Source organism: Zingiber officinale, chromosome 8B, assembly GCF_018446385.1.
Source record: "Zingiber officinale cultivar Zhangliang chromosome 8B, Zo_v1.1, whole genome shotgun sequence".
In the NCBI taxonomy this organism is placed as follows: domain Eukaryota; kingdom Viridiplantae; phylum Streptophyta; class Magnoliopsida; order Zingiberales; family Zingiberaceae; genus Zingiber; species Zingiber officinale.
Genome location: NC_056001.1, coordinates 109,303,174 through 109,374,917, shown reverse-complemented (window position 1 = coordinate 109,374,917; position 71,744 = coordinate 109,303,174). Strand labels below are relative to the sequence as shown.

Sequence of the window (71,744 nt, the reverse complement as noted above, 5' to 3'; positions counted from 1 at the left end):
AATGGACAACGGAGTTAAGCGAATTCGACATCCAATACCAGCCCCGATCGGCCATAAAGGCGCAGTCCTTGGCGGATTTTGTCACCGAAGTACAAAGGCCAGAACCCGAAGCCATGTGGAAGATATTTGTGGACGGATTGGCCACTCGGCTCGGGAGCGGTATTGGTGTATTAGTGTTTTCACCCCAAGAAGAAAAGATGTATCTATTCGTCCGGCTTGATTATAGAGCTACGAATAATGAAGCAGAGTATGAAGCCCTTATAGCCGGCTTACAGGCCGCTCGGCATGTAGGGGCCGGACGGGTGATGCTGCATTCAGACTCTCAGTTGGCCGCTCAGCAGCTCTCTGGTACCTTTGAGATTAACAACGCTCGGCTCAAACTCTACGCCGAAGCCTTTGAAAAGCTTAAGGCCGATTTCAGAGAGGTCATTATTCAAAAGATACCCCGAGCGGAAAACCAGGTTGCAGATGAGTTAGCTAAACTCGCAAGTTCAATAACGTCGGTCGCCATCCAACAGCCTATTGAGCAAGTATCTCTGGTAGCGCACGTCGATCGGATGGAGGGCCTCGAGTTTCCGAGCGACTGGAGAACAGCCATCATGGAGTTTCTTCGATCGGGGGCAACACCATCTGATCGGGAAGCAGCCCAGCAATTAAGGAGGAGAGCCGATCGGTTCATGCTTATTGGAGACCAACTTTACAAGAAGGCTTTCTCCCGCCCGCTATTGAAATGTGTGAGCTCGGAAGACGCGGTGTACATCCTCCAGGAAGTGCATCAAGGATCGTGCGGGGGGCATCAGGGTGGACGATCGCTGGCTAAGAAGATCCTGCTGGCCGGATACTTTTGGCCAACCCTGCAAGCAGACGCCGCTCGGACCGTGTCGACGTGCCTTTCTTGCCAAAAGTATCATAATTTCTCACACCGACCGGCTGAGGAAATGAAAGCAGCTACTGTGTCCTGTCCGTTCGACCAATGGGGAATGGATATTGTGGGTCCGTTTCCCATGGCGACCGAGCAGCGGAAATTTCTACTGGTGGCGGTCGATTATTTTTCTAAGTGGTGGAGGCCGAGCCGCTAGCCAAGATCACCGAGCATATGGTCAAGAAGTTTATCTGGCAACATATTATCTGCCGGTTCGGCATCCCTCGCCGACTTGTTTCCGACAACGGACGACAATTCACTGGAAAGTTGCTCGAAGATTGGTGCAAAAGTTATGGCATTGAGCAACACTTCACGTTCGTGGCATACCCCCAAAGCAATGGTCAAGCCGAAATAGCCAATCGGGAAATTCTTCGTATTTTGCGCGCTCGGCTCGACCATCTAGGAGGAAGTTGGATGGATGAAGTGCCGGACGTCCTATGGGCCATCCGAACGACCCCAAAGGAAGGAACGGACGTCACACCTTTCCATCTGGTGTACGGCGGCGAAGCGGTGATTCCTGTCAAAGTCGGCGTTGAGTCCGTCCGGATCCAGAATTATGATGATGGCAACGCCGAGCGGAGGAACATAGAGCTGGTTTTGGTTGATGAGGAGCGAGCCAAGGCGTCCGTCCGGCTAATGGCGTACCGGCAACAGATGAAGCAAAACTACAACCGGCGCGTAATCCCTAGATCATTCCAGGTCGGCGACCTTGTCTGGAAGAAAGTAAAGTCAGTCGGTGACGTCGGCAAGCTAGAAACTCCTTGGGCAAGCCCCTTCAAAATCATCGAGAAGCTTCGTTCAGGTGCTTATTATTTGGAGGATGAAGACGGGCGACAGCTAGATCGACCATGGAGCGCGAATCATCTTCAGCCGTACCGAGCTGGGTGAGAGGTGCGCTGATGTAATTTTATATATGTTTTGGCCGCCTATGTCCCTGTAATGCAGGAAGCAGAAATAATTAAAGGATGACAAATAGCTTCGCCGAACGGCAGTGGCAAAATTAGCCTTAATGACCGTCGAGCTCCGACGTTAAAAATCGAGAGACGAGCCGGCGTCTATAAACCCTCTGAGCGGAAGACCGTCGAGCTCCGACGTTAAAAATCGAGAGACGAGCCGGCGTCTATAAACCCTCCGAGCGGAAGACCGTCGAGCTCCGACGTTAAAAATCGAGAGACGAGCCGACGTCTATAAACCCTCCGAGCGGAAGACCGTCGAGCTCCGACGTTAAAAATCGAGAGACGAGCCGGCGTCTATAAACCCTCCGAGCGAAAGACCGTCGAGCTCCGACGTTAAAAATCGAGAGACGAGCCGGCGTCTATAAACCCTCCGAGCAGAAGACCATCGAGCTCCGACGTTAAAAATCGAGAGACGAACCGGCGTCTATAAACCCTCCGAGCGGAAGAGGACAATAAAGACGGCAAGTGTCCAAGGAATTGTTAGTACCCGATCCGCTCGACTCTATATCATTCGACCGCTCCTATATCCGATCCGCTCGGCTCTATAAACAAAGGTACTTGTTGGTATCTAGCCAACGATCTATGCTAAGGGGAACGTTACATATTTAACGAACGATCGGCATCCAAGTGTGATAAAAGGCGGGCGGTCGGCACACAGATAAACTTCCATTCGAGATATCATATCAAAGAAACAGCAAGCAAAAGGAAATTTACATTAAAGAAAATAAGGCTGAGCAGCCAAATAACAAAAAGGGGGTAGTTTGTAGCCGAACGGCTAGATTACATTTAAGCTCTACTCTAAATAATCATAAAGATCCGTGGGGATATTGTTAAGGAGCGCCACTTGATCTGCAGCCGGGAGGGCGAAGGACTCGGGAAGTTGCCCCTTGGACTTCAAATATGCGGTGGTGGCGGTCATGGCGAGGTCAAAGGCAGTATACATCCGCTCGCAAACCTTCTCTGAAAATTCGGGCGAGCGGATGTAATTCTTTCTTAGGGCGGTGACCCGGCTCGGCTCAGCCTCTTGGTATTCTTTGAAAGCCAATTGAGACGCATCGAGGGATTCCTGTAGAGTTTTCAGCTCGTCCTTATGCTTGATTGCGTCGGCCGCGCGGCCCGCCTTCTCTTGGTCGAGCTGCTCCATCAGCTCTTTGACCTTCTGCTCCAATCCCCGAGCCTCAACATTCTTTTTCTCCAGATCGGAGATGGCCGTATTTTTCCGAGTGGTGGCCAGGGTTATCTTTGTGTCAAGCGACTTGACTTGTCGCTCGGACTCGGCCAAGGCGTGGGCCTGATCGGCCGTCTTCTTCTGTTCGGCCGCTAGCAAATTTTGAGTCTTTTTGAGCTCTTTCTGCAGCTCAGAGTACTTCGGGCCGTGAGAGCCGGACGGACCGCCTGCTGCTTTCAGTTGCCTTAACTCCTCGTCCACCATCGCCAAGCGGTTGGAGACTGCTATCTCCTCCACCCATCTCTGATGCAAAAGAAAGGAGAAGTTGTTAATGGCCGATCGGAAAAAATGCATGCAGAACTTCGGAAAAAACGAACTTGCCACCGTGGCCTCCTGCATGTGGCTATTGGCCAAGTTGCGAAGGGGGATCATCGCGATGCGCGCCCGAGCGTCGGCCCACATCTCGGTAAGGGGCCCTTTCAAGGTAATGGTGTGCTCGGGCGAGGTTGGTCGGTCGGCCTCTGGAAGCAGCTCTTCAGTCGGGAGATGAAGAGTGACTCGTACTGTGCGGCCATGACCGGGGGTCGTCCGACCGGCGGTCGGAAGAGGATCAGAAGTCGGCGCCGAAAATTGAGAATGAATGGTCGAACGCGGGACTGGTTGACGAGCGGGCGGAAGGGTGCTGACCAGAATAGCCTCAATAGGGGTTGCCGACTCGTCCCATTCAGAAGGCGTCCGGTCGGACGAAATGACCTCGACCTCTGGAGCCTTGCCTCGAGCAGTAGCAGTGATCCGCTCGGATGGTTAGACTGCGGAGGTAGCCGATCGTAGGGGAGTCTCCACTCGACGCCTCTTTTGTCGAGGTTGCTCCTCCTCCCGAACGGAAACTTCCTCTGGGACAGTTGGTCCTCCGCTGGGGGTGGCTCCGCTTGCCACGTTCTGTTGAGAAGCCTGAGCGACCGACTCTTCCTGAGTCCCGCTTTCCCCTTCGTGCGAGCCGACCGGTTGAATGCCGAGCGTCTCCATTTCTTTGGCTGCCGCGGCTTCGAGCGCCGCCGCTTTTCTCTTCAAAATGTCGGCCATTACCGACTCCATGACGATGTCCGCTGCAAAGAAAAGAAGAGAAATCAGTTAGCAATCAAAGTATATGCCCAAGTTAAATTCTTACCGAAGCTGTTCGGAAGGGGAGTCCGCATGGGACTCAGACCGAAGATGTACATCACTCCTTCGTGAAGAAGCTTATTGATGTCAAGCCGTAGACCGGCTAGCATATTTGCAGCATGAAGGTAGTCCGGTCGGGTCTTGAACTTCTTCAGCTCAGGAGTGGGGGGCAGGTCGACCTGCCACTTGGTCCGGAAATTGGCCTGATCGGGCATACGAATATAGAAAAAATACTCCTTCCAGTGTTTATTGGAAGAAGGCAGTTTATTAAAGAAGACTAAGCCGGGCCGAGCTTGGAACATGAAGGTGCCCGGCTCGGACTGCTTGGGGTAATAGAAATAATTAAAAACCTCCGGTCGGAGGGGGATGTTGTGGATTTTGAACAAAATGACAACGCCACAGAGAAGGCGAAAGGTGTTGGGTACTAGACTGCCGAGCGGAACACCAAAAAAGTTACAAACATCTATAATGAAGGGATGTATAGGGAAACGCAGACCGACAGCAAATTGGTCACGGAAGACACAGAAAGCTCTGCGCGGCGGCCTGTGTGGCCGAGCGGAAGGACCGGCTAAAAGAAGTTCAAAATCACCAGGGATTTCAAAATTATCGGTCAGAATATCAAAGTCACGCTGATCGAATCGTGACTGCATGGTGGTGTACCAAGGGCCGAGGGACTGGTCTTCAGGACGAGAAGAACTAGCCATGATCCGATCGGAAGAAATCGAAAAGGCAAAAAGGCAGAAGAAAGACGACAACAAGCTAAAAGAGTACACTGGGGAAAGAAATGCGGAGAAAGTACAAGGAGCAGAAAGAAAAGAGGAGAACTTTACAAGAAAAAGGGGGACCGAAGGAGGAACACCGAGGATCGCCGGAAGCAGAAGAATACGACCGCCTGAACTTTGGAGCGCGAGGAGTAACCGAAGGCACGCGAGAGAAGAAGTGAAACGACGGAGGAGGAAGCGAAGTTTTTATAAGGCGGGGGTCGGGCGGCCTCCACCATTGGATCCAGGTCACGGGAATTAAAGCGCACATCGTACCGTCCATTTCGAACCGCCTCGATCCCATCAAAGAACCACGCCGCCGCCGTACGATGACGACAGTGCGCCACGTGGCATTCAACCATTCGAGGCATTTAATGAGCGCATTCTCAGCCTTAATGTCAAGGATTGACGCAGGTTACGAGAAGATCCGAGGAATGTTGCTGTTGACTAACCTTACGGCCATCCCCGCGGAAAACCGAGCGGAGGATAATTGCACGAAAGCGTCGCCCGGCTAGATTTGCAGTCCAGTCAGTCGGACTAAGTGCCTCCTTCGACTAGACTTGAAGGGGAGGCAAGTGATCCGGCGGTAAGAACAAGGGACCCCCGTTCTGGGGAGTCAACGCCACGAGGAAGTCAAAGGATCAGGTGGTCGATAGAAGAAGGATGGGCCGACCGTCCGGCCGGCCCACCGTCCGGCCGGCCGACCGGTGACTAACAGATGACAAAAGGCGCCCCGGCAGGAGGCGGGGTTCCGGCGCTCATTGAATAGGATTGTAAGGCCGAGCGGATGACACGTTCGACCGAAGACATAAGGTGGCATACTGCTAACGGTCTCCACAGAGCACCTTATCGGAAATCTCCCAAGTAGACCATGCTATGTGACCGGTCGGACGCCCGGCAGGGAGTAAGTAGAAAAGGACATCTGACAGCATGCATGCTCTATAATCTGGCCATACTCCAAATCTTACGATAGAAGGATCTGTTGTCCCATCAGAGACGTGCTCAAACTGTAGCAGTATGGTGTCAGGTAAGCTCCTCTGACAAGCTCATACTACGATATGGGGAAGGACGCGTGTACACCTCGGTATGTGTGCACTCGCTCCTCCACAGCCCTATATAAAGGCCCTCACCCTTCGCCGGAGGTATGCATTCTACGATTCTTGGAGTCACTTTCTTGTTGAGTTTTGCCTGACTTGAGCGTCGGAGGGTCGTCATTGGGAACCCCTTCCTGGCCCGACTTCTGTGCAGGTTCACCGAAGGTCCGGGCGGATAGTCAGCAGATCTACGTCAGCCGCTTGGAGAGCGCCACGTGCCCAGCGTTCGTTGATTCAGCTTTCGGACAGGATCAAATAGTATTTGGAGGGATTTAACCCTATCGCTCCTGTGTGACAACAGGCTATGATCATATACCAGAAAAGCTATTGCTAATACTAAGAACTATAATTACTATGACTCTACATCTTCAGTTAGTCGCGTTTGAAAGATTTTTATTGCCATAAATAAAAGGAGATGGGAAATTACAATTGCTGTGTAAGTGAAGATAGATGGGACAATGTTTTACAAATTTAAAAGGGCTTTTACACCAAGCTGTTCCTAGCTGGCTAAATTAGAATAGATATATAGATAAATAAATAAACAACAAAGAAGAGTGAAGACGCTACTGACACAAAGGGATTCTTTGTCAAGTCTTATAAATGGATGGCACTCTGGGATCGGGGCATTAGCCCAATCAGCACAGCTTGTGACACAATGTTAGTGTTTTTTTTTCCCCTTAAGATAGCTAATTTGATTGCAGTCAAGAAACATCCAACTATTTTATTGAGTTCCACAGAGGCATTGCAGAGGAAGATGGAATTTTTTTATAAGGATGTTGGGATTGCGCCTTTAGACATTGCGTACCACCGGTTGCCTTTAGGATTAAGTTTGGAAAAGAGGTTGATTCCTCCGTTTCGTGTGATGAAGATATTGAAATCAACTACATATATTTTTCTCATCGTCTGGTCCAAAATTTTTGCAGAAGTATGTGTTCCCTTGCAAAGATAAATTACCCAAAGGACATGAAATCTTGTGAGTTGTAGCTGAGTTTGAGAGGAATATCCAACAATTGAAGGGTTTATTTGGGTATGAGTTTCTTTTCTGAATAAGCAATGATATTGAACCATTCCTGTTCTAGTTTCATATGGTTTGTTTATTATTTCCTAGTGCGTCAATTATAAATTTAACTGCTAATTCAAACATGAGGGTGCTTTTGACTTGCAAAGCACTTATTTTAGGAACTGGTCAGTGGAACTCCTTGCAAAATAGAAGACATTGTGTGTTTTAAAATGTACAGTCAATTCTATTTCTCCCTTTAATTATTGTTGATGTGCAATTTTCTTCATTATAAATTATTTTAATTCTGATTTTTTTTCAAGTCCACCCATCTTTTCATAGCATATTTCAGTAAATGCATATTTAAAATATTTTTGGATAGTAAATGCATATTTAAAATATTTTTGGATTGAGCATACCTACATAAGTATTGATAGTAAAAATGCACTACATTACTATTTCAAGTGAATGCAAATTATATTATAAATCTGAAAATTAAAGAAAAATAAATTACATCCTTCAATTGGATGTAAATTATATTATGAAAAGTAAATAAAAATTCATTCCACTATTTAAAAATAAAATTTACTTATTACATATTAAATTTTACATTGCTTTACTAATAAAAAAATCCATCACTCTCGTCTGGTTCTTGCCTTTGTGACACAATAAGTGTTGAGTTTATTATATAATCATCTTTAGCTAATTAAAATATTTTTTCAAGATCATTATATTCATTCAATATCATTGGTAGATTTATTGAATAGTTTATATTATTCGCTATAAATTCATTAATAGATACATCCCTTTCAATTTCTGAATTTCAACTAGCATTTTATTATTTTAATATTCTAGCTGAGTCCATGTGTTTTCAAACATTTGTTCTAGATACTCTTGCCGATAACATATTCAATACTAACAGTTTCTTTTATTAAATTGTATATATAATTCATACTCTTCAGTACTCAACATAATAAGAGAAGTGGAAGATGACATTTTGTTTCTATTGGTATTTATGGTTGGTGTATCATCATCAAATCAGTCTTGTTTTTGTGGATCAATCAATTTCATTTTACGTGAACGCACTTCATCATAAAATGAATTTATGTATTGATGTAACTGTAAATAACAATAATATTTCTATAGCACATTAGTCAAGTGAAGGAAGTCAATAGATCATCATATATTTCTAAACTTGTAGTTACACATTTTAAAATTTAATATTTTACAAACAAGCAACTTTAAACTCGTAACCATATGATTTATTGATTAATTCAAGGTATTATAAATTAATTTTTTAATACAAAAAAGATTGACAATAAAGTCAAGATAGCATTAATAATACAAGATAATTAACATTTTACTAAATCATATTGGTGAGGTTGATATAATATTAATGTATATTTTCATGGGATGTTCAGTTGGTTAAAGAGTGACAGACTTATTATAATGGGATAAGAGATCAATTTTTAATAGGCATATGTCCTCGTAAAAAAAAACTCCTTCCACCCTAATCAACTTGGCAGTCAATTATAAGTTGATCTCATAATTTACCTCCTTTTATATAATCTGAGGATGAACTATGAAAGGCGCATGAGTTGAGCGTAATCACTCTTTTGTTACAACTTGCTACATATAATGTTAATTTATACATCGGATTAATTTATTTATGGATTAGTAGAAGAAAATATATATATTGTTCACAAGATTTATCAGAGCTTAAAACTTCTCTTACACTATGATTTCAACTATCACTAATATTGTAATTAGTTTTTCTATAATGATAAAAAAAAACATTAGATGAATATAACAAAGTTGTACCCAACTGTAATATTAGTAAGGGCTATTTGAGATGTTAACATCGCCTACACGGTTTATAGATTATTTGAAATGTTGATTGACAGAACTTAATGAGTACTTGAAATTTTTTAATCTGGCGTTACAGTTGCTTACACCTGGCGGCCAACCTCTCACTTGTACACTTTCCTAATACAATAACAGAGAACTGACAAACCTTTCAACTTCATGGTCAGGAGGGAGACGTGTGTGGTCAAGAGCAGCTGTCTTATGAGGAGAAAAGGTTGCACTATAGCTATGTTTGTTAGGTTTTCTCCAATAACCTTTTCCACGTACAATAAACTGAAAAGTTTGCTAAATATGAAATTCCATCGGAGCAACGATTTTAACTAATGTTTTGTTCTTCGTTTTGTCTAACAAGAAGTTGCACCATTCGTCAAAAAAATATTCACCGCCAGCTCTTCGAAAAATATTCATATGTTTTTGCATAATAGAAGATCACTGTTTGTCGAAAAATAAGATGCACCGTTCGTTGACCGTTGCCTTTGGTTAGGCTAAAAGTCGCTTTCTCCGAGAACGTGTTAGCACAATTCGAAATGGTCTTTGCTTCAAACGCACGTGAGAAGCACCAACGATTTTTAAGAAGGGTAAAATAAAAAAGGAACCCACAGGAAGCTGAAGCTATGCTATTGAACATTCCCAAAACACCTATGTAATTTAGGGAAAACGTATAACGAGCTATGGGGTTTGGAAAATAAAGGATATTTTATATAAAAAAAAAAAATAATAGTTTTGCAGACTATTTTATATGAGTATAAAACTTTATGCAAAATAAATGGAACCTTAAATATTTAAAGGAGCAGGTTTTTTTAATTTTTGCTATTTTTTCTTTCTGGTATGTAACGCAAAACTGAAATTGATGGGTAGCCTTAAGAAAATACGGAACATATAGGGGGACAAATGTGAAATTGGCCCAGAAGTGAAGAGCTTTTCAATTAGGGTTTTGCGATTTGGTCTCTGCGTTACATTCGTGGCGAGCTTACCTGGTCGGCCGTCGCGATGCTTCACCTTCACTCCCTGGTCCGCCGCCAGGCGCTCCTTCCATCGATCCAACTCCGTCGCGTCTTCTTCTCCACCGGCGCTTCCGCCACCACCTCAGTCGCCACCGCTTCTCCCGATCCCAACTTCCTGGTCGAGTACCTCATGAATGCATGCGGGTTCTCCGCCGACGATGCTTCCAAGGTCTCCAAGTCGTTCCCTCGTTTTCGGTCCGCCGAGAAGGCCGACGCCGTTCTTGGATTTCTCAGATCTCACGGCATTGATGGAGCTAATCTCAGAAAGATAATAACTTGGAAACCAGGATTCCTCTGCTGGGATGTGGAGACGAACCTCGCTCAGAAGTTTAAAATTTTGCAGGAAATGGGATTATCTGAGTCTGACGCCGTCAATGTCGTTATGCAGCACCCCGTCATTCTTTCCCTCAACGTCCAGAACACGCTTCTCCCCAGATTGAAGATTTGGGAAAGTTTATTTGGATCGAGGGAGATCCTCCTCAGGAATCTCCGGAGCTGTAATAGGTTTATGAGCACCAGCATTGAGAATGTGGTACGCCCTAACTTGAACTTCTTACGGGATGAATGTGGTATTCCTGAAGACCGGGTTTCTCGTGTCATTAAAAGGCACCCCGGCTTCATCGTGCAGAATCCTGAATCCCTCCGGGCTTTGGTAGATAGAGCTGAGGGGATTGGAATTCCCCGTGAATCTAAAATGTTCCTTTGGATCCTTGATGTGCTGCACGGGGTCAGCAGGGAAAAATTTGAGGTCCAAGTCAAGCTCTTGCACAGCTTTGGTTGGTCAAACTCGGATTTCACTGCTGCATTCAAGAAACGACCAGCCTTTTTATGGCATTCCACAGAAGTATTGCAGAGGAAGATGGAATTTTTTATCAAGGATGTTGAAATTAAACCTTCTGAGATTGCTAACCACCCAATCGTTTTAGCATTTAGTTTGGAAAAGAGGTTAATTCCTCGGTTTCAATTGATGAAGATATTGAAATCTGAAGGGTTATGGACTTCAAACATCAAGCTACACAACTTTTTCTCATCGCCGGATCCAAAATTCTTGCAGAGCTTTGTTCTCCCTTACAAAGATAAACTCCCCAAACTTGCTGAAGTGAAGGGGCATAATCCAAACTGCAAATTTATTTGAGTATGTTATTTTATTACTTACATGCAATGATATTGAACCAATCTTTATTGTAGTTTTTGGCGTTCTGTTTTGCAACCTGATTAAGTTGTCGATGATTTGTTTTAGGAATTGTCAGGTGAACTCTAAATGAGAAGATATTTAAGCATGATCAGAGTCAGATGTATGCTAGGCTACACTGCCCATCTGCTGAGGTTATAATTAATCTTAACTTCAAGCTTTAATATCTTTGAAAGCTGAAGGAGCATAGAGAATTCACATTGCAATTCCCTTCATTGAGCTTTATGGAAATGATATTCTTACCATGAGGAAAGAGTCTATCACCTGCTTACACAAGGACACATCTTTCTTTGTTGCCCCAAAAGATCTGAAAGAAAATAGCTCACCAATCGAGCACATTTAGGTGATATATGTGAGGATGCACACTTACAGGGATTAGCTGGTGAAGCATCAATTTTATTTGGTTTAATTTTTTTCTGGTGAAGCATCCTTACAAGGATGAACACTATTGAAGGCACAAAGATCATTGTTCAATATCTCAAGTATATTATTTTTCAAACAAATGATGCTTAAGTTGTGGCCAGTATCTGCAATCAGGATATAGGGTAAAAACAGCGTTTAAGAGGATAAACAAATATGATTCCAGGTCTAATTGAAGTGGAGAAAAGGATATACACATACAGAGATCAGGATTAGTTGTAGCAAAGATGATTACGATCATTCCAGATGTCTTGGTCTGTTCCTAGATTATGTGACGGGAGGTAAATCACAGGTCAGTTTATAGTCGATCGTCAAGTGATTAGGAGGTTGACTAGCAAGGCCTAGGCCTTGGATACCTGCCCGTAGAAGGGAGTCGGACTAGGCGGAGAGACCCCGTACTGGGGATGGTGACTCATAGGAGAGATCTAACTCCGGATGGACAAGGGCAGCCACACTCACTGATCGGATCTGCTTATCATGGGTTTTGCCCCCAACTATTGCTACCCATTTCTTTCTTTGTGTCTTGGGCTACCATTCTGATCTTTGTCCAAGCTTAACAATTCTTTTCTTTGTCCAATCCAATTGGGCCAGGCCACTCTGCCTGTAGAGTAAGTTAGTCGCTCCCGTGTCAATGGTAGGAGTAAAGAAAGACTCTCTTGGCTCAGTGAGTTTTTTTTTTCCCTGAGAATATGCGTTCGTCTAGAATTAATCTTTTGCTCCATTGTAGTAAGTTTGTCATCCTTCAATCAATTAGACATCCTGTGGGGATAGGGCAGAATAGGGATCATAATTACTGATGATTGATCTGATGGCAATTAAAACCTTGTAAATTGTTAAAGCTGAGCTCCATCCATTCTTTTGGATGTCTAGATTTAGATCGCCGGCAGTATCAACAATCCTGCAGTGATAAATCCGGGTTTTAAATGTCACCTGATTACACAATGATGAAGAAGATTACCCAACCAACTTGAGCAGAAGATAAAATTTGATAGCAATTATCAGTTATCTAATTGCTGTACAATAATTTACATTTCTGTGTGTGTATGTATCCATATATGCTCAAGTCAAAAAGTTTGTCCATTTATCAACAATAAATTGATAAATTATATTCATAAATAATTGTTGAAAGAAATGCAAAGTGGACCTTACTTCCTTTAATTTAGATAGCAATAGGTAAAAGGCTTTGCTCCTGAAGACCTATTTCCACCTCTAGTAATTTTAATTGTGAAGTGATCATAAAGATGTTATGGTTCTCAAAAGTAGCCGAGGCAGCTTTGTTAGGTGACGACATCTCATACTTAGCAGCCCCCTTAAGCTAGTGTTTTAAAAGCAATCTAGACAGGCCACTCGATATGTTCAACTGTTTAATCTACTCGGGTTAAATGGTTTAGTATACATATCAAATAGGCTCAAGTGTCCGAAGTAGATCTCTTCACAGATTTATCCTCTTTTGTTACTGCAAACTTCAGTGTTCGTCCTCTTTGCAAGGAGGTATTTATTTTCTATCTTCTTTTACCATCTTATTGTAGTTAACCAAATTCGAATTGCATTTCGATGTTTGAGCAATATGGTTTATAATTTAGGGTTCAATGTTTGGGTAATATGGTGAGTCATATGTAATTGGTTGAGTGAGATATCAAGTAGCTCAAGCTTGATCAAATATTCAACGATAGGAAGTCCAATTGGGAGTTGGAAAGATAAAAGTTTGAGTCGGTCGTGGTTGATCAAACATTTGGTAATCTAAATTTCAATAAGGAGTTGACAAGAGATAAGAAATCTAAGTGGATCGCAGTTAACCGAACACTTGACATGCGAAGGGAAGTTTAAGTAGGTCAAAAATTTCCGACATAATAAGGTTGATTGGTTGTTGGGCATCAAAAATTTTCGATGGATTAAGGTTAATAGGATGTTGAGCAAAGAAAATCGTAGCAGATTGAGGTCGATCAGATATTAGATAAGACAAGATTTCAATCTTGGAAAGACTAAAATAAAAATAGCAATCGATTGCACTACAAAGTAGCAATCGACTATTAAATTATAAACCCCAAATTCAAGGTTTGAGAAAATAAAAAGGGGCATATTGCTCGATCAATCAATTGATAGGGTTCATCAATCGATTGTTAGCTGCATTAATCGACTAATAGATGACATTGTAGTCATATATATCGTAATATTAGTAATCGGTTGCACAATCTAGTTTAGCTTCAACAAAAGGCAAACATAGGGCTACTAATTGATTTCTGTTGGATAGCAATCGCCTTATCATCATAACAATTGATTGATGACTTATGTCAATTGATTGATACACAAGTAAACAGAGTCGTTGGCTCAAGGTAATAGTCGAAATCTCAAATAACAATTGATTGATGGCTTTTGGTAATAGACTATTAGGTGGAAATATGCCTAAAATAACTTTTAATGAAGTGTTACTATATTTTCGGACCAACAAAAGAAAATTCAAAATAATAAAAAACACCTAAATCAAAGTTCACTCTTGTAAATGTGTTTGTTTTGATTTCTTTTGATTTTATTTTTGTTTTTGTATTTGATTGTATTTCTTTATAAGACACAAGTTGTACATTCAAGAGTATCAGAGAATGAGAAGATATGGTGGTAGTCATTAGTGTTGTGACATTGACGTCCGCTAGAGGGGGATGAATAGTTGCTTACTCAAAACGTTTGCTTTCTACAACGGTTAGTATGTACAACGAAAATACAAAAACAAATACTAACAAGAGAAAATAAACCTAACACATTAATTTAACGTGGTTCGGAGATAAAACTCATACTCCACGGTTGCCCGTAAGGTAGATGATCCCGATCCGTTAGTGGATGACTCCCCGGAAAATCTTTAGCTAGCTCACGTAGCTCCTTATGGGTGGAGAAATCTCGCTACAAACTCGCACAAGCATGCTAGGCACACAAGAGCAATTTGGAGACTTTAATAGGGGTTAACCACCTCTATTTTCATCAACCATGGCCAAGCACCCCGAGCTCTTTTTAATAGAGCTCGGGAGGAAACACCTAGCTGTATTTTTCGCCACCAGTCGACTGGTACAATCACCAGTCGACTGTTCCTAAGTGAAATTCGACCGTTATAAACTAATGATCGGCTACCAGTCGACTGATGAAAACATCAGTCGACTACTACAGTAATGCTACAGTTCTGCTATAATACTATTACAGTAACGCTATAGTACACACTAGGATTTTACGTACCCTGAGTACAGTCTCTCATGCACTCGTCCTTGCCCGCAAAACCTAGACCTAGCTTTCTAGCCTCCTTCATCAGCCTTACGTCCCTCGGATGTCTCCATATCCTTCACGCCTTGTCTTCTGGAACTTTCATTAGCCTTGTCTTCATTGTCGGGTCTTCATTGCCAAGAGCCACGTTATGGGACTTCATCCTTTGTCAAGTTACACTTGGACTTACATTGCTAAGACTACATACTTAGATTTACACCGCCAAGACTCACCCTTAGATTTTCCTCCTTTGCTAAAATTACCCTTGGACTTTCCTTGTTGTACTTGTATCTTGCACACTCATAATACATATCAAATACAATAATAAGCTTAACTTAAACATTTGCTCAAACATCAAAACCTAGGGTACTCAGATTGCTCCAATAGTTAGGACTAGATCATGGACGTAGATGTCTATAGAGGTGATGAACTAAGTAAAATTGATCTTGTTTATGTTGTAGTGCGTCGAATACTATTCAAGTTTTTGTTACTCATATTCATTGACATGAGAAGAGATTTTCATCCCAACACTTATTGTTTAAATTCTTTATTTTTTCTTATTTATAAGTTGTTTGATTGGATTTATAATGCTCAATAAACTATTTATATATATGTCATTGTGCTATATCTTTTTTATAGCAATATGAAATTATTAATTGTGTGTTAAATTTGCTAATCACTTGTGTACTTGAGATTTGGAACTTTTTTTTGGAATGATATTTAATTCTGTCCGAAAACTGAGTTAGATAGGTGGCCAGTGAGGAGGAATGTTGATGGAGGAAGGACTTCGAGCTGGGAGTTGCGACCCTACAGCTAGGAGCTGTAGACTTATGCACACCAAGGCAGAACCAACAAAAACGTTAAATGAATAGTAAAATAATAAATGTGGATGCGTGTGTGTGAGTGTGCATAGCCTAGCGTGCTTGGTCAATGAAGAGGATCCCCCTTTTGATACCATCTCTCATAACCTCCCAGTAACAAGACGTCAGAATATGTCGAATGTCAGAATATGTCAGATGGTAGAGGGTGTACAACAACCTCCCTTTAGGAGAAGGAAGGTTCTTTTGCATGTATATGCTTGAGTAATAGAATATTCTCTAATGAGTAATCGTTATTCTTTGACAGGTTGTTGTGATTTCTTAATAGTGTTGTCTCCCAAGGGGAGTCCAATCGGTTCTGGGGTTGACCGATTGAAAACTAGGAGCTTTGCACATGAGAAGTGGGGAATTGGGTCTTGAATCTCCGAATGGCTCTGGGGACGACCGACGGTAGACTAGGAGCTTTGCACATGAGAAGTGGGAAGCTAAGTCCTGGAGGTTCGACTGATGCTGGGGCTGACCGATGGATGTGTGCTGGGAGTCATGTACATGAAAAGTGGGGAACTGAGCCTTAGAAGTCCGACTAGCATTGGGGTCGAGCAGATGTATGTTGAGAATCGTGCCCATGATGAGCGAGGAACTGAGTTTTGAAGGTTTGACAGGCACTAGGGACCAATCAAAATATATGCTGAGAGTCATGCCCACAAGGAGCGAGGAACTGAGTCCTGAAGGTCCGATCGGTGTTGGGGTCGGGTGAACGTATGTTGGGAGCTATGCCAAAGAGGATCGAGTCACTTAGTCCAAGAGGTCCGACCAGCACTAGGGTTGGGCAGATATATGTTGGGACTCGTGCCCAAGAGGAGCGAAGCAATGAGTCTGGAGGTCCGACCGACGCTGGGGCTAGGAAGATATAAACTGGGAGTCGTTTTCATGAGGAGCAAGGAATTGAATCCTGGAGGTCCGACCAACACTGGGGGCCAGGCAGATGTATCCTGGGAGTTGTGCCCAGGAGGAGCGAGAAATTGAGTTCTGGAGGTTCGATCGGCGCTGGAGGCCAAACTGATGTATTCTGGGAGTTATGCCCAGAAGGAGTGAGACACTGAGTCCTAGAGGTCCAATTGGTGTTGGGGGTCGGACGGATGTATGCTAGGAGTCGTGCCTAAGAGGTTCGAGGCAATGAGTCATAGAGGTCTGACCGGTATTGAGGTCGGGCGGATGTAAACTGGGAGCCCTGCCTAGGAGAAGTGGGAAATTGGGCCTTGGGCATCCAACCGGCTCTGGGTCCGATAGGCTGTAGACTGGGAGCCATGCCTAGGGGAAGTGGTTTGTTCATATATGTACATTCTGATTTTGACCACCACCTCACCTTAACTTAGACTTTCACTTCATCTTGACTATCACCCCCACATTACCTATGAAGCTACCCACAACGCGCAATATCACAAGTCTCCCCTCCAGTCTAGTCGAAGGAGGCGCTAACCCGACTGACACCTCCGGACTAGATAGCCTATCGTAAAAGATAAATCACTTTTGACTACTAAATCAGATTGCTAAGTCTGTCGTATAACATCGAGCTAGCGGCTAGTGAGGCGAGGAAAATGGAGCGACGCATGATGGTGCCGAGCTAGCAACAGAAAAAATGCAGAGTAAGCTATCATACGCTGGGAGTGCCGAGCGAGAGGCGATATACGAGAAATGTCGAGCGGACAGCAATATGTAAGTGTCGATCCAGCAACGATTTGTGAGAAGTGTCGAGCTGGTGGCGATATGTAAGTTCCAAGTGGGTGGAGATATGTAAGGGATGTCGAGCGAGCGACGATATTTAAGGGATGCCAAATGGGCAATGATATTTAAGTACCGAGTGGGCGGCAATATGTAAGGAGTAGCGAGTCAACAATGATTTGTCAGAAGTGTCGAACCATTGGAAATTTGTATGGAGTGCCGAGCCAATGACAATTTGTAAGGAGTGTCGAACCAATGACGATTTGTAAGAAGTGTCGATCTAGTGATGACTTGTAAGAAGTGTCAAACCAGCGGTGATTTGTAAGTGTCGAGCGGGCGGCGATATGTAAGGGATGTCGAGCAGGTGGGAGTTATGCCCATGTGAATTGCTATTGAGAGCCCTGCCCAAGTGAATTGATATTGGGAGTAATGTCCAAGTGAATAAGTTACAAGAGTCAAGAAAAATCGACTGGCTGGTCGTTGGGCACGTGAGACATGCACACTTATAACTCGCAGCTGAGGCGAGAGTCTGGAACAGTTGACCGGATGGTGGTTGAGTGTGAGAGTCATGCTCATTTATAACTCACAACTATGACGAGAGTCTGGGACAGTACGCCAGATGGTCGTTGAGCGCGAGAGTCATGCTCGCTTATAACTCGCAGCTATGGTGAGAGTCAGGAACAACCGACTAAATGGTCGTTGGGCGTGAGTCATACTAGCTTACAACTTGCAGCTGAGGCGAGAGTCTGGAACAACCGACTGGATGGTTATTGGGTGCAAGAGGCATACTCGCTTATAACTTGAAGTTATGGCGAGAGTCTGGGACAGTCAACCTGATGATTGTTGGGCGCAAGGACCATACTTGCTTATAACTTACAGCTGATGCGAGAGTCTGAAACAGCTGACCGGATGATCCTTGGGCGCAAGAGTCATGCTCACTTATAACTCGTAGCTAAGGCAAGATTCTGGAACAACCGACTGGATGGTTGTTGGGCCCGAGAGTCATGCTCGTTTATAACTCGCAACTAAGACGAGAGTCTAGAACAACTGACTGGATGGTCGTTGGGCATGAGAGCTATGCTCAATTATAATTCATAGTTGAAGCGAGAGTCTTGAATAGCTGACCTGATGATCATTGGGCATGAGAGCCTTGCTCGCTTATAACTTGTAGCTGATGTGAGAGTCTACAACAATCGACTGGATGGTCATTGGGCGCGAAAGTCATGTTTGCTTATAACTCGCAGCTGTGGCGAGAGTCTAGAACAGTTGGTCGGATGGTTGTTTGGTGCGTGAGTCGTGCACGCTTATAACTCACAGCTGTGGTAAGGGTTTGGAACATAGGCACAAGAGCATGCTCGCTTATAACTCGGTCGAGCGACATGTGAGTCTAGGACATAGGAGCGAGAGTAGACTCGCTTATAACTCTGTCGAGTGGCATGAGAGTCTAGAATATAGGCGCGAGAGCATGCTTGCTTATAACTCAGGCGAATGGCATGAGAGTCTGGGACATAAGCGTGAGAGCAGACTCACTTATAACTTGGCTAATCGACACGAGAGTCAGGGACATAGGCGCGAGAACATGCTCTCTTATAACTTAGTCGAGCGACACTAGAGTTTGAAATATAGAGGGGAGAGCTGGCTCGCTTATAACTCGACTGAGCGACACAAGAGTCTAGAACTTGGAACGTGAGAGTATACTCACTTATAACTCGACTAGGCAGCACAAGAGTCTGGGACAGGCAAGAGAGCAGGCTCGTTTATTACTCGTTCAGGCAGTACGAGAGTCTAGGACAGGCGTGAGAGCACATTGGTTTATAACTCGATCTAGAAACACGAAACTCTTGGACAAGTATAAGAGCAGACTCGCTTATAACTCGGTCATACTACACAAGAGTCTGGACTTTAAATTTGGAGAGTAAAGGCACAGTGTATGGCCCGAATGCTTTGGAGAGTGGAGGCACGGTGTATGAGCTGAATGCCTTGGAGAGTAGAGGCACCATGTATGACCCGAATGCCTTAGAGAGTGAAGGCATGGTGCATGACCTAAATACCTTAGAGTTTGAAGGCATGGTGTATGCCCCGAATGTCTTGGAGAGTGGAGGCACGGTGTATGACCCAAATGCCAGGGAGAGTGAAGGCATTATGTATGACTCGAATGCTTTAGAATTTGAATGCATGGTATATGACTCGAATGCCTTAAAGAGTGGAGGTACGGTGTATGACCTGAATGTCTTGGAGAGTGGGGGCACGGTATATAACCTGAATGCCTTGGAGTTTGATAGAACGGTGTATGACTCAAATGTCGATAGAGGTGGGGTGAATATCGATTTAGAAATTCGTTGAAAATCGAGTGCACAACGGAAAAGAAAAAACACAGCGCTAACACAAGTTATTTTTTACTTGGTTCGGAGCATTGGTCGACTCCTACTCCAAGGTCCGCACTCGTCGAGTGTTTTCGTTGGGCAATCCACTAACAGTTTAAAAATTCGATTACAAATTTAAGATACAAGAACTTTTAAAAAAAAAAATACCGACAATAGTAAAGAAATAAACGCAGCACGTTGTCGGAGTTGCTTCGCGGCGTCGCAAGAGCACAACACGACAGAGCAAGCTTTGGAAGGCTTTGTTGTTCGTTGTTCTTTTCTCCAGGGTGCATCCTCCTTATATAGGAAGCTTCGGGCGCTCGGATCCCTTCCAACCGCCTGGAGTGTGACGTAGCCCGTCCAACCATGAAGCTCCACGTGGCGAAGTGCGTTGGGGATAAAACTTGCATCCCAGGCGCCCGAATCCCTTCCGGACGCCCAGACCCCCGGGCGCCCGGACCTTTGTTTTTTCAAAACCTGAAAAAAATATTAGTCCGAGGTAAAATGCAATTTAAAATAAATTTTAATTTAATTTTAATTTAATTTAATTTTAATTTAAGTTAATTTAAGTCCTTAGTCATCTCACCCGATCTATGTTTTTAATCAGAGAATCCTATAATTTTGTGAGATGAATTAGGTTCAGTTTTAGGATTTGGTTTAACTTTGTGTTAGATTCAGGTTTAGCTTTGAGCTCAATAAATAGGCATTCTTTTGAATAAACTTCTGGGCTATGGTGAGTCACTTGGACATCATTAGAGTAATCATGCCTTCGAGGTTTTTCAAATAGTCCTATCCACTGAACTTAATACAAAACCTTGGTATAACTGGTTAGGATCCGTAAAGGGTAGCTTCGGTTAGTTCAACTAAGCCAAATGCACCAGGTCGAAGTCATATCTTCCTAGACATGCATAGATAAAGCTTCCCTAATGTACTATCATCCAAAACTTCACCAGTACCGTTGGTCAAGTTAAACTAGTATCCCTTTGAACTAGTCCTAATTACCCTGTCGGGTAGGTTGGTTTTGATTATCCTGTTGGGTAGGTTAATTTTGGAGGTACCAGCTATTCTGAGGCCTCCCTTGAATTATTGGTCTGTTATTTTAAGTTTTTTAATTCTAGGTTTGTGTCTGTTATTTTTATAATTATATTTAACTTGATGATGATCTTATTTTTGATGGGTTCTAAAATTTTCCGATTTTGATTTTGTTGGTCTATGTTTGTGTTTTGATTTTTGATTTGTGTTATCAGATTTTATATAGTATATTTTATCTTTAAGTATGTAATATTGGTTAATTCCTACTTGCGTAGTTAAGCACGCTTTCGGAACCCAAGTTTTATTTTGTTGTTTGTGTTGAGTTATTAATGATTTAAATGTTTTATTTGAACTTGACTTGTAGTCAAGTCCGATTTTATTGTAGACTATTTTTTTGACTGTTTAAAATAAGATCTAAAATTTTAGATCTTGTTGTAAATTTTTCTAACATACTTTTTAATTTATTATTTTCTGTTTTTAGCATTAAATTTTCCTCCTCAAGTGTTAGGTATTGAGTTGGATTAGAATTTATGATTTGTTCTTTGAGGTTTTGGTTTTCCTCAAGGAGCAATTTATTTTCATTTTCTTTTACTGTTAATTTTTTATTTAAACAAGCAATAATTTTAAAAATTTCTTATTCAAATTAAAAGTTACCTCTTCGGAACTTTCGGAAACGAGTATGGATTCATAGCTCGATTCGGGTTCGGACCCGTCTTTCGATTCGTCCTCCGATTCTTCTTCGCGGGCCATCAACGCGAGGTGACTCTGGTGCTTCTGATATTCGGCCTCTGATTCTTCTGAGGAAGAGTCACCCCAGGTTACTTTGAGAGCCTTCTTCTTGGATGTCTTCAACTTGTTGCTCTTCAATCTCGAACACTCATTCTTGTAGTGACCTTTCTTGTTGCACCCGAAGCAAGTCACGTTCCTTGATTCAGATGGGGAGTTGATCTCCTACAGGTCATTTTTGTTGAAGTTTTTCTTCCTCCTGGTGAATATTTTTCTTACCAGGTTCACCAGTTACTCTTCGTCTTCAGAATCTTGGTCGGACTCATCTTCAGGATCAAGCTTGGTCTTTTTCTTCTCCTTGGAGGGACCTACAAACAAAGCAATACCTTTCTCAGACCTGGTGTTAGTCTGCTCGTGTAATTCAAGTACACAGAAAAGTTCGTCTAGTTTCAATTTAGATACATTTTTAGAAATTTTGTAGGCATCCACGATAGATGCCCACAATGTATTACGCGGAAAAGCATTTAAAGCGTACCTTATTAAATGACGATTTTCCATTTGGTAGCCTATCACGTGGAGTCCGTTGAGTATGTCTTTGATCATCGCATGGAGTTGACTCGCTGTTTCTCCTTCCTGCATTTTAATATTAAATAATTTGTTTAACAAAAGATCGTGCTTAGTTACCTTTGGGTCGCTTGTTCCTTTATGTAGTTCGATCAACTTGTCCCATAACTCTTTAGCGTTTTGGTGCGGTCCCACTCAGTTCAGCTCTTCCTTTGTCAGTCCGCATTGCAGCGTGTTGAGAGCTTTGTAGTCCATTAAGGATTTCTTTCTCATATCCGGAGTCCACCGTTCCGGGTCTAGTGGGTTTCCGGAGTTGTTGACCGGTACCTTGTATCTTCTGGTGACGCTGAACCACTGGTCGAAGTCGGTCTTCAGGTAGACCTCCATCTACTTCTTCTAGTAGGGGAAGCCCTCCCCGTTGAATAGGGGGGATGTACTGTGCCGAAGCCTTCAACTTGAGACATTTTTATTCTGCACACAAATAAATAAAGAGACAAAAATCCCAAGGCTTGGTCTTGGATTAGCAGTGTGGAATAAAATTAAAGAAAAACTAAATTGGTGTTACACCAATTCAGCTTAATTACTATGGATAAAAATTTCCAAAAATGACAATGATACCAGTTTGGATAATAGCGTAAAACTGAAAAACGAAAAAAATAAAAACAAATTTCACCCCCTGTCTGATTGGTGGTTGCAATAAATCAGAGTACCTGCTCTGATAACACTTATTGGATCGTGAAAGTCGATAGAGGGGGGGGTGAATATCGATTTAGAAATTCGTTGAAAATCGAGTGCAGAGCGGAAAAGAAAAAACATAGCGTTAACACAAGTAATTTTTTACTTGGTTCGGAGTCTTAGTCGACTCCTACTCCAAGGCTCGCACTCGTCGAGTGCTTTCGTTGGGCAATCCACTAGTAGTTCGAAAATTCGATTACAAATTTAAGGTACAAGAACTTTTTTTTAAAAAAAATACCGATAATAGTAAAGAAATAAAGGCAGCACGTAGTCGGAGTCGCTTCGCGGCGTCGCAGGAGCACAACACGGTAGAGCAAGCTTTGGAAGGCTTTGTTGTTCGTTGTTCTTTGCTCTAGGGTGCATCCTCCTTATATAGGAGGCTCCGGGCGCCTAGATCGCTTCCGAGCGCTTGGAGTGTGAAGTAGCCCGTCCAACCATGAAGCTAAACGTGGCGAAGCACGTTGGGGATAAAACTTGCATCCCGGGCGCCTGAATCCCTTCCAAGCGCCCGGACCTTTGTTTTTTCAGAACCTGCAAAAAACATTAGTCCAAGGCAAAATGCAAAACTACCCTGCAAAACAAAGTGTTAACACAGTTAAGTTTATAAGAGTAATAAAAAGCAGTAACTAGATTCCATCTTATCAAGACTGGAATCTAGTCACGATCTCAACTTAGATTTCTGAAATAGATCTAAGTTGGATCAACGCCTAATGTTCCCTTCTCGAGAACGCGTCCTGACAGTCACTCCCCTCTAGTGATTTACCTCAACTTACCTGTCAGACGTCCGGTCAGCCCTTCGACCCGTCTGGACTTCGTGTCAGCTATCAGGTCAGCCCGTCAACCTAGCTGGACTTCGTGCTAAACGTCAGGTCAGCCCTTCGACTCGTCTGGACTTCGTGTCAGCTATCAGGTCAGTCCGTCAATCTAGTTGGACTTCGTACAAGATGTCAGGTCAGCCCGTCGATCTGCCAGACCTCCAAGGGCAGACATCCCAGCACAACCAACTATTACCCTATTACTGTCATTTTTAATTTTCACTAACTCGAACCCCATTTGAATAGAATAATCACATAGCACCTTCTTATACACTTCCCGATTCTCAAAAATCATTCCTTGCATTAATTTAATTTTTTTTCACCCTCTATGAGCTTATACTCTTCTCTATTCAAACATTTGGCTAGCAAATCAGGTTCAACATCACTTTCAGAATCAAAATCAGGAATGGAATCATTTTCAAAGTCATAATTGGAAATTTCACTCCCATTATCACTTTCGGTTTCATGGATGCAATATTTGTTAAACCTACTATCATCAACAGAATCATGATCATTTTCATCATCACTTATCACAAATATATCATCCTCTTCACTTAATTCAACATCATCACTGTTCTCTACTCCTATGTTTGTAATCCTTTCACCATGCCCATTTTTTGCAACTAATCTTGCACTTATCTTACGTTTCACATTGCCTCTAGAAGGCTTTGCTGCATTTTCAGGTCTGGTATCGAAACACTTATTCATCACACTAACAACATTAGTCTTATCATCAATAATATTTTCATTCAACACAGCATTAAGGTTATCATCAGCATTAGAGTCAACAACAAATATGTTCTCTTATCAAAGGAAAACATAAAGTTATCATCAACAGAAATTGACTCTTCAACATACACATTAATTACATATTGTCCATTATAAACTCTAAACATCTCTTCAACTTTATGATCACTGTCCAACACCATCCTAGTTTCGCTATAAGGCACATCACAAGTAACAACCAACAACATGGTTTTCCAAGCCTCAGGGTCACACCAAAACTACTATGTAATATCAGAGAGCAACACAACATATGATACTGCATGGCTACCATAGTGCAATATTATTTGGAATACAGGTTTATTCCCAGCCTACAAAAACAGACCAACAGTGTAGTACCAATACATTCTCAATGAACAACAACCCTAAATTCTAAAAAAATGATTAAATTTCCATAATAAAACATAATAATAGAAGTCCTAACTATCATTAACTTTTCGTATTATCATCACCAAAATAATAATTTTCAAAAATCCCAATTTTTGGTTTATTCAAGCGCTAGATGTACCTATCTCTGCCATATAGTTCAAGTCATTTACTGAAACACATTAAATACAAAAGTTTTACAACTTTTTGATTTCACCAACATCTTCATGCATGTCTTACCATATTTGTGTGTTGTGTCAAACCTTGATTCTCTCTAGGTCTCCTCCGTGTTTAGATCGTTCGGAATATTTTTGTAGCTTCTCTCTGGGATGGAATACGGCTGATTATTTGGTCGAGGGAAATCAAGAGTTGATCGAGATAAGTCGATGAAGAGAAGTGTTGGAGTTTGTGTATGAGAGTGGGAGATATGAATGTTATCGATGCCCATTTTTGTAAAAAAAAAAAAAAATTCAGCTGCGTCAGTTAATTTTTTATTTTTTTTTCTCCTGAAACGCAGGGTATATATATATATATATATATATATATATATATATCTTTTTCTTATTTTTACCTATTGTCCATCAGTCAAGGGATTTTTTGTTAATTTTGAAATCACGAGAATCATTTTCGTACTTTAGCCAAACCTCAGGGGGTAAAATATAATTCGCCCTTTTTAAAATTAGGGTTTGCGATTTGGTCTGTGCGCTACATTCGTGGCGAGCTTACCTGGTCGGCCGTCGTGATGCTTCACCTGCACTCCCTAGTCCGCCGCCATGCGCTCCTTCCATCGATCCGACTCCGTCGTCTCTTCTTCTCCACCGGCGCTTCCGCCTCCTCCTCAGTCGCCACCACCGCTTCTACCGATCCCCACTTCCTTGTTGAGTACCTCGTGAATACATGCGGCTTCTCCGCCGACGATGCTTCCAAGGTCTCCAAGTCGCTCCCCCGTATTCGGTCCGCCGAGAAGGCTGACGCCGTTCTTGGATTTCTCAGATCCCAGGGCCTTGATGACTCTAATCTCAGAAAGCTAATAACTTGGAAACCAACATTGCTCGGCTGCGATGTGCAGACGAACCTCGCTCATAAGTTCAATTTTTTACGCGACATGGGGTTCTCTGAGTCCGACGCCGTCAATGTCGTTATGCTGCACCCCATCATTCTTTCCCTCAACGTCCAGAACACGCTTCTCCCCAGATTGAAGGTTTGGGAAAGTTTATTTGGATCGAGGGAGATCCTCCTCAGGAAACTCCGGAGCTGTAATAGGTTTATGAGCACCAGCATTGAGAATGTGGTACGCCCTAACTTGAACTTCTTACGGGATGAATGTGGAATTCCTGAAGACAGGGTTTCCCTTGTCCTTAAAATGCACCCCGGCTTCATAGTGCAGAATCCTGAATCCCTCCGGGCTTTGGTAGATAGAGCTGAGGGGATTGGAGTTTCCCGGAAATCTAAGATGTTCCTCAGGATCCTTGATGTGCTGCACGGGGTCAGCAAGGAGAAATTTGAGGCCCAAGTAAAGCTCATGCACAGCTTTGGTTGGTCGAACTCGGATTTCATTGCTGCATTCATGAAACGCCCAACCTTTTTATGGCATTCCACAGAGCTATTGCAGAGGAAGATGGAATTTTTTATCAAGGATGTTGAAATTAAACCTTCTGAGATTGCTAACCACCCAATCGTTTTAGCATTTAGTTTGGAAAAGAGGTCAATTCCTCGGTTTCAATTGATGAAGATATTGAAATCTGAAGGGTTATGGACTTCGAAAATCAAGATACAAAACTTTTTCTCATTGCCGAGTTCAAAATTCTTGCAGAGCTTTGTCTTCCCTTACAAAGATAAACTCCCCAAACTTCTTGAAGTCGTGTGAGCTGTAGCTGAGGTAGAGGTGAATGATCCAAACTGCAAATGAATGTAAGGATTTATTTGCGTATGTTATTTTATGATGTAGAAGCAATGATATTGAGCTAATCTTTATTGTAGTTTTCATGCTCTATTATTTATAACTGTTATTGTAGACATGAGCATGCTAGGTTTTCCGAGTTCCATTTTGCAAACTGATTTGCATTAGCAGTATTTGGAGGGATTTAACCCTATCGCTCCTGTCTCAAATGGGGATTTGTCACCTATCTGATCAAAGACCAGAAAAGCTATTGTTAATACCAAGAACTATAATTACTATGACTCTACATCTTCAGTTAGTAGCGTTTGAAAGGTTTTTATTGCCATAAATAAAAAGAGATGGGAAATTACAATTGCTGTGTAAGTGAAATGGATGGGACAATGTTTTACAAATTCAAAAGGGCTTTTACACCAAGGTGTTCCTAGCTGGCTAAATTAGAATAGATATATAGATAAATAAATAAATAACAAAGAAGAGTGAAGACGATACTGACACAAAGGGATTCTTTGTCAAGTCTTATAAATGGATGGCACCCTGGGATCGGGCATTAGCCCAATCAGCAGACTAGCAGAGCTTGTGACACAATGTTAGTTTTTTTTGTCTCTTAAGATAGCTAATTAATTTGATTGCAGTCAAGAAACATCCAACTTTTTTATTGAGTTCCACATAGGCATTGCAGAGGAAGATGGAATTTTTTTATCAAGGATGTTGGGATTGTGCCTTTAGACATTGCTCACCACCCGTTACCTTTTAGGATTAAGTTTGGAAAAGAGGTTGATTCCTCCGGTTCGTGTGATGAAGATATTGAAATCAACTACATATATTTTTCTCATCGTCTGGTCCAAAATTTTTGCAGAAGTATGTGTTCCCTTGCAAAGATAAATTACCCAAAGGACATGAAATCTTGTGAGTTGTAGCTGAGTTTGAGAGGAATATCCAACAGTTGAAGGGTTTATTTGGGTATGAGTTTCTTTTCTGAATAAGCAATGATATTGAACCATTCCTGTTCTAGTTTCATATGGTTTGTTTATTATTTCCTAGTGCGTCAATTATAAATTTAACTGCTAATTCAAACATGAGGGTGCTAGTTTTTTCCAAATTTCTTTTTTACATTCTGTTTGACTTGCAAAGCACTTATTTTAGGAACTGGTCAGAGGAACTCCCTGCAAAATAGAAGACATTGTGTGTTTTAAAATGTACAGTCAATTCTATTTCTCCCTTTAATTATTGTCGATGTGCAATTTTCTTCATTATAAATTATTTTAATTCTGATTTTTTTCAAGTCCACCCATCTTTTCATAGCATATTCAGCAAATGCATATTTAAAATATTTTTGGATTGAGAATACCTACATAAGTATTGATAGTTTTTTAATTTACTCTTACTGTCATGGAGTGGAATGAAGAATATGAAAATTTAAAAAAAAATGCACTGCATTACTATTTCAAGTGAATGCAAATTATATTATAAATATGAAAATAAAAGAAAAATAAATTGCATCCTTCAATTGAATGTAAATTATATTATGAAAAGTAAATAAAAATTCATTCCACTATTTAAAAATAAAATTTACTTATTACATATTAAATTTTACATTGCTTTACCCATAAAAAAATCCATCACTCTCGTCTGGTTTTTGTCTTTAGGACACAATAAGGGGTGGGTTCATTACATAATCATCTTTAGCTAATGAAAATATTTTTTCAAGATCACTATACTCATTCAATATCATTGGTGGATTTATTGAATAGTTCATATCATTCGTTATAAATTTATTAGTAGAAACATCCCTTTCAATTTCTGAATTTCAATTAGCATTTTAATATTTTAATATTCTGGCTGAGTCCATGTATTTTCAAACATTTGTTCTAACTAATTCTCGCTGATAACATCTTATTGTATATACAATTCATACTCTCTAGTACTCAATACAATACTAGAGTGGAAGATGGCATTTTGTCATTATTGGTATTTACGTTTGGTGTATCATCACCAAGTCAGTCTTGTTTTTGTGAATCAATCAATTCCATTTTACGTGAACACACTTCATCATAAAATGAGTCTCTGTATTGATGTAATCGTAAATAACAATCACTTATATTAACTATGTGAATATTTCTATAGCACATTAGTTAAGTGAAGGAAGTCAATAGATCATCACATGTTTCTAAATTTGTAGTTGCACATTTTAAAATTTAACATTTCACAAACAAGCAGCTTTAAACTTGTAACCATACTATTTATTGATTAATTCAAGGTATTATGAATTAATTTTTTAATAAAAAAAAGATTGACAATAAAGTCAAGATAGCATTAATAATGCAAGATAATTAAGATTTTACTAAACCATATTAGTGAGATTCATATAATATTAATCTATATTCCCATGAGATGTCCCGTTGGTTAGAGAGTGATAGACTTATTATAATGGGATAAGAGATTAATTTCAGTAGGCGCATGTCTTCGTAAAAAAAACTCTTTCCACCCTAGCCAATTTGGCAGTTTATTATAAGTTGATCTTGTAATTTACTTCCCTTTATATAATCTAGGGACGAATTATGAAAGGTGCATCAGGTGAGCGTAATCACTTTTTTATTATAACTTGCTACATATAATGTTAATTTTTACATAATATTAATTCATTTATGGATTAGTAGAAGAAAATTTATATATTGTTCACAAGATTTATAAGAACGTAAAACTTCTTCTACACTACGATTTCAACTATCACTAACATTGTAATTAGTTTTTCTATAATGATAAAAAAAATATTAGATGAATATAACGAAGTTGTCCCTGACTACAATATTGGTAAGGGCTATTTGAGATGTTAACATGGCCTACATGGTTTATAGATTATCTGGAATGCTGGTTGACAAAACTTAACGAGTATTTGAAATTTTTTAACCTGATGTTACAGTTGCTTACACTTGGCGGCCAACACCTCACTTGTACACTGTCCTGATACGATAACAGAGAACTAACAAACCTTTCAACTTCGTGGTCAGGAGAGAGACGTGTGGTCAAGAGCAGTTATCTTATGAAGACTGTCATTGTTTGCCAGAGAAAAGGTTGCACTATAGCTATGTTTGTTAGGTTTTCTCCAATAAAGTTTTCCATGTACAATAAGTTGAAAAGTTTGCTAAATATGAAACTCCATTGGATAACTAATGTGTTGTTCCTCATTTTCTCTAACAAGAAGTTGCACCATTCGTCGAAAAATATTCATCTGTTTTTACATAACAGAAGATCACCATTCGGCGAAAAATAAGATGAGATGCACCGTTCAAAACATGTTAGCACAATTTGAAATGGTCTTTACTTCAAACGATGTACCAACGGTTTTTAAGAAGGGTAAAATAAAAAAGGAACCCACGGGAGGCTATGCTATTGAACGAGTTGAGATCCTCTGTTCTTAAAATGGTGTGTCCCCATGTCCCTATCGGACGGTCATGATGATCTCGTGATGTGCACTGCCATTTAAGGGACAGAGGATCTCAACTCCTATTGAACCGACCCAAAACACCTATGTAATTTGGGGAAAATAAAGGATATTTTATAAAAAAAAATAAAAGTCTTGCAAACTATTTTATATCAGTATAAAACTTTATGCAAAATAAATGGAGCGTTAAATATTTAAAGGACCGGGTTTTTTTTTTTTTTTTGCTATTTTTTCTTTCTGGTATCTAACGCAAAAGTGAAATTTATGGGTAGCCTTAAGAAAATACGGAACATATAGGGGGACAAATATGAAATTGGTCCAGAAGTGAAGAGCTTTTCAATTAGGTCTTTGCTATCTGGTCTTTGCGTTACATTCGTGGCGAGCTTACCTGGTCGGCCGTCGCGATGCTTCACCTTCACTCCCTGGTCCACCGCCATGCGCTCCTTCCATCGATCCAACTCCGTCGCCTCTTCTTCTCCACCGGCGCTTCCGCCTCCTCCTCAGTCGGCACCGCTTCTCCCGATCCCAACTTCCTGGTCGAGTACCTCATGAATGCATGCGGGTTCTCCGCCGACGATGCTTCCAAGGTCTCCAAGTCGTTCCCCCGTTTTCGTTCCGCCGAGAAGGCCGACGCCGTTCTTGGATTTCTGAGATCTCAGGGCATTGATGGAGCTAATCTCAGAAAGATAATATCTTCGAAGCCAGGATTTCTCTGCAGGGATGTGGAGAACAGTCTCGCTCCAAAGTTTAAAATTTTGCGCGACATGGGGTTATCTGAGTCCGACATCGCCAATGCGGTTTTGCGGCATCCCGTCATTCTTTCCCTCAACGTCCAGAACACGCTTCTCCCCAGATTGAAGGTTTGGGAAAGTTTATTTGGATCGAGGGAGATCCTCTTCAGACAACTCCGGAGCTGCAATAGGTTTATGAGCACCAGCATTAAGAATGTGGTACGCCCTAACTTGAACTTCTTACGGGATGAATGTGGTATTCCTGAAGACAGGGTTTCTCTTGTCCTTAAAAAGCACCCTGGCTTCGTCGTGCAGAATCCTGAATCCCTCCGGGCTTTGGTTGATAGAGCTGAGGGGATTGGAATTCCCCGGAAATCTAAGATGTTTCTCTGGATCCTTGATGCGCTGTACAGGGTCAGCAAGGAAAAATTTGAGGTCCAAGTAAAGCTCATGCACAGCTTTGGTTGGTCGAACTCGGATTTCACTGCTGCATTCAAGCAACGTCCTACCTTTTTATGGCGTTCCACAGAGGCATTGCAGAGGAAGATGGAATTTTTTATCAAGGATGTTGAACTTAAACCTTCTGAGATTGCTAAAAACCCAACCGTTTTAGCATTCAGTTTGGAAAAGAGGTTAATACCTCGATTTCAATTGATGAAGATATTGAAATCTGAAGGGTTATGGACTTCAAAAACCAAGCTACATAGATTTTTCGCATTGCCTGGTCCAAAATTCTTGCAGACCTTTGTTCTCCCTTACAAAGATAAACTCCCCAAGCTTCTTGATCTCTCGTGAGCTGTAGCTGAGTTCAAGGGGAATAAACCAAACTGCAAATGAATGCAAGGATTTATTTCAGGATGTTATTTTGTTACTTACAAGCAATGATATTGAACCGATTTTTATTGTAGTTTTTCAAGTTCCTTTTTGCAACCTGATTAAGTTGACGATTTGTTTTAGGAACTTCTCAGGTGAAATCCTGATGAACAGATATTTAAGAATGATCAGAGTCAGATGTATGCTGCACTACACTGCCCATCTGCCAAAGTTATGGAGAAACCATTTTTCTTTCTAATTAATCTTTAGTATCTTTCAAAGCTGGAGGAGCATAGAAGTCACATTGCAATTTCCTTCATTGAGCTTTTTGGAGGAAAGAGTCTATCACCTGATTGCACAAGGACATATCTTTCATGTTGCCCCAAAAGATCTGAAAGAAAATAGCTCACCTATCGAGCACATTTAGGTGATATATGTGACATAAACACTTACAAGGACTATTTAGTGAAGCATCAATTTTATTTCAAACGATTATAACAGTTATTGAATTTTTTTAGTATAAATCTTAAATCATAAATTCACTACTAAATAATTTCTACATGCATATAGTATTTATTGAATAGCTTTTATATATTATAGCAAGTTACTCAATAGCTTTGTATAAATTTTAAATTCATTCTAAACTCTGAATTTTATAATGTAAAACAGAAGATTAAACTTTTGATTCAATTGGATTTTATCCATTTTGAACTGAATGATTCCCAGGTCAGCTGCAATGGCATACATAGCTGTTATTACTATTCTTTGATAACCTAGTGCGATGCTGCTGCAATGGCACACCTCCATTCCAATGACCACTCACACTTCAAGTGTAGCTCTATGAATCCTAGCATCCTTACCAGCATGTGGAGACAAACCCAGCTCTCAATTCCAATCATCCTGCGATACAGGGCTATTGGTAGACTGAGTTTGTCGATATCATGATGTATTCAACATGACATTGAAATTCACCGTAATAAACCATAACTCCACGAGATTTAACTAAGAAGTAAGCAGAAACAAATCCTGAAAGGTTGAAGGATAAACCAACAATATTGAAGGCACAAAGAACATTGTTCAAAATCTTAAGTACGATGACAAACTACTATTTCTTCAAGCAAATGGAACATCGGTTTAAGCGGCTGCAACAGAAAGCTGAACTTTTCTTACTGAGCAAATCGCTTAGTCCAGTCGGCTGCTATCTTGTGGTGCTTAGCTCGATCTGTCAAATATAATTGAGCAATACTTGAGTTGCGAGAAGTATCTGCAAGCAGGATAGAGGGGAATAAACAGCATATGAAGAGGATAAACAAATATGGTTCAAGGTCTAATTGAGCAATTAACGAAGTAGAGAATATATATGCACATACAGGGGTCAGGATTAGTGATGATGGATTTGATGGCAATTAAAACCTTGGAAATTGTTAAAGCTGGACTCCATCCATCCTTCAGGATGTCTAGATTTAGATTGCCGGCAGTATCAACATTGCAGTGATAAATCCGGGTTTTAAATGTCACCTGATTGCATAATGATGAAGATTACATAACCAACTTAAGTAGAAGATAAAAGATGATAGCAATTCTCACTTATTTTATTGCTCTACAAAATTTAACATTTCTATGTGGGCATCCATATATAGCTCAAGTCAAAATGTTTGGACTAGAAGTTGTTTGACCAACTCAGATATTCCTCCAAACAACCTAATATCCTTTGAAGTCACCAACTGCCTACCTATACATCACAGTTCCGACATACCAAACATGGGAATTCCAGTCAGTTTAAGTGACTTGTATAAGTGGTTCAGTCAAATTTCCAATTTGACTTTTCAAGGTTTCATCCACTAGAGATGAGTTCAACTTGAAAAGAAAACCTCCATAATAGAACTTGGAAACATATTCAAAGGATAACAATCTTCAAGGATTCAAGCTGGATTGCGGATAAAATTAATTTTTGTGAAACATGTGCCATGGATCATGGTGTGCTATGGCTGCTATAGCCCATTGGCAGCAATAAGCCACATTCAATACACTTCTATATTGAAGTCATCATTCAGCAGTAAATATGCTTCCTGTTATGTTCTGATAGAGCAATATGACTAATGTTATAGCTAAAAGATCCAGGATGATACTCTTAGACCTGAAAATGCAGAACATGATTGGTTTCGTTTTGTTTAGTTCAGGCTGTACCTTTGGAGCTTTGAACGGATACTCAGGTGGAAATATGATGTCAAGGAAAAAAATGCCACCTTCATATGGCGATCCTGAAATAAGAACAAAAGATGGTTGTAGTAAATGTTCCAGGCTGAACATTCTAAGGTTATTTATCGTTCTTATGAGAGCTTACTCCAAAAAAAGAAAGAAAGAAAGAAAGGCATATAGTCATGAAATTACAACATATAGACTATCAGCAATTAACAGAATCAACAGGCAAGTTGTTCAAAATCAGAAACCTAGAATGTACAAGAAATACTAGCTCATTTCTAATAGATTTTTCAAAAATTATAATGATTTTAGCATGTTTGTTGGCAACAATTTGTGCACAGTTTTATGTTTAGATTGAAATTTGGCAGTTCCTAACCATGGAATGGTTACAAAGTAGTATGATTTCAACAACACAAAACTCCTCCAATAATAGAATGATGCTGCCAAGTGACTGGAAATGGTATCCATCTATTTTGGTGGAATTCCAGATATAATTCTAATGCCAAAGCAATAGCTCACATGGAACGTAGTTGGAAAAGGAAAAATATATCAAATATGAATTAAAATTCATCTCAATTTGATAGTACAAAATTAATAAAATGATTTTCTCATGTTTGTTGTCAACAATTTGTGCACATTTTAATGTTGAGATTAAAATTTGGCAGGTCCTAACCATGGAATGGTTACAAAGTAGTATGATTTCAACAACACAAAACTCCTCCAATAATAGAATGATGCTGCCAAATGACTGGAAATGGTATCCATCTATTTTGGTGGAATTCCAGATAAAATTCTAATGCAAAGCAATAGCTCCCATGGAATGTAGTTGGAAAAGGAAATATATATCAAATTTGAATTAAAATTCATCTCAATTATAGTACAAAATTAATAAAACATAAGGAATTTTAGAAATACATGATTTTTCTAATTTAGAGGAAAATGTAAGGACTATAAAGAAAGCAGTAGGATGGTTTACACAAAACTAGTGTTAATCTACCAACAGTTGTTTGGTCTTAGTGGTAAGCAAGCGAAATCTTGAGGCTTTTCTGACAAAAGGTTTGGAGTTTGAATCTGTAGAATGACATTAGCACTATTTGGAGGGATTTAACCATATCGCTCCTGTCTCAAATGGGGATTTGTCACCTATCCAATATGGTGTGACAACACCCTATTATAAAAGACCAGAAAAGCTAGTGTTAATCCCAATAAGAACTATAATTACTATTGATATGGCGATAAAGGTGAACCCCTGAAAAACAAGTCAAAGTAAGGAAGATCAGCTGGTGCGGAGATCGAAGTCAAGAAGTGGTCAAAAGCACTAACCCGAGCTAGGGTGATTGGGCCTGGAACTGCCGACCGGGCTTGTGTGGTCGAGCGGGAACAACCAGTTGGACGTGAGTGGTTGACCGGACAAGAGTGGCCGACCGGACGTCCTGATCGACCGTACTTCGAGCAATTACTTAAGACTTACAGACGAGGTCAAAAACTAAAATATAACTTGCCTGATTCGCTGCTCTATTTGATCGGACCTAGGGGCCGGCCAGATATATCACGCCTCTTCGGGAAAAGGGAAGGCCGAGTGAAGAACGAGTTGTTGACTACATTCCTTGAGGCCGAGCTAGCCATCCCCTAGCCGAGTGGCGGTCGGACGGCCTAATGCGGGCCCCAAGGACCTGCAATTCCGTACTCCTTCTGGAAGTTAGTGCCATAAAGGACAAAGAATATCTTACTGACAAATCGCACATTCGAAGCTTTCAACCTGTCACATCGCAGAGATTTGCGCACTTGTTTAAGGAAAGGTGTCAGGATCACTTTATGGTCTGTCATTTCTTAGGAATGCTTCATAAAGTATGTTAATGCTTTAAGATCCGTGCATAACGCAATAGTGACATTATAAAAAGGGGTCTCCATCTATAGGCGGAGGCATGCGATGCTCTATTATTCTACACGCTCTTTGCTATTGTTTGCTTCCACTAGTTTCTTCTCCTGAATCAATCACTAACTTGAGTATCGCAGGGTCAACGCCAAGACCACCTCCTTGGCCCGGCACTAACGCTCTTTATGTTGCAAGACAACGCGAAGTCTTCACTTGGTCAGCAACACCAGCTCACCGCCTTTACCGCTTTCAGACAGGATCAACTATCAGTCTACACCTTTAGTTAGTAGTGTTTGAAAGATTTTTATGGCCATAAATAAAGGAGTTGGCGAATTACAATTGCTGTGCAAGCAGCATCAAACTTGAATGGAAGGCAAGTGAAGATGGATGGGCCAATGTTTTACAAACTTAAAAGGGCTTTTACACCAAGGTGTTCCTAGTTGGCTAAATTAGACTAAATGATAAAATAAAAATACATAAATAAATAAGGAGTGAAGATGCCACTAACACCAAGGGATTCTTGGTCAAGTACTATAAATGGATGGCACCCTAGGATATATGGGCACTAGCGCAATCAACACAGCCTGTGACACAGTGTTGGCTTGCCACATTTTTTTCTTAAGAAAGCCAATTTGACTTACCAAATTCCATAATGCTTGGCATCTAAAAGTGTTCACATATGCAGAGTTTGTTGCAAGAAGGAATAAAGGAGGGATTTATAAAGCAACTCTTGCTCAGCAGCTAAAGGCATCCATTAAAAATTGTTCAACAACCCAACTTAAAGATGCATATCTAGTCATGATTCCCTAGGATGGATAATCTACCAATGAGAATGAAAGATATAAGTTCTAATCATCAACTCACCATAATGCTATGTTTGTCTAAGCTAAAAGTCTAACATGCCACAAGAAAAACTAATTTGATTATTCCTTCAACCTGTAATCATAATGCTAATATTCTAAGGGTATAGGTTGTCCTGGTGGTTCAAAAAACAAAGAAAATCAGAAACAACATAGTCATTTAACATCTAAATATCATGGAAGGGGACAGCTCTCTTAAGAACCTAGCACATTTCACAAGAATGTTGAACCAATCCACAAATAGGTTTACATGATTGTAGCAAGTGTATAATCAAACTACAAACCCATAGATAACAATCTAATGATCTCAACCAGAAACAGATATTTGTAAGTGCAATGTCATGATCTCAATAAATTAGATGATGACGCAAATAATCCACTCGATCATGGAAATTTTAGTAAATTTTACCAAGTAGCAAATACTAACTAAAAGCTAGCAGTTGTAAAATGTGCATATAGGGGTCTAGACTGTTAAATATCACAGTAGGGATGCAAACTAATTGAAGAAATAGACCTTGGGGGCCAATGATAGTGGAGACCCAGTGGTACAGGTTATCTCCCTTGGGGCCAGCGGAGCAATCTGCGAGAAGAGGGTCAACATTCAACTCCTGCATCTCCTTTTGGATCCTCTTCCCTGAGGATGATACTGATGTAGTTGGTGGCCAAACTCGAACACCAACACCCCCTATGCCACCATTGCCTCCCCCACCAATCCCACCTCCTCCACTGCCATCACCTGAAGGAAGGCCACTAGTAGGTGTGGAAGACCTCATTTTCCACAATTGCAATCAATAAAAAGGGTAAAAAACTGGGAACAGAATAATAAGAATCAACTCTAAGAATATGTCTTGGCTTTGTAGGTTGTTAAGCTTGCTTTCCTAGGTAGAGATACTAGAGGGCATAACCTCTCTTCATAGGAAAATAGACCATTCAACCTGCAAGAGGACTAGATTCATAAAATCCATAAATTCAATAGCCTTTTAGATTAAAACTAAATAAATAACTATCCAAGCATTACTACCATGTATCAAACGATAAGAATGTATACAAATTCAATAATCAAGTGTAAGATTTTCAAATTATTGGTGATACTTCCACGATGCTGCAATGTGTTCCTCGTTGAAATTAATGTTGGATTGTTCAGTTTGTGTCTAAATTAAGTTCTTTTAAAATTCATTAATTTCAGAACTGATCACCATATTACAAAAAACCATGACAATAAAGCATTTATTCTCATATACATATATGTCATGAATTGAATTCGTAAGAAGAAAATTTGTTTCTCTCTCCTTAGATCCAAATACTAACATCAGTGACTAGTTCCAAAATCAGAAAGGTTCCACCAAGATTCTAATAAAAGAAAAAACAGTAAATAAGCTCTAAAATTTCAGTAATTTAATTACCAAGAGACGGGTTAAGGCCTGAGAGAAACACAATGTGATAGATCAATCATTTTAGTTAAGCCCTAAACCCTAATTATTGAATCAAGTAAGCATGAAACTTTGGAATTTAGTTACATAAGACCATAGGATTCTTAATCACCATATATTCACATTTCTGATTCTTTTATGGCCCACCCTTTGAAAACTAATTATATATTGTGACCATATACAAACAAAATAAATGTACAAGAAACTAAACCAAAATAATGAAAATTTTATGTTTTTCTACTTATTCTATTATAATATGTACATGTAGACGGAAAAAAAGAAGATAAAAAGATTATAATAGAAATGATATGTTAGTGCCAACAAACACATTGCCTCCGCATTTTAGGCACCATCATTCTCAAAGCTACATCAAGTGCATAGAAAATCATTCTCAAGTAATGTCAACCATCGTCATCAAGTAAAGCAGAAATTTTTCCACAATAGAAATCCTATTATTTTATATTGTATATTTTTGTAAGTCGTATGACAAACTATAGAAATTTAACAACTCCAATTTATCAGTAATCCTCATTTCCTTTGTGTGCAAAGGAAGATTGAAAAAACTGATGACAAAGGAAGATGAAAATCCAGTAATGGGGATCCAGATCGTTGTGCTTATCTAATTGAAAAGGATCCAGATCGTTGTGCTTATCTAATTGAAAAGGAAGTTATATGAGATTCGATTTCAGTTTATCAATAAGGTGACTCTACTATAACTAACACTCTTTTCCTTTGTTCAAAATAAAATCAAACATGATAAAAGAAGAGGGTGATCTTTTGCACTTTCTTGCCTTAGTGCTTTACTCTTTATTGGATCACCCTCTTCTTTTATCATGTTTGATTTTATTTTGAACAAAGGAAAAGAGTGTTAGTTATAGTAGTCACCTTATTGATAAATTGAAATCGAATCTCATATAACTTCCTTTTCAATTAGATGAGCACAATGATCTGGATCCCCATTACTGGATTTTCATCTTCCTTTGTCATCAGTTTTTTCCATCTTCCTTTGCACACAAAGGAAATGAGGATTACTGATAAATTAGAGTTGTTAAATTTCTATAGTTTGTCATACGACTTACAAAAATATACAATATAAAATAATAGGATTTCTATTGTGGAAAAATTTCTGCTTTACTTGATGACGATGGTTGACATTGCTTGAGAATGATTTTCTATGCACTTGATGTAGCTTTGAGAATGATGGTGCCTACAATGTGGAGGCAATGTGTTTGTTGGCACTAACATATCATTTCTATTATAATCTTTTTATCTTCTTTTTTCCCGTTTACATGTACATATTATAATAGAATAAGTAGAAAAACATAAAATTTTCATTATTTTGGTTTAGTTTCTTGTACATTTATTTTGTTTGTATATGGTCACAATATATAATTAGTCTTCAAAGGGTGGGCCATAAAAGAATCAGAAATGTGAATATATGGTGATTAAGAATCCTATGGTCTTATGTAACTAAATTCCAAAGTTTCATGCTTACTTGATTCAATAATTAGGGTTTAGGACTTAACTAAAATGATTGATCTATCACATTGTGTTTCTCTCAGGCCTTAACCGTCTCTTAGTAATTAAATTACTGAAATTTTAGAGCTTATTTACTGTTTTTTCTTTTATTAGAATCTTGGTGGAACATTTTTGATTTTGGTATAACTTGCATTTGAGGCCCTGGGTATGCTACTTCTATAATTTCATCCAACAAACCATAAAAATCATCCAGACTTGGTACATCAGGCTCCTCCAACGGCAATGTATTAGTGGCAAAAATTTGTTCACTTGTTGGAGGAAAACTAGAACTTGCACCAAGTGTCTCGGGAATATAATTCTGACAGCTTGCATCAATTACCATCCTCTGATATGGATTGAATTGTTCATAATAACTCTGATCCCCACTAACAGAGGCTTGGAAATTCCGTCCATAATCCTCATCAGATATGAACGATTCGCCATGACTTGTCCAATTATAATAATTCGGAGTAAAACCAAATCTACAAAGATGTTCTTCAACCTTATCGGTGGGTAAAAATTTGCCATTGTGACACTTTTTACACGCACACCTTATCTTCTTGCCATCCATATACATAACTTGACTAGATGCAAAATTCAAAAATTGTCTCAGGCCAGTGATAAACTCAGGAGTTAACCCCTGACGATTAGACAAATTCTTGTTATACATCCAACTTCGCTCATTCTGCATTTTACCTGAATTCAGCTATTTAGTTAAACATTATTAAAAGTAACTACAGATAAATCTTATCATTGAAGACAAAACAACAAAGAGGAGCTTATCAAAAAGAAGGGACACAGTTAATCAACTATAACATAATTATTTAAAGCTAACTTTATATATAGATCAGTAAATGCATATTAATGAACTTAGGAATACCAAAAAGAGGTGAACAAATACAGCTGTCTTCAACTACACTGAGATCACGCAAAATTGAGACTTGCACAAACAACATTATCAATTCAGGCAGTAACTTCCGAATATTAAATAAAAAATGAAACAATGATCAACCTCATCCTGCCAGGCACTGCCACGCGGCCACCCGCGGCCAAACGTGGCCACCGATGGCACCGGCAGCCAACCCGGGCCACCCACATCCAATCGAGGCCAGGGACGCGACGCGGGGCAGAGTTGGCCAGCCACACGACGGCGGCCAGCCACGGCTAGGCCCATGCCGGCGGCCAGACACCGGCCAGCCAGCGCCTGGCAGCGGCCAGCCACACACCGGCCAGGCAGCGGCCAGGCAGCTCCTGGCAGCGGCCAGGCAGCGCCGGGCAGCGGCCAGCCCGCACCGCCGGCCAGACGCCGGCCAGGCAGCGCCTGGCAGCCATCGCCTGGCAGCGGCCAGCCCACGGCCAGCCCGCGGCCACCCCGGAGATCACGTTGTCGCCGAGAGAGGGAGATCCGAGAGCAGCGTAGAGAGATGGGCTTACCAATCGAAAAGCTTCCACCGCCGGAGATCACGCGGTCGTCGCAGATCACGCCGTCGTCGGTCGGAGAACCCTCCTGAAAATCGCAGGTTGGAAGGGGGAACGGGGGAGACAGGAAAGAAACGGAGAAGAAAATAAGAAGCGCGTGATGAAGTATAGATCTAGGGTTTTTATTTTTTGTTTTCAATTTCGTCCCAAAATCTGGGACGAATTTAGGTAATCTTCCTAAAATTTAATTTTTTTAAATAAAAGAGGAAAAAATTTAGAAGGAATAAATACAGATTTACAAATATCGGAATTTGATGAAACAAATTTCTATGTGTTTGTATCATTGTCCTGATCGTAAATATATCCATAAAAATATTTTTTACCAAATATATTGATTTTTAAAAATTTTTAATTCCAATTTGACCTATTTTTGGTGTTAAAAATTTGAATCACTCAAAATAATAATTCAAAATTATGGATGATGGTATATTTACGATCAGGACAACGATACGAATGCATAGAAACTTGTTTCATGAAATTCCGATGTCTCTAGGTCAATATTTAAGGTTTGGGTCACTTATTTACAACCATTCGCTGTACAACACCTTTTTAGTTAGTAGCAACCTATATATATTTTAAAAAATATCTACCTAGAGACATCAGAATTTCGTGAAATAAGTCACTGTGCGTTCGTATCGTTGTCCTGATCGTAAATATATCCAGAAAATTTTTTTTGACCAAATATATTGATTGACAGAATTTTTTAATCCCAATTTGACCTATTTTTGGTGTTAAAATTTTGAATCAATCAAAATAATAAATCAAAATTATGGATGATGGTATATTTATGATCAGAACAACGATATGAACGCATAGAAACTTGTTTCATGAAATTTCGATGTCTCTAGGTCAAGATATAAGTCTTCGTTGTTTGATTTTCTTTTTTTAAAATTATTTTCAGTTTTGGGACGAATCCTGGATTCGTCCCAAAACTTGGGACGAGTCCAGAGATTCATCCCAAAAATTAAATTATTTAAAAAAAATAGAAAAAAATGGGACGACTTAAATATGGACCTAGAGACATCAAAATTTTATGAAACAAGTTTCTATGCGTTCATATCGTTGTCCTTATCGTAAATATATCCATAAAATATTTTTGACCAAATATATTGATTTTTGTAATATTTAATCCCAATTTGACCTATTTTTGGTGTTAAAAATTTGAATCACTGAAAATATTAATTCAAAATTATGGATGATGACATATTTATGATCAAGACAACGATACGAATGCATAAAAATATGTTTCATGAAATTCAAATGTCTTTAGGTCCATATTTAAGGTTTCAATCACTTATTTACAACCATTCGCTGCACAATACTTTTTTAGTTAGTAGCAACCTATATATGTTTTAAAAAATATCTACCAAGAGAAATCGGAATTTCATGAAACAATTTTCTATGCGTTCGTATCGTTGTCATAATCGTAAATATATCCATAAAAATATTTTTTACCAAATATATTGATTTTTAGAATTTTGTAATCCCAATTTGACCTATTTTTGGTGTTAAAAATTTGAATCACTCAAAATAATAATTCAAAATTATAGATGATGGTATATTTACGATCAGGACAACGATACGAACGCATAGAAATTTGTTTCATGAAATTTCGATGTCTCTAGATCAAGATCTAAGCCTTCGGTGTTTGATTTTCTTTTTTTAAAATTAATTTCAGTTTTGGGATGAATCCTGGATTCGTCACAGATTTTGGGACGAATCAAACTTGGGACGAATCCCGGGATTTGTCCCAAAATTTGGGACGAATCCAGGGATTCGTCCCAAAACTTAAATTATTTTAAAAAATAGGAAAAAAAATGGGACGCCTTAAATATGAACCTAGAGACATCGAAATTTCATGAAACAAGTTTCTATACGTTCATATCATTGTCCTGATCATAAATATATCCATAAAAATAATTTTTACCAAATATATTGATTTTTAGTATTTTGTAATCCCAATTTGACCTATTTTTGGTGTTAAAAATTTGAATCACTCAAAATAATAATTCAAAATTATGGATGATGGTATATTTACGATCAGGACAATGATACGAATGCATAGAAACTTGTTTCATGAAATTCCGATGTCTCTAGGTCAAGATATAAGCCTTCGGTGTTTGATTTTCTTTTTTTTTTAATTAATTTTAGTTTTGGGACGAATCCCGGTATTTGTCCCAAAATTTGGGACAAATCCAGGGATTCCTTCCAATACTTAAACTATTTAAAAAAAATAGGAAAAAATTGGACGCCTTAAATATGAACCTAGAGACATCGGAATTTCATAAAACAAGTTTTTATGCATTTGTATCGTTGTCCTGATCATAAATATATCCATAAAAATATTTTTTTACCAAATATATTGATTTGTAGAATTTTTTAATCCCAATTTGGCCTATTTTTGGTGTTAAAAATTTGAATCACTCAAAATAATAATTCAAAATTATGGATGATGATATATTTACGATCAGGACAACGATAATCCCAATTTGGCCTATTTTTGGTGTTAAAAATTTGAATCACTCAAAATAATAATTCAAAATTATGGATGATGATATATTTACGATCATGACAACGATACGAACGCATAGAAACTTATTTCAGGAAATTCTGATGTCTCTAGGTCAAGATATAAGCCTTCGGTGTTTAATTTTTATTTTTTAAAATTAATTTCAATTTTGGGACTAATCCTGTATTCGTCCCAGATTTTGGGACGAATCCAGGGATTCGTCCCAAAAATTAAATTATTTAAAAAATGGGAAACCTTAAATATGGACCTGGAGATATCGGAATTTCGTGAAACAAGTTTCTATATGTTCGTATCGTTGTCCTGATAGTAAATATATCCATAAAAATATTTTTGACCAAATATATTGATTTTTGGAATATTTTAATCCCATTTTGACCTAATTTGTGTTAAAATTTTGAATCACTCAAAATATTAATTCAAAATTATGGATGATGGCATATTTACGATTAGGACAACGATACGAACACATAGAAACTTGTTTCATGAAATTCCGATGTCTCTAGGTCAAGATATAAGTCTTCCGTGTTTTTTCTTTTTTTTAAAAAAAAAATAATTTCAATTCTGGGACGAATCCAGGATTTGTTCCTAAATTTGGGACGAATTCTAGATTTGTTCCAGATTTTGGTTGCAAACTTGAAACGAAATTTTTTCCTGTTGTAAACTTGAAACGAAATTTTTTTGTTGTAAATTTCGTTGATCATTTGGGTCGAAATTTATTTTTGTTGGTAAATTTGTCCCAATTTTGGGACGAATTATTTTCGTTCCAGACTTTTGTCCCCAAATTTATATTTTTTTGTAGTGATATTACCTCATGATGCCCATACATTTTTTCAGTTAGTTCCAATTAGCTAAGCACCTAGAGAAGGAATTAGCTAACAGCAACAAAAGAAAGCTACACATGATCGGGTGAAAGACCAGCCACAAGGCTAATTGTTATTTGTGAAGCTTAAGTGAAATATGCAAGAAACTAATTAAAAAAAAGAAGCATCGATTATTTCCTGGTGTGAAGAAAAACATTACCAATTCTAGTTCTTACCTTGAGGCCATTGAGAGATTACCAATTCTTTGAGGGATTGCACAGTAGTGGAAGATTTATACGAGCTCTCGTTCTCCCTGCCATCCCGCGAATCTCAGCCCTCTCTTGCCACGCCCTCCCTCGTCGCGCCCGAAGCTCCTTGCAACGAAGCTCCCCGTGATGTCCACCCTCGCCGAGAATTATGGTTCAGTGAGGAGAAATAGTTGATAAGATGTAATTAGCCATCAAAAAACTGCTTTTTGGTTTGATTATTTGTATAAACTTCTTAAGAAAGCTAGAGGCTTGCAATTGTGGTTTGGACTTATAAAATCTGTTTTGGTTGGAAGTTGAATCTGGTATAGAAGACTGTTTGATGCCATAAGAACATTTGGGTCCATTGGTTATTGTCATGGACATCATCACAGATGTGATATGAATTTGTTTTGTTTTCATAAAATTATGAGAAAATACTCAGAAGGGCTCTCAGATTTTTATATTGTAAAATCTCCATGAATATGTCGGATTTTTTCTTTTTTTTTTTTGGCTTGTCGTCGTCGTCGTCGTCGTTGTATGTTACACATTGTCTTTACATGGGCTTTCAATCTACCCAACACTCGTATCCATAAGTCGGCATAGTAAACAGAACTATAACAGATTTCTGGAAGGACCCTTGGAAGTGGCATATTTTTGTCAAATTAAAGTGGCCAACCTATTTCAAAGCATAAAAAATTCACTTCATATTTCAGAAGTTTGTGAGCCGCTGGAAGGCTAACAATAAGACTGCTAAAAGCTAGTATACATCTTTGGAGATGGGCTATATCAAGGATAATGGAAACCTCTGCCATTTGAGGAAACAACTGGAATGGTAAAAGTGCATTAAATGTACTAGAGTAGTAATTTTTTTGTGGAGATTAGTTTGGAACAGAATTCGCACAAATGAGTTACTATGATATGCAAAATCCTAACAAGATTGTCTAGGCAGTAGTGTGTAGAAGAGGAAAGAAGTCGAGCACTTCTTAGTAATAATTTTACTTTAGAGGTATGAACTGGAATCAAGGGGAAGGCTTAAATAAGGAAAAATGTTGGAAAGAGAGAATTCTTTAACGGTTTGATAGTGATATATAATTTGGATAGAAGTGCCTTACGTGCAGCCACTGAAACAGGGAAAATGTACGGTGGAAATAAAAAAATATTAGAAACACCACCTTAACAAGACAACTCAATTACTGACCTAACAAATATTTCACAACATATTAGATTATATATGTTTCAAATTCAATACACCACTTGCAATACTATTATTTCAACTTGAACTAAGATAAAATTTGTATTCGCATTTCAACTAAAATAACTACTTGAAACAATATAACATGTCTAATCACTATCACTAATTTCTAAAGAATCAAAAAGTTATTCTATGTTTTTCAATGTATCTTTCAACTTAGTTTTTTTTTCAGACTTCAAAAGTTTGCTAACTTCGAAAATTTCTTGTCTGAATTTAATTTCGAAGTTGAAGTTGCACATGATGAAATGGAAGTTTGTGCAAATTTTATATCTAAGTACACTTGAAAAGTTTTTTTTTTTTTTTGCCTCCTCTCTACTTTTGTAAGATTGATGTATGATGTCTTTAAAGCCAGTAACTTGACTTGATGCTTCTATTCATATTTCCTAAATACTCGAATTATATTCAACAAACACAACATATGTTTTTCCCTACGCTAAAATTAACATTCACAATTTTGTATAAAAAAAATATTAATACTTAAAATAAAATGACTTACTAAAAGAAAATGTTGTTTTGTAATTTTCTTAAAAAAAAAAAACAACTGATTTGAAAAAACAAATGAGGTTATTAAACTAACACTATTAATTGATTTCTTAGTAATCACTAATAAAATTACCTACTACGGCACATGTTCAACAATTGATGTTTCATATTGCAATAGAACCGTCGTAGCTACCAGTATAAGACAAAAGCAAAACAATAGAAACAAATCATGTTTTGCTAAGAAATTTTAATATAGATAAAAGCAAGCGTAATCATGCAATTTCTAAAAATGATTAACAGGATCAACATTAATTGAGAATTGAAATTTGCAACACAAGCAATACAATCCGATCGAAAAGAATAGAATTGTGTTATCTACTGGTATAACATAGATCCAAAATAATAGAAAAATAAGAGTAATCATGCAATTTCTAAAAATGATTAGCTTATACCGGTAATAGAGCTTCGTCGCGACGAGGGAGGGAGGGCACACGAGGAAACCCTCACTTCAGTCTAGCGAGTGAGGGCAACTAGGAGGGTGCGGCAAGGGTCGACGTCACGTGTCACGACGAGGGAGGTATAAGTACCCTAGGCGAGTTTTGATGTGACCAATCAAATTAAGTTAGGTCCTGTTATATTTGAACTTTGTGTCTAAGTGTACAGGAACTTAGGAACACAGGAAATCGAGCGGAAGACGCAGTGGACAAGAAGGATGACATGGGAAGCCAATCGATATACTCAGTGCATCTGAGAGACGAGAAGCTGTAGAAGAGTATACTGACGGACAAGAAGGACATGCGCAGCGCTTCCAAGGGATGAGAAGCCGCAGTGGAAGACTGCTCGAGGATAAGGCCAGAATTCGGTTCGGGTGAGCTCAACTATGGATGACTAGAGAAATCACCCAAGTGACCGAAGCAAAAGCCGGATAAGTCAACACAAAGTTGACTTGTCCAGGCGCCTGGACCAAGTCCAGGCGCCCGACCGCCTTGGGCCAATATAGGCGCCCTTTTGGAGATGTTGCAGCGGGGATAAAGTTTGGATCCACATCAGCAATAGTTCAGGCGCTCGGACTTGTCCAGGCACCTGGGTACCAGAAAAATGTTATTGTCGGACCGTTAAAGAGCCATTGTAAGCAGATAAGATGCACTGCTAGGGGCGCTCAGACCTGCTCCAGCCGCCTAGAGCTACCACGTCAGCCAATGGATAAATTCGGCTAGTAAACTATAAATAGAGCCCTGATCTAAGGAGTTCATACAACACACTGTATTCAAATTCTTTCGTTGTCTTTGTGCTTTCAACAACTGTAAGAGGCTACTTTGCCTGCATTCAAGGAGAATGTTGTTGGTGTAATTTGCACTAATGATGTAACTCAGATTCTGCTGAATGATAAGTGGATTAAAGTTAGAGTGTTTGTAGTCTAATTACTTTACTAAGTATGCAGGAGTTGATGGGTCTGAAGGACCTGACACCCGTCTGAAATTCAGCTAGGTCTGCGGGACTTGATAGTTGATGCGAAGTCTAGATAAGTCCGTGAGACCCGATATCTGGCGAGAAGTCCGGTTTGGTTCGCGGGACCTGACAACCAGTTGAAGCCCAGTTGGGTCTGCGAACCTGACAACTGGCGGGAAGACCTGGTGGGTCAAAGGCAAGTCAAGCGTTTGCAGTTGATAAGTAAGAGGTAAGTAACTGGAGGAGAGATCTAGTGAGGACGCGTTCCGGTTGAGGGAAATGTACCCGGAGGTCGATAAACTTGACGGATCAAGTTTTGACGAGAGATCACCACGTCAACAACGGTCCAAGCGTCCAGAGAGTTTCCAGGCGCCTGAAATGGGCATATATAAAGGCCTTCGACCAACGGCTTTAGAACGATCTACTACAACTTTCGTTCTTGCACGCTGCTCCAAGAAGGCTCCGGCGATCCTGAAAAGTTGCTCCAACATTTAACGATTAAGGAACTCAATTGATTCTTTCTTCTTATCGGTAACTTTTCGGTTTATAATTCATGTACTAAAACTTTATAATTCAAATATTCGAATTGATAGTGATTGCCCAACGAAAGCTATTGACAATCACGAGCCTTGGAGTAGGAGTCATCACATGCTTCGAACCAAGTAAAGCTTGACCTTGTAAGAATTGTTTTTATTTCTTTATTCCACTCTGTAACTTGTTTTATATTGCGATTTTCGAAGAACGTTATTCACCCTCCCCCCTCTAGCGTCTTTACGATCCAACAAATGTTAGTGGAGCTTTTTTATTACCTTGGATTAACAATCATCCTTGTTGTAAATAAGTAAAACCTCTTGTCTCTTACTTTTATGTTTGTGTTTATTATCTTTAATTAACTAACATATGCTCATTGCTAAGCTGAAAAGCAATAGAAGTTTTAAATTCTAACTTGCATGCTATTCATTCCTCCCCTCTAGCCGACCTTAGCGGGACCAAGAGGAGGGAAGGAGGGAGGCCCCGAGAAATCCTAGCTTTGTCGCTATGAGTCAGGTAGGCTTTAAGGAGGGCGCAGTGAGATTCGATGTCGCGGGGAGCTTCGTTGTAGGGAGCTTCAGGCGCGACGAGGGAGAGCGTGGCAAGAGAGGACCGAGATTAATGGGAGGGCGGGGAGAATGAGAGCTCGTTTCATCGAGGGAGGGCACCTGTGAGAGCTCGTCGCGGAGAAGGAGCTCGCGGTAAGGAGAATCGCGAGGGCGAGAGAGGACTAGGGCTTCGATGAGGAAGGATTTAGCTAGGAAAAGTTCATTTTACGAAAATAACAAGGAAAAAAATGATGATGACACGGTGAGAAAATTTTGATTTAAAAAAAAAAAGGTTACATGGACTTGCCATGATAGCATGCACACATTTATATGAGTGATCATGGACGATATCCTACGTGGGCTCATGACGCAATTTTGAGCAAAATTTTTTAATCGTTCTTAAATATCATTTGCATGCAACAACTTTCCTCTATTTCTTCTTAAATTATAAAAAAAAATTCTCTCCTTTGATTGCATGCACAACCATCGCTGTGATGTTGGTCTTTGAAAATCAGCACCAAGACGGCAACTAACTAGTGTGTTTAAGCCATGGTGCTAATTTTTAAAAACCAGTACCATATTAACAACCAGTTGGTTTTTAAAGACCAGCACCACCTTAGTGCTAGTCTTTAAAAACTAAACTAAGGTAGTGGTTGATATATTTAAACTGTGGTGCTGGTCTTTAAAAACCATCATCAGGTTAAAAATCAATATCATGCACCAAGGACTAGCGGTGGTTGTGCATGTAATCAAATAAGAGAGAATTTTATTATAATTTAAGAGGAAAGAGATAAAAATTGTTACATGCAAATGAGAGAGATTAAAAAAATTGCTCAATGGCGCACCATGTTCCCACGTATGATGTCGTCCACGATCGCTCATATAGATGAGTGGCCATGAGCGACATCTGGCATGTGCTATCTGACACAACGTTGTGACAAATCCTATCTCTTTCCTCTCTCATCTAACTACAACAAAATAAAATTCTCTTTTCTCTCTTTTGATTGCATGCAACAACCATTTTAGAGAGAGAGAGAGGGGTGTGAAATGTCTAAATATTTAATAATATTAGAATTCCTTCTGTTTTTTTTCCCCTCTTGAATTCTATCGATTGTAATATATTTCCAAATAATAAATTTCAGTAAATAATTCATAAGAACAAATCCATTGAATACACTGATTAAACCAACAAATAAATGTTGTGACTCCAAAAATTCTTTGCTAGTTTCTGGTGCGAACTCCACCATAAATAAGACATCCAACACCAACGAACAACATTCTGTCTCTCCATGGAATGCATAAACAAGGCATTGCTTGTTCTGATTAAATTTATCTGATGAACAAAGCTCAGTTTTTTTTAGCAAATTCAACCTTCTAAGTCGCTTGTCTCGACGCTTTACAAAAAATTGACTGAACTCCATTCCAAATACTTCCATTTGGAGGAAGATTATCAGCACTAGGAACAGATTAATTGGCTCCTAACGTAATGCGACACTATCGTACCACTGCAATGAAAGAATGGTGCGAAACTTCAACTGTTGATAGGTAACTTCTGTTTACCAAGTGCTATGAATGTTTGGTGTGACACTGTTTACTTGTATATTCCAACAAAAAGAATGTCATATACAAGAGTTGCATTTGCTGAAATATTGCAGTCACCTGAAAAAAACCATAGCACATTAATCTTAATCTTGGGTTAGTAATATATGAACAGAGAAATATATTCCTATTCCAAGCTTAACAGTATATTAAATTATCATAATGCAAATTTGGTGATTAGGATAGTACCAAATAGCTTCAGTACTGATAAATAGGTATCACACTAAATATAAGTATGAACCAGAGAATTTTTAGGCCAAAGAGAATTTTTAGGGAACAAGTAATCAACAAAGACACCAGGATAGTTTACATCTAGTTGCTGCAAGTACAAGGATACAATGAGTTACTGGATGAATCACAATCTGGCCGCCAGAGTTGAAATTTCTGAACCTTTGGTTATGTCAGAATTAACATGCAGGTGCTTTATATGCCTCCTGAATTATCATCAGAAAGGGACGGTGACTGAAGTGATAAATGATCTAGGCACCTAATTAACTGAGGAAAATCTCAAAAGAATGACAATTCAATTATTATATTTGTTTGAATTAGGGTAAATGTTTAGTTACTAATAAAGTAATCCAGTCAGCTTGCAAAAATTTCAACAAGTAGGCTGATCATGGAACTTTTGGATGCCATTCACCAACCTTGATGTTTATCCAGCGTAACAAATTGGAGATAGATCGTTGTTTTCAATTCAAAATGCTTTTAAATGACCAGTGCACCTAGGAGACACGCATGATGTTGTAAACCTGTGACTCTCTTCCAATGAAACGCACGATGATTCTAGTTGTCAATTCAGTACGATTTTTAGTTTACCTGTATTTACCAGGAAACACGTAGTTCAGAGATATAAAAAATATTTAGGAATTACAAGGCAAACAATTAGTATCAATGGTAGCACAAACAAAGCATCGGGTAGTTGATGAACCTACCATACCCGCTCCGATGCGCATGGTGAGAGATCTTCCACGCTTATAATTAACTGCTGTCAAACTCTGTGCCATCTGCAAACGGTGCAGTATAGTGAACCTGTGAGAGGACAAGTGAATGGGCCAAAGCATAGATCAGTAAGAAAAAAAATCACAAGATTCAAACTATCATTCTATCCAATAAACTAATTCATTGTCTTTTGAATGCAATGGAAGAAATCATCATTGGACCAGTAAAAGATTTCACGGTGTATTGTTCATTTTTATTGCTCCATAGATGGTGGGAAAATGTAATATGAAAAGTCCCATTTTATCAATTATAGTTATAGTTCTAAAATGGCAGCGACATATTGGCATGTTCATGTACCAAAGCGAGTATTGTCCTCTCGGGACGGTGCGGCGGTGATTAAGACATAGGGTGTTGTCACATGAGGTCTTGGGATCAAAACTCGACGTGTTCGAGCATGCCTCTCCCCATGCTTTGCCACTTGCACTAATGGCTAATAGTCACCCGTGATTTACCTCTTCCGGTTGGCCTAGGAACAGGTTGGCGGGGCACTGGGGGCGAGCGAATTGTCTTTTTTGCCACATGAATACGACTATGAAGACCTAGTCGTTGATACTGATCATGTCCGAAAATCGTGAAAAATGCTAGCTAGGGACTTTTGGGTTGACCGTGTGTAGACTTCGCTCCGCTCTGCAACACAAGAAGCGTTAGTGCCGAGCTAGAGAAGGGGTCCCAGCATTGGCCTTCCGACGCTCAAATCAGTCATCGGAAAAATGGAAGAAAGCGGAGCAACAGTAAGCACAGACATGAATAGTGAATAATGTGTACCTCCGCCGGTGCATGGATCTTCCCTTTATATAGCGCCCCAGCAGGCGACTTGCACACGCCTTCAGGGGCGGGCACGCTTCCCTAACCATCCTGTGAAAGGACATGTCAAGAAAGTCTCTCTGACACTATACCTTAATAGGACATGTAAATCCCTAATAAGACAGTAGAAACTTCCGTCGTACGATCCGCATATTGACAATGCCTTGTTGTCACAGACATTATCTCCTAAAGGGATACCCAGAGATATGAGAGAGGTCCCACTGTTTGGCTGAGCGGGGGAGCCGCTCGGCCGGGGATCCCTGCACGGTCGACCTCTGCTGCTTTCCCTGTAGTGACATCGTTCGATAGATTGTTTCTGCCCAACCAGATGAGCGCTCCGGTCGTCTTTGTAGGGATCAAAAAGTGCTAAGGGGTGGGGGTGAATAGTGCTCGTGGCTAATTCGTTTGTTTTGAGTAAATACGCAGCGAAAAATAAAGATAAACAACACAAACACTAAGAATTTACTTGGTTCGGAGCTTGTGGCGGCTCCTACTTTAAGGCCAGCACGTGAGAGTACTTTCGATGGACAATTACTAATCAATCAGAAAGATTACAAATAGAGTTTTACAAGTAATTAGAAATTTAAAGAATATCGACAACCTTGTATAAGAAAATCTCCAGTAGAACCATCGTCGGAGCTTTTGGGCTTCGTAGAAGCGTTTTTTGAGTAGCTCGAAGAAGCAGAAGTCGTTCGTTGTGTTGTTCTCAAGCTCTTGGACGAAGCTGCTTTTATAGGTTGTTCCAGGAGCCCAGAACCCCTCCGGGCGCCTAGACCACATGGCTCGGCCACTCTACGGGCTCTACATCAGTTTGGCGATAACTTTTGAGTTCTGGGTGCTTAGACTGAGTCCGAGCGCCCGGACTAGCTCGAGACGCTCGAACTAGTTTCGGGCGCCCGGACCAGATTTTTCTAGCCCTTTATTTGCTACAAAATAAAGTTAGTTCAGGTAAAAACAATATATATATAATATGAAATTTGGCAGCCTCTGACTTTGAGTTTCGTTGAAACTCTAGGTTGAACCGACCCCTACTGTTCCCTCTTCGGGGAATGCGTCCTCACCTACTTCTCTCAGGAGTAGTTACCTATTGCTAGACCGGTCTTCCAGATCGACTGGACTTTTGCTCAGCGCCTGAGGCTTCAGATCTTCATGCTGGACGTCCTCTCCATGACCCGTCCAGACTTCCACTCGGTCCGCGACTACCAAGATTTCAACCTAGAGTCCCTGACTCTAGAATTTTGCCCAAAGCGCTCAACCTGCCAAGACTTTCCGCCTAGGGTTACCTCCTCCTAGAACCTAGGGTTACCACCCCCTAGGATTTTTCACCTATATAACCGTAGCTAGGGCTTTTGCGTAAAAACACTTTGGACTTACCTGCAATCTCATTCAAACTTGTTAGATAACAAATAATCTTAACTTTGAACCCTTTGCCATTATCAAAACCCAGGTTCGATCGTCTGATGCTTCCCACACCAACAATCTCCTCCTTTTGATTATGGCAACAAAAATTTAAAGTTAAGTAAAACATAAAGAACAGGAATGCAGCTTGTAGCATAAATGCACATAGGTGCAATTAAAAAGATGCAACGGTTAGACCAACTTGTTATAGCTCCCCCTTAATCACTTAACTTAATCTTTTCCTTAACTTTAGAATTTTTTAACTTTTCTTCCCCTTTGACATATATCAAAAATGTATACTTTAAACTTATAGAATATGGAGAAAATTTCATAAAGATTGTTAGTTAAGATAAATATTTTGATAAGCACTTAGCTTTAAGAAGATATTAAAAAGGAGCTTAGCTTTTAAAAAGATTTTGATAAACACTTAGCTTTAAAACGATTTTGAAACAATCATTTTGATAAACACTTAGTTTAAAAAATGATTTTGACAAACACTTAGCTTTAAAAAGATATTGTTAAACACTTAGCTTTAAAATGATTTAATAGACACTTAACTTTAAAATGATTTGATAAACACTTAGCTTTAAAATAATTTTGTTAAACGCTTAGCTTTAAAATAATTTGATAAACACTTAGATTTAAAATGATTTGATAAACACTTAGCTTTAAAATAATTTTGTTAAACACTTAGCTTTAAAAAGATTTTGTTAAACCAAAAAAACGGTCTTTTCAAAAGTAAATAACTATTAAAAAAAAATTAAACTTTCTTTTTCAAAAATACTTTTAACTTTTAATGGAAAATTTTAACTTTGAAATTTTGAAAAAGAATATTTTAACTTTCAAAGATATTTAACCCTTAACTTTCAAAGAATACTTTTAAGTAGATTGATGATGAGTTATTTGGAAAATTACCAAATTCATTTTAAGGATATACTCTGGAAACAGAAGTGAACATAGTATCTTCCAAAATCAGAACTCTCTACTCATATAGAATTGCTAAATAGACATAATCCTATTTTGAAGCATATTCGGATTTGGGTAGTCCAGCACATATGCTGAAGAGAGACAATGATAAGTTGGACAGGAATTCACTTGTTTGTAAGTTATCCTAGAGAAATGAAAGTAGGTTTATAGTCTTAAAAATCAGAAGGTCATTGTTAGCATCAATGATCGATTTTTAGAAAAGGACTATGTAATAAACCACGTGCCCATAAGTAAATTTGTTCTTAAGGACATGTCTAATCTAGTACCAACTGTACAAGATGAAATATCACAAGAAACTGCAACACGTATCACAATTGATACACAATTATAGACAGTACATCATCGTAGTGGGAGAGTTGTCAAATAACCAAAAGGATTCATGTTTTGGGAAAGTTTTTGGACTTGATCCCAAATGAACATGAGTCTGATCCCGGAAATATGATGAAGCACTCTAAAATAAAGATGTAGCATCTTGGCAAAGAGCAATGAATATAAAATTAGAATATATGTATTCTAATCAAATCTAGAAGCTTGTAGAACCACCAGATGGTGTAAAAGCCATTGGGTGAAAATATGTCTACAATAGGAAAAGATGGATAAACAGGAAGGTGGAAACTTTCAAAGCAAGGCTTGATGAAAAAGGAAACTTTTTTACTGGTAGTCATGCTTAAGTCTATCCGGATTCTTTTATCTATTTAGCAAGTGGATGTCAAGACAACATTCCTTAATGGAAGTCTTGAAGAAAGCATTCATACAAAACAACCAGAAGGGTTCATTGCAAAGGGCAAAGAGCATTTTGTGTGCAATCTCAATCAGTCTATGGACTGAGGCAAAGCTTCAAGGTCTTAGAACATCCGGTTTATCAAAGGAATCCTGACCTATGGATTTATTTAGTAACCGGATAAGTCTTGTGTATACAAAAGGTGTGATGGAAACATGGTGATATTTCTTGTACTATACGTAGATAACATTTTTGGTAGTTGGAAACAATATCAAAATGTTGTCAGAAGTAAGGGTATGGTTGTCGAAACAATTCGATATGAAGGACTTGGGAGAATGTATATATTCTTGGGATCAAAGTAATAAGGGATCGCAAGAAAAGAATATTTTACTTATCCCAAGCTTCATATATCGAAAAAAATCCTTGCTCGTTTTAAGCATGCAAAACTCCAAGAAAGGTTTCTTACCTCTTTAATATGGAGTAACTTTATCTAAAGAGATGTCTCCGTAGACATCAAAGGAGATAAAGGACATGAAGACAGTTCCTTATGCTTCGGCTGTGGGAAGCCTAATGTATGCAATGCTATGTACGAGACTGGATATCTATTTTACCGTGGGCATAATTATTAGATATCAAAGCAACTCTGGACAAGGGCATTGATCTGCGGTAAAGCATATATTGAAGTACCTTAGAGGCACTAGAGATTATATGCTAGCTTATAAGGCAGATAATTTGTTTCCTGTGGGTTGCATGGATTTTAACATCCAATCAGAAAGGGACAATAGTAAGTCAACCTCAGGGTTTTGTGTTTACTTTAGGAGGTAAAGTCATAACTATAGAAGAGTGATAAGCATAGGTGTTTTTCTGGACTCCACCATAGAAGCTTAGTATATGGCAAGCCTTTGAGGTAGCCATAAAAGCTGAATGACTCAATAACCTCAAGATAGACTTAGATATGATTTCTGGTTTGTCCAAAGATTATTACAATTTATTGTAATAATAATGGTGCAGTAGCAAACTTGAAGAAACCATTAGTCTATAAGGCAAGTAAACACAATAGAGCGCAAGTACCACCCAATACGAGAAATGGTATAAACGAGGAGAAGTTGTTGCTACCTAGATTACATCAGATGATGACCTATAGATCTTTTCACTAAGGCCCTTAAGGCAAGAGCTTTTGATGGGCATGTTGAAGGGTTGGGATTCAGATGTATGGCAGCAGATATAGCAGCTTAGTCTTTTAGTATAAGTGGGAGATTGTTAGGATATATACTAAAAGCCTAGCTTTTGGTATAAACATTTATCTAGAAATAAGAATCACATTGGTCAAATGTCTACATTTACGATAAATGTGTAGGTCCCTTTGGAGGCCGGCAAGAGGGGAGGGGTGAATTGCCCTACAAAATAAAACCAAAAACCCTTCTCGGATATTCAACTAACTTAAAAGAACTTGTAATTAAAAAGGCAGAGACTAATTAAAACAGAAAATAGACACAGAGGAATTACTTGGTTTGCAATCAGAGGATTGCTAATCCAAGGCAAAGAAGGCGTACTAATTGATTCTCCTCTGGGCGGAGTAGCCTCTTACAGCGTTGAAAGCACAGAAAGAAATAACACAAATGAAAGCACTGGATTACAAGTAGTTGTTCTTGATTTTTTATTGCTTCTGGACCAAGGCTATATTTATAGTCTTGGTCCGGGCGCCTGGAAGGGTTCCGGGCGCCCTGAGGGGGATAAATTTTATCCCTCAACGGTCGGATCGAGTCAAAACTCGATCCTGCTGAAAAGTCGATTCCGGGCGCTCGGAAGGGTTCCGGGCGCCCCGGTCGGTTCCGGGCGCTCGGAGCCCTAAGGTCAACATAAGTTGACTTTTCGACTCCGGTTCAGCTCATCTCGATCCAGCTCATCTCGGTCCGGGTCTGTTCGCTCCGGCTCCATTTGCTTGGGTGATCTCGGCCTTCCAGAATAGGGCTCACCCGAACCCATGTTCCGGCCTTCTCCTCGAGCAGCCTTCCTTCCCGGTTTCTCGTCCGTCGAACGCCGCGCACGTTCTTCTCGTCCGCCGGTGTACTCTTCCGCGGTCACCTCGTCCCTCGGACGCACCGAGCCCGTCAGCTCTCTCCCCGTGCCGTCCTTCTCGTTAGCCGCGTCTTCCGCTCGACTTCCTGTGTTCCTAAGCTCCTGCACACTTAGACACAAGGGTTAAACAACGCAGGACCTAGCTTAACTTGTTTGATCACATCAAAACACCTCGGGGTTCCAACAATCTCCCCCTTTTTGATGTGAGCAACCCAAGTTAAGCTAGGGATAAACAGATGCAATAAAAACAATTTATTTGCAATTAAGTCCAAAGATATTTCATAAAAAAAATTTATATACCTCCCCCTAGACTTAACATTCTTCTCCCCCTTTGATCACATTAAAAATAGGGGTTCTTTAAACAAGTCTAAGGTAAACAAAATTTTAAGTGAATTTTCATAAAAAAAATTTCTAAGGCAATTAATATTAATTTCTAAGGCAATTTTTCAAAAGAGAATATCTAGTTTAATAAAAAAAAATTCTAAGTCAATATACAGAAAATTTTTAAGTTATTTTTCATAAAAGATTTCTAAGGCAATTTTCAAAGAAAAATGTTTAAGACAATATTCATAGAAAAATTCCTAAGTTAATTAAAAAAATATCTAAGTCAATAATTTTCAGAAATTTTCTAAGTCAATTAAAAAAAAATTATTTTCCAAAAAAAAATCTTTTTTTTATTTATAAATTAATTTTAAATATTTTCTAACACAAATTGAATAACTCTTTTAAAGCATTAGGTAAATTAAATTAATTCTTTTTCAGTTAGTCAATTAAACTTTTCATTTCGATACTTGGCTTCCAGGTCGTGGCGAGGCACTAGGCCTTCTTGGTTATTGGAGCAACAACCACTTCCTTAGACAAAGCCTCATAATGAAATTAGTCATTTAATTTCCTTGCTGAAAATGCTAAGTCTAATTTTAGATTAAACAGGTTTTTGGAACCCAGTAGAGGTTCCTACCTACAGGGTTAACCAAGTATTTCCTAGGTACATAGATTTTTGATATATTTCTAATTTGACTTTGATGAAATCTATAATACCAATTTAAACCTCTATAATTTCTAAAAGTAGAAATATTTGAACTTTTATATTTTTTCAATCTTTCTATTTCTTCTTTTAGTTTTTCATTTTCAATTTTCAATTTATCAAAATCCTCTATAAGACATGATTTTGCTAAAATTCTTTTTGTTTCCAAAATTTCATTTTTTAATTTGATATTTTCATTTTCTAATTTATACATGGATTTAGTCATTGCCTTAATGCCAGAATAAAGTTGATCAGGGGGTAAGAGGCATACCTCACTTACCATATCGGACTTGAAGCCTGAATCTTCCCCTGCTTCGCTGCTTTCATCCGAGGTCACTCCCCCTTCATCGATGCTAGGTTCTGATATACTTTGTCTATCGTAGCTTGCCATTAGTGCTATCCCGGCATATTCTTGAGCTTCTGATTCGGATGAAGAAGTGTCGTCCCAAGTTGCTTTTAGGTTGTGTTTCTTGGGTGTCTTCATTTTGACCTTCTTGAGTTCTGGGCAGTCTTCCCTTAGGTGTCCCTCCTTCTGACACTGGTAGCACCGTACCTTTCTTCTACCTTTTTGATTCTTTTTATTCTGCATTTTAAATTTATTAGATCTAAAAAACTTTTTAAAGTTTCTTACCATGTACGCTTCTTGATCGTCTTCGGAGTCTGACTCGGGTTCATCCTTGTTGGTTGCGTTCAGCGCCATAGTCTGGGTTGTGTCCTTTGATATCTCTGCATATCTAGTTTCGTGTGATTCAAGGGTAGAAAACAACTCTTCTAAAGTACTTACCTCCAAGTCTTTCGAGATGTAGTAAGCATCGACGATTGATGTCCACTCCAGAGTTCTTGGAAACGCGTTGAGCGCGTAGCGTATAGTGTCCCGGTTTGTTACCGTTTCACCAAGGTTTTCGAGACCAGTAACTAGTTCTTTTACCTTTGCATGTAGACCAGCTACTTTCTCGCCTTTCTCCAGACGGATGTTCATCAGTTTGTTGCGGAGGATGTCCCTTCTAGCGAGCTTTGCTTCGGACGTGCCTTCGTGGAGTTCTAAGAACTTCTCCCAAAGTTCTTTAGCAGATAAATAGTTTCTGATGCGGTTGACCTCTTGAGGTGGTAACACGCTCATCAGGTGATGTTCCGCACGGCTGTTTGCTACCGACTCATTCTGCTCCTTCTTTGTCCAATCGCTCTCTTCTTTTTCTTTTCCATCTTTATCTATTGGAGCTACAAAACCATATTTCATAATAAACCGAATTTCAAAATCTGTTTTTAGGAATACCTCCATACGACGCTTCCAGTTTGCGAAGTTCATCTCGAATTTTGGTGGGACAATGCTTGGTCCGACCATCTTGTTGCTTCGATCGACGGTTAGTCCTCCTGAAGCGCCCTCGCTCTGATACCACTTGTAGGTCCATTTGGAGGCTGGCAAGAGAGGAGGGGTGGGGTGAATTGCCCTACAAAATAAAACCAAAAACCCTTCTCGGATATTCAACTAACTTAAAAGAACTTGTAATTAAAAAGGCAGAGACTAATTAAAACAGAAAATAGACACAGAGGAATTACTTGGTTTGCAATCAGAGGATTGCTAATCCAAGGCAAAGAAGACGCACTAATTAATTCTCCTCTGGGAGGAGTAGCCTCTTACAGCGTTGAAAGCACAGAAAGAAATAACACAAATGAAAGCACTGGATTACAAGTAGTTGTTCTTGATTTTTTATTGCTTCTGGACCAAGGCTATATTTATAGTCTTGGTCCGGGCGCTTGGAAGGGTTCCGGGCGCCCTGAGGGGGATAAATTTTATCCCCCAACGGTCGGATCGAGTCAAAACTCGATCCTGCTGAAAAGTCGATTCCGGGCGCCCCGGTCGGTTCCGGGCGCCCGGAGCCCTAAGGTCAACATAAGTTGACTTTTTGACTCTGGTTCAGCTCGTCTCGATCCAGCTCATCTCGGTCCGGGTCTGTTCGCTCCGGCTCCGTTTTCTTGGGTGATCTCGGCCTTCCGAAATAGGGCTCACCCGAACCCATGTTCCGGCCTTCTCCTCGAGCAGCCTTCCTTCCCGGTTTCTCGTCCCTCGAACGTCGCGCACGTTCTTCTCGTCCGCCGGTGTACTCTTCCGCGGTCACCTCGTCCCTCGGACGCACCGAGCCCGTCGGCTCTCTCCCCGTGCCGTCCTTCTCGTTAGCCGCGTCTTCCGCTCGACTTCCTGTGTTCCTAAGCTCCTGCACACTTAGACACAAGGGTTAAACAACGCAGGACCTAGCTTAACTTGTTTGATCACATCAAAACACCTCGGGGTTCCAGCAAAATGTAGTTGCTCAATTAATTTATATTGTAGATAACATGGTGTGTGGTGTCACACACAGAAGATCATGTTATCGGTTCCTTATAAATTATAAACAGTAGCTCACGACCAAGATGGTAATGAACAAACCATTGGAAGGTCGTAGTGTAATTTAGTGTTAGTTTATCTTAACTATATAATTACACTAGTACACTTAGAGTGTATTGAGTAGGTCATTTGAGGTCGTTCCTTTTATGCTAACTTTATGAAGGAACAAAGACCTCAGTTATTATGGAAGTGTGTGCTCTTAATCCTAATATAATAACAAGCACATATATTTGATATTTATTTCTTTAATTTATCAATGGGTGAGATTTAGTTCGATAAATCAATAAGCTCGATAAGTTGGGAAATGATATCACTTATAGTGTGTGTTGTTAATTATAGAAGGAAACTGTGTCCTAGTGATCTAGCTAGGTTGAGAATGTCCCCAAGAGGAGCTCATAAGGATTGTCATGTTAAACCCTGCAGGTGGACTTAGTCCGACATGACGATGAAGTTGAGTGGTACTACTCTTGGAGCTAGATATTAATTAAGTGAGTTGTCAGTAACTTACTTAATTAGTGGACATTTGTTATCTTAAACACGGGGAGACTAACACACTCATAATAAGAAGGAGCCCAAAATGTAATTTGGGATTGATGCGGTAGTTCAATAATAGTTCTCTAGTGGAATGAATTATTATTGATAAAATTAAATTGTGTGTTCGGGGCGAACACGGGATGCTTAATTTTATCGGGAGACCAAAATCAATTCCTCCTCTCGGTCCCTATCGTAGCCTCTTAATTATAGAGCACTATACCCACCTAGACCCACCTTCTTACCCATCCCATAGGGGCCGGCCAAGCTAGCTTGGAGACCAAGCTAGGGTCGGCCAAAGTTTGGTTCATGGGTGCTTCAAGGTGGCCGACCCTAGCTTGGGTTCAAGCTTGGTGTGGCCGGCCCAAATTAAAATAAAAGGATTTTTTTTTTAAAAAAAAAAATTTCTTATGTGGATAACATGATTGAAAAGAGAGTTTAAAAATTTAAATCTTTCCTTTTATAAGATTCTACAAAAGATTAAGAGAAGAGCTAAATCTCTTTCATTATTTGTAGATTAAAAGGTTGATTTTAATTTTGGTAAAAACTTTCCTTTTAACCATGTTCATGATTTAAAAGAAAGTTTAAAAAATTAATAATTCTCTTTTATTAGTTTCTGCAAAAGATTAAGAAAAGATTTGAAATCTTTCCTTATTTGTAGATTGAAAGGAGATTTTAATTTTTAGAGATAACTTTCCGGAAATTATCCACATGTTTAAAGAAAGATTTAATTTATAAAATTTCCTTTTAACCAATCATGAAGGGATAAAATTATTAGAGAAATTTTTTATAAAATTTCCGGAAGCAAATAAGGAAATTTTAATTTGTGTTTTAAATTTTTATTTGCTTGGAGTTTTAGTGTGGCCGGCCATTATAGTAATGAGAAGAAAAATTATTTTTAATTAAATAAATTTTTCCTTTTCATGACAAAAGAATTAAGGAAGTTTTTATTAAAATTTCCTTATTTGCCAAGACCAAGGATTATAAAAGAGGAGGTAGAGGAGCCTTCATACAAGACACAACCTCTATTATTCTCTCCCTCTTTTCCTTGGTGTTGTGGCCGGCCATCCTCTCTCCCTCTCTTCCTCTTTGTGGTGGCCGAAACTCTTCCTTGCTTGGAGCTTTTGTGGTGGCCGGATACTACTTGGAGAAGAAGAAGAAGAAGGAGAGAAAGCTTGCATCCCTTGGAGCTTAGTTGGTGGAAAAAGTTCTTCATCCTTGGATTTTGGTGCTTGGCCGAAACTTGAAGGAAGAAGAAGAAGGTGCTAGGTGGTCCTCATCTTGGAAGATCGTTGCCCACACAAAGTCCGAGGTTAGAAGAGGAATACGGTAGAAGATCAAGAGGTCTTTCTAAAAGGTATAACTAGTATTTTTCCTTTCCGCATCATACTAGTTATTTTTGGAAATAATACCAAATACAAGAGGCATGCGATTCTAGTATTTCGAATTTGATTTCGATGTTGTGTTCTTTTTATTTTTTTTCTTTTCCTTGTGATTTGATTGTTCTTTTCGGTTTACCTAAAGTTATTTAAGGAAATTAAATATTAACTTTCCTTAAAAGGCTTTGTCTAGTCGGTGGTGGTTGTTCCCATATCCAAGAAGGTCATGTGCCTCGCCACGTCAGTACTGGAAGCCAATTTTGGAAACTAATATTTAATGAAATTAATAACTTAGGTGATTTGGATCGAACGTGTTAAGTTCCGCAGGAGATCCGAGTCTAAACCTAAAAGAATAAATAGATTAAACTTTGGATCAAACGTGTTAAGTTCTGCAGGCGATCCAAGTTTAATTTAAAAGAACACATGGTAGCTAGGAAAAGGTTCAGATCTTTGTACAAAATTTTTGTACAGTGGAACCATTAGGTTTTCCGAGTAGCAACCAACACTTCCATACCTCTGTCTCTCCAGTGATCAGTAGTCGAGATTGCTGGGTATACTGCTACTGGCAAGGTACGCCCATTATTCACTTGTTGTTGCTGTTGTAAAGCCTTCTGTACTCTCGCACTGATAAGCAACTCTAGATCTTCTTGAGTTAAGGTGATAGTATTGAGTTTTCCAGCGTCCTCCATCACGTAGTCTCAAATTCAGGTGAAAGTTCCCAAAGACGACGCCAAATTTGATCATGTTTGAAAGCTCGACGAGATGAAGCGCTGGGTAAGGTGAGTGATGACCTCGATGAAGATGAATAATGATAGATCTGAGAAAACCAAAGCAGATCTGGAAGAACTTCGATGAAGAGTGCACCTCGACGAAGAAAACCGAGGATCGATGCCCCGATGAGTAATATCTCCTCCTACGCACTATGAGATCAACCAACAAAGCATTAGTGACCTAAGACCGGGGTGGAAATCCCTGGCTAGGCCCTCTGACGCTCAAGTCAGTTATCTCACTCCAAGGAAGAAGAAAAAGAAAGAGGAACAGTAAACTGAAGTGGAACTAGAGTTTGAGTGGTGATGTTGCACCTACCTTGTCAACGGAGAGGATTCCCCTTTTTATACCAACTTATATAACCTCCGTGGTTATGAGGTGGACCCCGGTTTGTTAGAGTCTATTAGGAGATGATGTAAGTACAACCTGTAATAATAGTTTAAGGAATCTTTTTTGTACCCCAGATGTACCTTCTTTGTCGTTTAGCATACCTGCAGAAACTTCCAGAAACTATTTCCCGCAAACTAGCCAAGCTGTCATATAATCACATATTATTATCATATTATTCATATATCACATATATATTTGGTTAATCACTTAAGCCTATCATATATGTATTGAGAATACCTTCTGTTACACTAATCTTGACTGGCTATGTTCAAGAGATCTAGTAAGTTTAAATGTCTTTATACTCGGTTGGCTCTTTATACTCGACCGGGCTTTTATTGTTAAGCGTTTATGAGTACTTGCGCTCAGTCGACCTTTACACAATTGAGTGAGTATTGGGAACACCATAAGGCTATATACCCTTATGCTCGGCAGATCCCTTAGGCTCGGCCGGGATTTATCTACTGAGTGTATATGAACACTTATACTTGGTCAACCTCTATTCGACCGATAATATGCTAGAGATCATATAAGGCCAAATGTCTTTATGCTCGGTTGGTCCTTCACGCTCGGCCGGGTTTTTCCTACCGAGCGTGTACGAATATTCTCATTTGACTTGCCTTTGCTCGATCGATAATAGGCTCCAGACCGTATAAGACTAAATGCCTTTATACTCGGCCGATCATTTACTCTCATCCGGTCTTAACCTACTGGGTGTATACGAACACTCTTGTTTGGTCGGCCTCCCCTCGGTCGGCTATATGCTAAGAGTTACATAAGGCTAAATTCCTTTGTGCTCGGCCGATCATTCACTCTCGTCCGGTCTTAGACTACCAGGCGTACATGAACACTCTTGCTCAGTTGTCCTTTGTTCGGTCGATCATATATTGAAGGCCGCATAAGGCTACGTACCTTTATGCTCGGTCGACCCCCCATGCTCGACCGATTTTTGCTTGCCGAGAGTATATGAACACTCTCGCTCGGTCGAACTTCTCTCGGTCAACCATATGTTACACAAGGCTAAGTGTCATTACGCTCGAGTGACCCGTTACACTCGGTCGGGCTTTGCCTGTTGAGTGTATGCTGTACCTTCATCCTACTTTTTTTGACTTATTATATCTTACTTCTCTCGTCCTTTTATCCCCCCTTTTCCTTACAACAAAGAATCCACTTATCATAACCCATATCAGCACTTAATTTATAAATTCGTTGTATCCATTTTTGTAAATATTTATGAACTGATAGTGAATTACCCATCGAAAGCACTCTCCCATGCGAGCCTTGGAGTACGAGTTGATGAAGATTCTGAACCAAGTAAAACTTGGTATGTTAGCATTACTTTTCATTTTCTCTTCCACTACGTACTTTAGTTCGGTTTCGATTTTCAACGAATGCTATTCACCCCCACCCCCCCCAACAACCACCCTAGCGCTCTTTATGATCCAACATAGAGGACATGGAGAAGAAAAACGTGGAGGCTCGGGCCTTGGACAAGAAACTTAAGGAGAGAAAGATAGCTCTGGCCCAAGAGCAATTGGGTTGATCGACGGAGCAGTAGAAAATCACCGATCAGGAAGCCGAGCTGAAGTCTTTGTAGGCTAAGCTAGAAGCGTCCAAGGCCCAACTGGCTAAATATAAGGAGGAGGAGCCCGCTCAGCTTAAGGACTTCCATACCAAATACCTTCGTTCATAGGACTTCAATCAACTCTTCTCCGATCGAATTCTGTGGCTATTTGACTTGGGCATAGCGGGCACTGTCCAACTGCTGAAGGACGGCGGTCGCTTATCTGCAGACATTTCCATCGAATCCATTTGAAAGGACGAGCTCATGGCTTCGCTTCCTGAAGAAGTTGTTGCTGATTTAGAGTAGCTTTTTTCCTACTTCCTTGTCATCCTTTTGCCCTCCTTTTGTGTTTTTGTAAAAATTTCATAGTATGAATGAATGTTTTATTCGGCTAGGAGGGTATCTAGCCTTGATCTCTTATGTTTGTTTGAGTCATTTTCCTCCTGCTTGGCTGCATATAGAATTCCCTTCCTAAGGTTTTCTGAGTAAGATTCATTGTGTCTCTGCTCGGACGAATTATCGCGCTCTATTTAACGTTGTTAAATCATGCCATATTTTGAAACTCCTAAGCAGCAGCTGAGTAACACATCACTATAGAAGACAAGCATTGGTGATTGGCTCGTTCGGATTGAGTGTCTTCCCCTTCAGACGCTTTCATGCATAACTCTTTCACTCTCATATGTTACCCCCGGTCAGATTGTGAGTGTCCAATACTTGTGTTTTTATGACGTTCAATAGGCTTTCTAGATGTCGTTCGACTGTCGAATTCATAGACGAGAGTTTATAGTCATCGTTCAGCTGTTGATTCGTCGACAGGGATTTATAGTCGCCACTAGACTGTTGATTCGTTAACATGAGTTTATAGTCACCGCTTGACTTTGCTGACGTAGACTAAGGTTTATAGTCACCGCTCGACTTTTGATTGCGTAGACAAGAGTTTATAGTCACCGTTCAACTTTTAACTTGGCTGAATGACACAAGAATCTGGAACACCTGGAATTTTTATTCATTGTCCTCCTGCATTTACAAGACATACTTTTATACAATTTTATCTGAATTTAACTACGCACCTCTCACTCGACCCTATAGGACTGGAGATGGTTTACACTCCAGGGTCGCTCGAGCTTTCTCCCATCTTCATCTTGCATATTGTAAGCTCCCGACCAGAGTTTCTGAATGACTTTGTAGGGTCCTCCCCACGGGGCTTCTAATTTGGTGACATCGCCAACTGACTTCACGCTTTTCCATACCAAGTCGCCGACCTGGAATAACCTCGGGATTACCCTCCAGTTGTAGTTTTGCTTCATGCGCTGCCTATACGCCATGAGCCAGACGGTGGCCTTTTCCCGTACTTCGCCTACCATGTTGAGCTCCATGAGTCTCCGTTCTGCGTTTTCATCATCATAGAACTGCACACGGTCAGACTCTACTCCGACTTCCACTGGTACCACTACTTCACCTCCATACACCAGATGGAATGGGGTGACGCCTGTCGCCTCTCTTGGTGTGGTGCGATGGGCCCATAATACGCTAGGGAGTTCATCGACCCAGCTGTCTCCAGTATGGTCGAGTCGAGCTCGTAACCCTTTGAGGATTTCCCTATTGGTGACTTCCACCTGGCCGTTGTTCTGGGGGTAGGCCACTGAGGTGAAAGCCTGTGCAATGTCATAGCCTTCACACCACTCCTTGAGTTTCCGTCCTGTGAACTATCTTTTGTTGTCCGAGATGAGCTAGCGAGGGATGTCGAACCAACATAAGATATTTTTTCATATAAATTTGATAACTATATTCTCGGTTATCTTGGCTAGCGGCTCAACCTCCACCCACTTTGAGAAATAATCTACTGCAACGAGTAGAAATCTTCGTTGATCAGTCACCATGGGAAATGGTCCAATGATGTGCATGCCCCACTGGTCGGACGGGCGCGACACCGTGGATACTTTTATCTCCTCGGTGGGTCGGTGTGGGATGTTATGATACATCTGACATGACAAGCAAGTAGCCATCGTCTAAGAGGCATCATCTTGCATTATGGGCCAAAAGTACCTCGCCAACAACATCTTTCGGGTCAGTGATCTGCCGCCCGGATGACTACCGCAAGAGCCTTGATGAACCTCTTGCAAGATGTACTCCATGTCCTCCGATCCGACGCACTTGAGCAGTGGCCTTGAGAAAGCTCTTTTATATAAATAGTCGCCAACTAGAGTGAACCGTTCGACCCTCTTTTTCAACAAACAAGCTTCCTCCTGATCGACTGATGTGACGCCCGATCGGAGAAACTCTATCAGGGGCATCCTCTAGTCGCTCAGGAAGTATATTTCGTCTGCCTTGTCGATGTGTGCCACTAATGAGACTCGTTCGATCGGCTTATCAATGATGATCGACAATAACAAACTGCTAACTTAGCCAGCTCATTAGCGGCTTGGTTGTCTGACCGAGGGATCTTTTGTATAACCACTTCTTGGAAGCTTGCCTTCATCTTCTCGAAAGCTTCGACTTATAGCTTCAGTCGGGCGTTACTTATCTCGAACGTGCCTAATAGATGCTGAGCTGCCAGCTGAGAATCCGAGTGGATAAGGACTCTTATCGCTCCTACATGCCAAGTTGCCTATAAGCCAGCTATCAAGGCCTCATATTCAGCTTCATTATTTGTAGCCCGATAATCCAACTACATGGACAATTGCATCCTATCCTCCCTCGACGAAATCAAGAGGATGTTGATCTCGTTGCCTTGCCAAGTGGATGAACCATCTACATATATCTTCCAAGTCACATCCGGCTCGGCGTTCTGGACCTCGGTGAAAAAATCAGCTAAGGCCTAGGCCTTAATCGCTGTCCGAGGTTGATATTGTATATCAAACTCGCTTAGCTCGGTAGTTCATTTGATTAGTCGTCTGGATGCTTCTAGGTTAAGGAGAACTCTTCCCAGTACGTTGTTAGTCATCACCATGATCGAATGTGAGAGAAGATATGGCCAAAGTCTCCAAACGGTGAGTACTAGTGCATACGCTAATTTTTCGAGACTGGTGTAGCGAGATTCTACATCTTTTAATATATGACTTAGAAAATACACCAGCTATTGCTCAAAACCATTCTGTCGAACCAACGCCGAACCAACTGCATATTCTGTGGATGACAAATAAATCTAGAGCGGCTCATCGACGTTGGGTTTTGCTAATACAGGTAGGGAGGTAAAGTACTCCTTAAGCTCTTCCAGCGCCTTGTCGCACTCTATGCCCCACTGGAATTTCATTGCATGACGTAGTACCTTAAAGAACGGGTGACTCCGGTCAGACGATTTGGAGATGAATCTTGATAATGTTGTGATTCGTTTGGTTAGTCGTTAGGTCTCCTTCAAGTTGCGAGGTGGGGGCATGTCCTACAATGCCTTCATCTTGCTCGGATTCGCCCCAATCCCTCGTTTGGTGATGATATAGCCCAGGAAGCGGTCAATCCTTGCTCCGAACAGGCACTTTGTTTGGATTTAGCTTGATTCCATATGCCCTCAAAGTTCGGTAGGTTTCTTCAATATTTGCGTTAAGGTCAGTGGCTCGGAAGAATTTTATCAAGATGTCATCAACATATACCTCCATGTTACTGTTAGAGTGTATACTAAAAGCCTAGCTTTTGGTATAAATATTTATCTAAAAATAAGAATCACATTGGTCAAAAGTCTACATTTATGATAAATGTAGTTGCTCAATTAATTTATATTGTAGATAACATGGTGTGTGGTGTCACACACAGAAGATCATGTTATTGGTTCCTTATAAATTATAAACAGTAGCTCACGACCAAGATGGAAAGGAACAAACCATTGGAAGGTCGTAGTGTAATTAGGTATTAGTATATCTTAACTATATAATTACACTAGTACACTTAGAGTGTATTGAGTAGGACCATTTGAGGTCGTTCTTTTTATACTGACTTTATAAAGGAACAAAGACCTCAGTTATTATGGAAGTGTGTGCTCTTAATCCTAATATAATAACAAGCACATATATTTGATATTTATTTCTTTAATTTATCAATGGGTGAGATTTAGTTCGATGAATCAATAAGCCCGATAAATTGGGAAATGATATCACTTATAGTGTGTGTTGTTGATTATAGAAGGAAGCGTGTCCTAGTAATCTAGGTTGAGAATGTCCCCAAGAGGAGCTCATAAGGATTGTCATGTTAAACCCTGCGGTGGACTTAGTCCGACATGACGATGAAGTTGAGTGGTACTACTCTTGGAGCTAGATATTAATTAAGTGAGTTGTCGGTAACTTACTTAATTAGTGGACATTGTTATCTTAAACACAGGAGACTAACACACTCATAATAAGAAGGAGCCCAAAATGTAATTTGGGATTGGTGCGGTAGTTCAATAATAGTTCTCTAGTGGAATGAATTATTATTGATAAAATTAAGTTGTGTGTTGGGGCGAACACGGGATGCTTAATTTTATCGGAGACCAAAACCAATTCCTCCTCTCGGTCCCTATCGTAGCCTCTAGTATATAGAGATTTATACCCACCGCATACCACCTTCTTACCCATCCAATGGGGGGCTAAGCTAGCTTGGAACCCAAGCTAGGGCCGCCAAGACCAAGTGGATGAGTTAAGTTGGTGGGCCAAAGCTTGGGTCCCAAGCTTAGGTGGCCGACCACTAGAATATTAAAAGGATTTTATTAAAATTATTTCTTATGTGGATATCATGTTTTTAAAGAGAGTTTAAAATTAAAAATTTCCTTTTATAGCTTTCTACAAAGATTAAGAGAAGAGATTAATCTCTTTCCTTATTTGTAGTTTAAAAGGATGGTTTTAATTTTAGTAAAAACTTTCCTTATTTGTAAATCATCTATATGTTTAAAGAGAGTTTAAAATTTGAAATCTTTCCTTATTTGTTGATTAAAGGAGGATTTTAAATTTTAAGAAAACTTTCCTTTTAAACATGTTCATGATTTAAAGAAAGTTTAAAATTAAATATTCTCTTTTATAAGTTTCTACAAGAGATTAAGAAAAGATTTGATATCTTTCCTTATTTGTAGATTAAAAGAGATTTTAATTTTTAGAGATAACTTTCTTTTTATCCACATGTTTAAAAGAAAGATTTTAATTTATTAAATTTCCTTTTTATAAACCAATCATGAAGGGATAAAAATTATTGAGAAATTTTTATAAAATTCCGGAAGCAAATAAGGAAGTTTTAATTGGTGTTTAAAATTTTATTTGCTTGGAGTTTTTTTCTTGTGGCCGGCCATTATAAAATTGAGAAAGGAAATTATTTTTAATTAAATAAATTTTCCTTTTCAATGGCAAAAGAATTAAGGAAGTTTTTATTAAAATTTCCTTATTTGCCAAGATCAAGGATTATAAAAGAGGGGGTAGAGGAGGCTTCATAGCTAATGAATCTATTCTATTTTTCTCTCCCTCTTTTCTTCTTCTTGTGGCCGGCCCTAGCCTTTCTCCTTTCTTCTCTTTTGGTGGCCGAACCATACATCTCTTGGAGCTCTTGTTGGTGGCCGGACCTAGGAAGGAGAAAAAGAAGAGGAGGAAGCCTCATCTTGAAGATCCCTTGGAGTATTGGTGGTGATCAAGTTCTTCTTCCTTGGAGGTGGTTCTTCTTGTGGCCGAACCTTGCTTGGAGAAGAAGAAGGTGCGTGGTGGTTCTCGTCTCGGAAGATCGTTGCCCACACGACGTCCGGGATAAGAAGAGGAATACGGTAGAAGATCAAGAGGTTTTTCTAAAAGGTATAACTAGTAATTTTTCTTTCCGCATCATACTAGTTATTTTTGGAAATAATACTAAATACAAGAGGCTTACGTTCTAGTGTTTCGAATATGGTTTTTCGAAATTGTGTTCTTTTGTTTCTTTCTTTTCCTTGTGATTTGATTGTTCTCTTTGGTTAACCTAAAGTTATTTTAGGAAATTAAATATTAGCTTTCCATAAAAGGTTTTGTCTAGTCGGTGGTGGTTGCTCCCATATCCAAGAAGGCCATGTGCCTCGCCATGTCAGTACTGGGAACCAATTATGGAAATTAATATTTAATGGAATTAATAACTTAAGGTGACTTGGGTCGAACGTGTTAAGTTCCGCAGGAGATCCAAGTCAAAACCTAAAAGAACAAATAGATTAAGTTTTGGATCAAACGTGTTAAGTTCCGCAGGCGATCCAAAATTTAATTTAAAAGAACACATGGTAGCTAGGAAAAGGTTCAGACCTTTGTACAAAATTTTTGTACAGTGGAACCTCTAGGTTTTCCGAGTAGCAACCAACAATTGGTATCAGAGCTAGGGTTTTGCCTCTGTGTATTTGGTATTAGTTTAATTATG

The 71,744-nt window shown here is 39.6% G+C and overlaps 4 protein-coding genes across 8 annotated transcripts; 3 read left to right on the top strand and 1 right to left on the bottom strand.

The window, feature by feature from the left end:
* The first annotated feature begins 9,847 nt into the window (after window positions 1–9,847).
* On the top strand, window positions 9,848–11,624 carry LOC122017732 (transcription termination factor MTERF15, mitochondrial-like). The gene is made up of 2 exons (XM_042575413.1): window positions 9,848–11,064; window positions 11,170–11,624. The coding sequence occupies exon 1, from the start codon at window positions 9,916–9,918 to the stop codon at window positions 11,062–11,064; it is 1,149 nt and encodes a 382-aa protein (XP_042431347.1). The 5' UTR covers window positions 9,848–9,915; the 3' UTR covers window positions 11,170–11,624.
* Window positions 11,625–25,402: 13,778 nt separating this feature from the next.
* Window positions 25,403–29,639, top strand: LOC122017892. Of its 3 annotated transcripts, XR_006121487.1 has the most exons (3): window positions 25,403–26,619; window positions 27,465–27,568; window positions 29,529–29,639. XR_006121487.1 is itself a non-coding variant. In XM_042575605.1 (2 exons), exon 1 carries the CDS (start codon window positions 25,451–25,453, stop codon window positions 26,573–26,575), a length of 1,125 nt encoding a protein of 374 aa, XP_042431539.1. In that variant the 5' UTR covers window positions 25,403–25,450; the 3' UTR covers window positions 26,576–26,619; window positions 27,752–27,833. The 3 variants fall into 3 exon arrangements, 2 of the variants coding, with proteins under 2 accessions (XP_042431539.1, XP_042431541.1); XM_042575605.1 differs by lacking the exons at window positions 27,465–27,568; window positions 29,529–29,639 and adding an exon at window positions 27,752–27,833; XM_042575607.1 differs by lacking the exons at window positions 27,465–27,568; window positions 29,529–29,639 and having other exon boundaries at window positions 25,403–25,999; window positions 26,096–26,889.
* A 748-nt stretch (window positions 29,640–30,387) lies between these two features.
* Window positions 30,388–31,857, top strand: LOC122014384 (transcription termination factor MTERF15, mitochondrial-like). Its single transcript, XM_042570609.1, has 2 exons — window positions 30,388–31,000; window positions 31,097–31,857. Exons 1-2 carry the CDS (start codon window positions 30,455–30,457, stop codon window positions 31,574–31,576), a joined length of 1,026 nt encoding a protein of 341 aa, XP_042426543.1. The 5' UTR covers window positions 30,388–30,454; the 3' UTR covers window positions 31,577–31,857.
* Window positions 31,858–32,571: 714 nt separating this feature from the next.
* On the bottom strand, window positions 32,572–41,051 carry LOC122016710 (constitutive photomorphogenesis protein 10-like). 3 transcript variants are annotated; one of them, XM_042574097.1, is made up of 5 exons: window positions 40,915–41,051; window positions 37,047–37,467; window positions 33,782–33,855; window positions 32,965–33,112; window positions 32,572–32,858 (listed from the first exon to the last, which is right to left on the bottom strand). In XM_042574097.1, exons 2-5 carry the CDS (start codon window positions 37,303–37,305, stop codon window positions 32,761–32,763), a joined length of 579 nt encoding a protein of 192 aa, XP_042430031.1. In that variant the 5' UTR covers window positions 37,306–37,467; window positions 40,915–41,051; the 3' UTR covers window positions 32,572–32,760. The 3 variants fall into 3 exon arrangements, with proteins under 3 accessions (XP_042430031.1, XP_042430030.1, XP_042430032.1); XM_042574096.1 differs by having other exon boundaries at window positions 37,047–37,478; window positions 40,915–41,050; XM_042574098.1 differs by having other exon boundaries at window positions 32,572–32,816; window positions 37,047–37,478; window positions 40,915–41,050.
* Window positions 41,052–71,744: the final 30,693 nt, after the last annotated feature.

What these genes read in the sequence shown, in the direction of transcription:
- LOC122017732 (XM_042575413.1), top strand. Translation starts at nt 9,916, where the DNA reads ATGCTTCACCTTCACTCCCTGGTCCGCCGCCAGGCGCTCCTTCCATCG.
- LOC122017892 (XM_042575605.1), top strand. Translation starts at nt 25,451, where the DNA reads ATGCTTCACCTGCACTCCCTAGTCCGCCGCCATGCGCTCCTTCCATCG.
- LOC122014384 (XM_042570609.1), top strand. Translation starts at nt 30,455, where the DNA reads ATGCTTCACCTTCACTCCCTGGTCCACCGCCATGCGCTCCTTCCATCG. An exon ending in GCACCAGCATTAAGAATGTG is followed by an intron (nt 31,001 to 31,096) that starts GTACGCCCTAAC and finishes TTCGTCGTGCAG; the next exon opens with AATCCTGAATCCCTCCGGGC.
- LOC122016710 (XM_042574097.1), bottom strand. Translation starts at nt 37,305, where the DNA reads ATGAGGTCTTCCACACCTACTAGTGGCCTTCCTTCAGGTGATGGCAGT. An exon ending in ATCCGTTCAAAGCTCCAAAG is followed by an intron (nt 33,113 to 33,781) that starts GTACAGCCTGAA and finishes TTATGCAATCAG; the next exon opens with GTGACATTTAAAACCCGGAT. An exon ending in CATCACTAATCCTGACCCCT is followed by an intron (nt 32,859 to 32,964) that starts GTATGTGCATAT and finishes TCCTGCTTGCAG; the next exon opens with ATACTTCTCGCAACTCAAGT.